The sequence below is a fragment of the Pseudophryne corroboree genome, chromosome 9, assembly GCF_028390025.1.
Source record: "Pseudophryne corroboree isolate aPseCor3 chromosome 9, aPseCor3.hap2, whole genome shotgun sequence".
Classification (NCBI taxonomy): domain Eukaryota; kingdom Metazoa; phylum Chordata; class Amphibia; order Anura; family Myobatrachidae; genus Pseudophryne; species Pseudophryne corroboree.
This window is the reverse complement of record NC_086452.1, coordinates 278647841-278719929: the sequence shown is the minus strand read 5'-3', so window position 1 is coordinate 278719929 and position 72089 is coordinate 278647841.

Genomic DNA, 72089 nt, shown 5'->3' with positions numbered 1-72089 from the left:
TATTGATTGGTCCGCTTAAGGTCCTGAGGAGAGGAGTTGGGTAAATGCTACAGATGTCCACGCTCCACGGTTGATCCATGTTTTTCACAGAACTCACCTGTCTAAACCACGTGGGTGTTTGGTGCCCACCCGTAAAGGAAGGGGTACTGTCAGGAATCGACTTACTGCAGCTGCACCTGTCCGCCAGTGCAACCTCCATCTAGGGCTCCCATGTCTCGCTGCCGCTGGTCACCTTGTCGCTGAATTCCATTCTGGGTCTAAGGACACTCCTGTTGTCAGCCGGCGTGCATGCACGCCGCACTCCTGCCAAACCACAGCATAGGCGCCACCATGACAGTTTCTGTCAGCTCTTCCGCATCAGCCAAACCAGAGCCTGACCGCACCTCCCGTTCACTCCCAACCAATACCTGCAGACCGGGGGGTATATCAGGAGCAGCAGGGTGAGTCAGTCCTTGCGTTAGACTTTGTGTCATTCCTCTGACCTGTGTTTCTGGCTCCCATTCTTCAGTTTCTCCTGGTACCAGCTCTGCTTTCAAATCTGGTCCTGCACTGCCGTGGAACCACAAGCACCAGCAACCTGGGTACCCGTGATCAGCTTCACACCTTATCCAGAAACAGTGTGCTCCAGCCCTCTGCAATAGAGACTCTCCTCCAGGTGCATCTCATTACCTAAACCTGTTCGTCAGCCTACAAGCTGGCAGTGTTATTCCAACCTGCACTGAGAATTTAAACCAATTGTTCCTGTCTCCTGCAACAGTTACCTGGCTTCATATTCCCACCATTATCCCTGCTGTGCGCCACGATCCAGAAACCATCAGTTCCCATACAGATACATTGGTCCCCTGATCGATTGTTTCCCACGTCACAGACTTTGCATATCTTCTGTTGTCATCAGTATTCCTGCTGCCATATTGTTTGTATCAATTGCTAAATAAACAACACAGCGCACATGCGCAGGAATCTTATCCAGCCTCCTCGTTTTCTCCATCCCATCTCCACTGACCCACTAGTGCCCTCTCTGGGAACACAAACTAGACAGAGTCTGACAACCATTCTCTGCCTATATGGTTTCTGAGCCACTCTAAGTAATAATGTTGAAATATACACAGTAAAAGTTTGTGAACACAAATTATTATGACAGTAACAGAATGAAAACCACATGTTTATACCCTTCTTTTGCAAATACACAGCAAATGTATACCATAACCAGAACATGTGAGATGTTATTTCAATTATTCAGCAGTCATGAACAAAATTTCTGTATTCCGCTAGCAAAATATTCCATGGTCTCCCTGTATCAAAACACAGTAGGTTAAAAATGACAAGCAACTCGTACACAAATATCAAAACCTTCTTTTAAACAGCAGGGCATCCCCCAAAATATTTTAAGCAAATAATAATCTGGTACAGTGGACAGATTACAAATATTTCAGATAATTAAATAAAAGCATTACCTGACAAATGCACTGGTTAAAATTATAAACACCTAAACAGGTAAAACAAGCAGTTATATCATACCTAAAATCTACTCGCTTGGGTTTGTTGAGATCTGAGCTCTGGGGTCAAATGTCCAAGCTTCCATCCAATAATCCATGTCAGGAGATCTTGGTGGAACCTCCAGATGTGAAATCAAGAGCAATGAGTTCAGTGGCAGAGTTGAGTGATTTCAGAGAGGCACCTCTATTTACAATCGGAGAGAAATAATGACACAACCAGTCAGTTGCGTATCCAAACTTTCTCTGCTTTACTAGACACAATTGGTTCCTTATATAACATTCTCATTTGTTTATCTCTGAATACAATTTAAATATTCATTAGCACTCATTAGTAACAATTAAACATAATATATAGTCTTTAGAGGGCAGTATTGCTCTATGTAAAATACTCATACATGTAGGAGGGTATTCAATTGTTTGAAAAGTCACTTGGGTGTCTGTTTTTTCCTATCTAATAGACAGGAAAAAAACAGACAACCAACCAAATTTTAAAACAATTGAATATCCACTGTAATATCTTATATTAAAGGAATGTATGTCCTTGATTCCCAGACATAACGTCTGGCATTATCAGACCTAGGCCCACACTCCCTCTGTCCAGTGGGTCTCAATATTCACTAATTGGAAACATAATTCTATTTGTTATCTTTAGATGTTTAGCTTGTTTCTTTTAATCAAAAGGCCTGCATACATGGTGGGATATAGCAATGATGTATGTGGACTAGAGATGAGCGGGTTCGGTTTTACTCGGATTTTACCCGAATCTCCTTATTGGCTCATGGACATCACGTGTTTTGGTTAGCCAATAAGAAAAATCCAGAAAAAAAGAACTTGCGATAATTCTGGCGAACACATCTGTAATTACCTTACACAGTTTATTATCATCTGCAAAGATTGACACTGTGCTTTCCATGCCTATTCCTAGATTATTAATAAATACTGTATATTGAACAACAGCGGGCCAAGTACGGACCCTTGTGGTATTCCGCTGACCACTGGTGCCCAGCTTGAGAACACCCCATTGACCACCACTCGTTGTACCCTGATATCCAGCCAATTACCTATCCATGCACAAATAGTATTTCCTTGGCAAAGTTCACTTAATTTTATGATCAGTCTCCTGGGAGGCACTGTATTGAGGGCTTCTGCAGCATCTAAATAGACCACATCCACTGCTTTTCCCTGGTCCAGATTATTGCTCACTTCCTTGTAGAAGCTTATTAAGTTAGTTTGACATGATCTGTCCCTCACAAATCCATGCTGACTCTTGCTAATAAATGTAATATTCTTGCAGATAATCCTCTATGTTATCCCTCAAAATTCCTTCCAATATTTTACCCACTATAGAGGTTAAACTAACAGGTCTATAATTCCCAGGATCATTTTTAGATCCCTCAGTACCATACCTGATCTAATTGAACTATAGAAAATCAAGTATAATGGTCTTGCAAGCTGTGCCTTAAGCTCCATAATAACCCTCGGGTGAAAACCATCTGGGCCTGGTAATTTATCAATCTTTATGTTGCTTAGGGGGTCATTCCGAGTTGATCGTAGCTGTGCTAAATTTAGCACTGGTACGATCATTCACACAGACATGCGGGGGGACGCCCAGCACAGGGCTAGTCTGCCCCGCATGTCAGTGCCGCGCCCCTGCAGAAGTGCAAAGGCATCGCACAGCGGCAATGCCTTTGCACTTCAAGAGTAGCTCCCGACCAGCACAGCTTTAGCGTGCTGGCCGGGAGCTACTCGTCGCTCACCAGCCCGCAGCGGCTGCGTGTTACATCACGAAGCCGCCGCTGCCTGCCCCTCCAACAGTCCGGCCATGTCTGCGTTGGGTGGACCGTGCCCCCTAAATGGCAGCTTAACGCCGCCGTTGAGCCCCCTGACACCCAGCGACCGCCTCTGCCTCAGAGGCGATCACTAGGCAACGACGGCTGCTATGTGCCGGCGCACTGCGGCACCTGCGCATGTGCAGTTCTGACCCGGTCGCTGTGTTGTGAGAAATTGCAGCGAGCGGGTTGGAATGACCCACTAAGTCTCTCCAGGACTTCTTCCTCACTTAAACAAGCATCTAGCCAAGAATCGTTACCTTCACTGTCGTTATGCACTACTATCACCGTCTGATCCTCCCTGATGAATACTGATGAAAAAAGTTGTTTATTATATCCACTTTTATTTTGTCATCATTTATCAAGGCTCCCAGTTCATCACAGATGGTGTAATGGTTAGCATTACTGCCTCACAGCACTGAGGTCATGGGTTTGATTCCCACCATAGCTCTAACTGTGTGGAGTTTGTATATTCTCCCTGTGCTTGTGTGGGTTTCCTCCAGGTACTCTGGTTTTCTCCCGCAATCCAAAAATATACAGGTAAGTTAATTGGCTCCCTACAAGTTAACCCTAATGTGAATGTGTGTGCATGTACGTGTGATAGGGAATATAGATCGTAAGCTCCACTGGGGCAGGGACTGATGTGAATGCCCTTATTTCTGCTGCGGGGTACACTGGGCTCCACAAGTCCGGACAATGGGGTGTAGAGTAGGATCTTGATCTGAGGCACCAACAGACTCAAAGCTTTGACTGTTCCCAGAATGCACAGCGTCGCCTCCTATAGCACCCCGCCTCCCAGCACAGGAGCTCAGTTTGTAAGTTGGTGCTGCAGTAAGCAGGCACTTAACAGAGGGGCTGCTCCATGCAGCGCTGAGAAAAGCTTTTTATGAAGTAAAAAGTGAAGACTTCATGGACAGCAGCGGTGGTAAATGTTTGTAACATTCACTGCTGCAGCTCCAGCTCTCCACAGCGGCGCTGTACACTCCCGAGCCCTGGCTGCTGGGTACCTACAGCGGAGGCTCCGGTTTTCTTCATGTTAGACACACACGGCTGGGGCTCTCCAGGATCGCGTGGCCGCGCTTTGGGAGGTGGTAAGTGGGTCCCGCTCGCGGGACCCGGTCTTTATCGCGATCCGGCATGGTCAGTGGAAGGCGTACCGCGCGCGCTGGTGGTGGACACTGTGGCAGTACAGGCGATCCCACTAGATCACCAGGGCATGGGCGCAGGTTGGGTTTTCTCTCTAAACCACTTCTTATATCGCCCACAGTACCCGGTGGTTTTGCCAGCAAGGGGGATAAGGCTTAGACCTGAAGCCCCAGCCCCAGGGCGCCATTTCCCGCAAATGTTCCCGCCCTGGAGCTGCATATCTGTCTTTCTCTGTCCTCCATCTGGGGGACGCTGCGCCGTTACTTGTGGGTTAGAGGTGTGTGTGGTAGTGGAGTTTGGCACAGAACTATCAAAAGCTGACTCCTCCCCCCTCTAACCCCTCCCATCTCCTTCCTGCTCAGCCCTGTTCAGTTTTAGTTTTGTGCCTGTGGAGTACAGACACAGTTTTTATTTCTCTTTAGATTTTCTGTTTATTTTTATTTCTTTTGACAAGTACCTAGTCCCTGTTTACAGGTGACAGGTATAACAGTGGAAGAGGGTTAGTATCCCATTCCAGACTGCTGCATGGAGGCCACTATACCTTGGTCACTGGGGCCTTCAGAGAAGAAAGCAGAATTAGGTAACTGGACAGCCACAATCTGTCACTGACAGTATTGGGCTGTCCCTATTTCCTATTGCCTGACTGGGGATTTTTATCCTATATATATATATACAAGCCGTCGCTTCTCTCCCCTCTGCTCCCCCCCCCCCCCCCCGCCCCCGGAGCGCGCGACATCCACAGACAGCCGGATGACTGAACTGGGATGTAATTTGGTGGGGGCGGACTGTGTTTAGGTCCGGGAGGGTGTTATTCACTCCCTGGGACCGTTGCTGTGCTGCCATGACAACCGCTCTGTGTAGCGGCGCACGGGAGCCGAACTTCCGGTTTTGCCGGAGTGAGAGAGAAGTTACGTCAGGCGGGCAGAGGCAGAGCCGTCTTCCCGCCCAGCTCTGCCCGCGCGCGCGCTGCTGGTCACGGCGCCATCTTCTCTGCCTGCAGACGGGGGGACGCTGTGCTAAGGAGGGGGATCACACTTACACAAAAACCGCAAGTATAAGAGGCGGGGGATCACACTTGGGGGACAAGACATAGTACATCAGAGTACAAAATGACCAGTAAGCCAGAGAAACCTGCAAAGGGAAAAACAACCTCAGTGGTTTATTTCTCATGTTCACAATGTGGCACAAAGCTGGCTAAGGGGAGTGCTGACGCAGGGACCCTCTGTACATCATGCTCTGGGGCACCAGCGGCAGATCAGCAGGCCAGATCCACAGATCAGTCAATGCCCCCTTGGGTCAAGGCTATGGTGGATGCAATTTCAGATTTGCGTCAGTCAAGGTCGGAAGCAGCTTTGGCCCAGACTCAGGTGGAACCGCTGTGGGCCCAGAATATGGGAAAGTGTCTCACTGATTTGACTCAGTCTGTAAATAAATTTGTAAATTCTGCTAGTAGTTCGGAGGCTTCTAAGCGAACGCAGCCGTTGCCCGCTATTACGTTTCCGGGAGAGGAGTTGGATACTCTGACATCTCCATTGGAAGAAGGGGAGGTAGATCCTGAATGGGACGAAAATTCGGCTTGGGAAGATGAGGAATTATCTACTAGTTCAGGTGTTAGGCTACTAATCAAAGCCATTCGTCAGACCCTTAATATTCAGGATGAGGCAGTAGCCGAGACTTCTTCCCCTTTCTTCAAACGACAGAAGAGACAGGTTACTGCCTTCCCTTCTTACTCGCACTTTGCGGATATTTTAAAAGAACCCTGGCTAAAACCGGATTCCCGTTTCCAGGCTCCTAAAAAGTTAAAATTTCTATATCCTTTTACAGAGGAGGATACAAAATTTTGGGAGACTGCCCCAAAGGTAGACGCTCCTATTTCGCATTTAGCAAAAGCTACGGTTATTCCGTCAGTACAGTCTGTGACTTTAAAAGACTCTACCGATAGGAAGATAGAAGCATTACTAAAATCTATGTTTTCCTTATCAGGTGTCTCTCTTCGTCCAGTTCTGGCGAGTGCCTGGGTGCTTAAAGCCGTAGATGAGTGGCTTGCACAGGTTGTATCTGGGATGCAGTCAGACGATCCGTCGGAGGCCATTCAATTAGCAGAACAGATTTCTGAGGCCCTTACTTACGTGGGTGAGGCCTTATTGGATTCGGTGGCGCTACAGTCCCGTGTTTCTGCCTTAACAGTATCCGCAAGACGATCTCTTTGGCTTAGGGTTTGGAATGCTGATTCGGACTCAAAGCAGACCTTGACGGCAGTTCCTTTTGAAGGCGAGTTTCTCTTTGGATCCGAGTTAAAGAAGATCATTTCAGATACTACGGGAGGAAAGAGCCCTTTCCTTCCGTCTGCTCCTAACAAACCAAAACCTACAAGATTTCGGTCCTTTCGTACGCAGGGCAGAGGTAACTTCCAGTCCTTTCGGCCCTTCTCCAGATTTCCACGGAGGGGATCATTCAGAGGTAGAGGAGCTCAGGCTACTCGCAGACCGGCCAGTAAGCCTGCCGACAAGCCTGAGGCATGACGCTTCGGGCCCTCTGGAGGGATCAATACAGGTTGGGGCTCGTTTACTTCACTTCAGGGAAGTGTGGCTCCTATCGAAACCAGATCGGTGGGTAATGGGGGTCATTTCCAGAGGATATATGTTGGATTTCGAAGAGACAGTCCCAACCCGACTATTTGTCACACCTCTCCCAGACGACCCCTCCAGACGTCAAGCTCTCCTTCAGGCAACAGCAACATTATTACAAAATGGAGTAATCCTTCCGGTCCCAGCTCCTCAGAGAGGTCGGGGTTTTTACTCGGGTCTTTTTCTCGTGGACAAGCCGGACGGTTCGTTTCGACCCATTCTAAATCTAAAAGCTCTCAATCCGTACCTCTCATCCCAAAAATTCAGGATGGAATCCATTCGCTCCATTATCGCAGCCATGGAGCCAGGGGAATATTTGGCTTCAATAGACATAAAGGACGCATACCTACATGTTCCAATTTGGATAGGACATCAATCCCTTCTGAGATTTGCAGTAGGGCCGTGGCATTTTCAGTTTCGGGCCCTTCCCTTTGGTCTCTCTACGGCTCCCCGGGTTTTTACGAAGGTCCTGGGTCATGTCGTCGCAGTTCTCCGTTGCAAAGGGGTCAACATCACCCCATACTTGGACGACCTGTTGATCGAGGCACCGTCACCGGAGATTCTCACTCAGAACCTGCGTCTAACGACAGAGACTCTACAGTCGTTCGGGTGGATAATCAATTTTCCAAAGTCGTCTTTACTCCCGTCGCAGAAAATGGTTTTTCTGGGTCTTCTATTCGACACCAACAGCCAGAGGGTGTTTCTGCCTACAGACAAGATTCAGGACTTACAAGCCAGAATCAGAACCCTGTTAAAGTTGCCGGCAGTGTCAGTCCTCAGATGCATGCAGGTACTGGGCAAGATGGTGTCCTCATTCGAGGCAGTTCCATACGCCAGATTTCATGCCCGACCTCTTCAAGCTCAGATTGTCCACTGTTGGACTCGGACGGATTCACGTCTCGAACTGCAGTTGATACGCTTGTCAATAAGGACTCGTCAGTCGCTCTACTGGTGGCTTCACAGTCACAATCTGAGGAAGGGTGCGCCGTTCACGGTCTGGTCTTGGATGATGGTAACCACAGACGCAAGCCTCAGCGGTTGGGGAGCAGTGTTCCAGACTCATCATTTACAGGGGCGCTGGAGCACTCAAGAGTCAAAACTACAGATCAACATTCTGGAATTGAGAGCGATCCGATATGCTCTCATTCGGATTCAGACCATATTGCAAGGCCATCCAGTTCGGGTGCAATCCGACAATGCCACGGCAGTGGCTTACATCAACAAACAGGGAGGAACTCGCAGCTGGTCCGCAATGAGAGAGGTTGCTCAGATTCTCACGTGGGCGGAACGTTGGATTCCCGTGATTTCAGCAATTCACATTCCGGGAGTCGAAAACTGGGAGGCAGATTTTTTGAGTCACACGATTCATCCGGGAGAATGGGAACTTCACCAGGAAGTATTTCTTTCTCTAGTGGATCGCTGGGGAATGCCAGACATAGACCTGATGGCGTCACGCCTCAACAAAAAACTTCCTCTTTACGGATCAAGAACTCAGGATCCTCAAGCATTTCTGATCGATGCACTAACAGCTCCGTGGCAATTTCAGCTGGCTTACGTGTTCCCGCCAATTCCCTTGCTTCCACGTCTACTCCAACGCATTCGGCGAGAAGGCCTTGCAGTAATTCTGGTGGCTCCGGATTGGCCGCGCCGACAGTGGTACACTCTTCTAAACAGCATGGTCGTCGGAGATCCCTTTCGCCTCCCTCTGCGACCAGATCTTCTTCTTCAAGGACCTTGTCGCCACCCAGATTTAAATCGACTGGCTTTGACGGCTTGGTTCTTGAATCCAACATTTTGAAGGCAAAGGGTCTTTCTCGTGCGGTTGTTCAGACAATGATTCGGGCTAGAAAACCGGTGACTTCTGGCATTTACCATAGAGTATGGCGTATTTACATTGCTTGGTGCGAGAAAAGGAACTTGACTCCGCATTTGTTTAGACTTCCTCGCCTGCTCTCCTTTCTCCAGGAGGGTCTTGACAAGGGTTTAAAACTTTCTTCCCTGAAGGGTCAGGTTTCGGCCTTGTCGGTTCTTTTTCAAAAGAAGTTAGCAATCATCCCAGAGGTTCAAACATTCCTACAGGGTGTACTTCGAATTCAACCACCTTTTGTTCCTCCGATTCCTCCCTGGGATTTAAACTTGGTACTTAAAGCCCTTCAAAATTCTCCATTTGAACCTCTAGAATCTGTGGAACTACGTTATCTAACACAAAAAGTTGTTTTTCTTTTGGCTATTGCCTCAGCTAAACGAGTGTCTGAGTTGGCGGCTCTTTCCTGCAGGCCGCCCTTGTTAGTGTTTCATGACAATCGGGTGGTTCTGCGGACGAAGCCTTCATTTCTTCCAAAGGTTGTTTCAGCATTCCATTTAAATCAGGACATCGTTCTTCCAGCTTTTAATCCGTCATCTTCTCAGGGGGAAGATTCCCATTTGGCTCTCTTGGATGTTGTTCGGGCCTTACGTATTTATTTGTCTCGCACGGAGTCTTTCCGTCGTACGGATTCCTTGTTGGTATTGGTTGATGCTCCCAAACGAAGTTGGCCTGCCTCTAAGAACACTGTGGCCCGTTGGGTAACTTCGGCCATCAGGCAGGCTTACGTGTCCTCAAACGTTTCGGTTCCTGACTCAATTAGGGCTCATTCGACTAGAGCAGTTGGAGCGTCTTGGGCTGTTCGCGGTGGTGCATCTGTTGAGCAACTATGCAGGGCGGCGACCTGGTCGTCAGTCCATACGTTCACAAAGTTTTACCGGTTTCATACGGTTGGTTTGGAGACTGCCTCTGTTGGGCGTCGTATTTTACAGACGGCTATGCCGTCAACGTCTCCCTCCTCTCATTAGCTTGCTTTGGGAAGTCCCACAAGTAACGGCGCAGCGTCCCCCAGATGGAGGACAGAGAAATTGGGATTTTTGTTTACTTACCGTAAAATCTCTTTCTCTGAGTCCATCTGGGGGACGCTGCGATCCCTCCCATAGTTTGTCTGGTTTAATTGGTTAATTTTTTATTCTGGTCTATCTCCTTTGGCTTGGCTAAACGTTAACTGAACAGGGCTGAGCAGGAAGGAGATGGGAGGGGTTAGAGGGGGAGGAGTCAGCTTTTGATAGTTCTGTGCCAAACTCCACTACCACACACACCTCTAACCCACAAGTAACAGCGCAGCGTCCCCCAGATGGACTCAGAGAAAGAGATTTTACGGTAAGTAAACAAAAATCCCAATTTTCCTCACTCCCTGGCAGTGTCTGCGGCGCCATTATCCCTCAGCTCACTGTTCCTGGGACTGCTTGGGCAAATCCTCCTATGTAAAGCCGCCTGGTTGTCAGCGCTGTGCCTTTACATGACACTTAAGTATTCTACCTGCCTTTTTAGACAGTGATAGTTAAGAAAGAGTGCATTTAGTCAGGGTTTTCTAGTACAATTACCCTGTGATATACATCCAGTTTCTTACTGTGTACTATTATATCTACTGTTATATAGCTGTGTAAGCTAGTCCAGTGCAGTATTATTGTCTGTAATAATTTCTGCATTGTACAAACTGTGACCTTCTGTGTGTGCATCTGATAGCTGAGTGTTGTCCATCTCGTGTCTTTCAGTCAACTTGCTATCCCTATATTCTATATCCTGAGGGGGCTTGGTGCATCAGGTGTTATCTAATATAGGATTTTCACAAAGATATACTGTATTACGTGTTTTTCTCTTTGATTTGGTCACCATATATCTCCTTTATCTCTGCTTGTGCTGACTTCACTGCGCAGGGGTTTGGGATATTGTGCTGCTGATAATTGTACTGTGTTACCTCATACTGCAAGTTAAATCATGTCTGCTTCTGAGGGTAACGGTTCTGGGGCGGAACACACTGCTGGTGTTGCTGAAGCCACAGGCACATATGAGGAGAATATAGCAGCTGTGGGCTCTGGTTCTGGGGGCTCCTTGCCCCCCAGTGGGACTGTGGCAACGGAGGCACATACTGACCCACCGTGGGCCGCTTTTTCCACGCTTCTGCATACGCTAGCTCATAAATTAACACCCCCTATGGGACCCCCAATGCCGGTACAACCGTATGTGGTCCCTGCAGCTAACCCGCCGTGGGCGGACAATTTATCTGCTCAATTAAAGAAGTTGAAACAGTCCTTGACTACTAAAAAGTCTGACCAACGCTCGCCTAAGTCCAAGAGGTCCTCTAAGCGAGCGCTCGTCTCCTCACAATCCACTGCTGTCACTGACACCTCGTCTGATGAGGACAGCACTTACACTGACCCCACAGTTTCTGACTCAGAAACGGCTGATGGGGAGGGTAGTTCACATGTGGATGTTCCTTGTGGAGGCTATTAAGTTAATTCTGCAGATTACGGATGATCCCAAGCCATCCGTGCCTCCTAAGAAACCAGATAGGTTCAAGCGTCAGAAGGTGGTTAAACAGTTTTTACCTCACTCTGATCACCTAGTGGATATATGACAGGAACCCTGGGAAAACCCAGGTACGAAGTTTGTGCCTCAAAAGAAGATGCTGGCTCGCTATCCCCTCGCGCCAAAGCTGTCTATGAATTGGGAAACACCTCCTCCAGTGGACTCACATGTGGCTAGGATGGTGGTTTCCTCAGCTCTACCTGTCACTACCATCACGTCTCTGAAAGAGCCTACGGATAAACGTGTGTAGGGTTGTCTAAAAGCGATTTACACCCTCACGGGTGCTGCACAAAGGCCTACTATTGCAGCTTCATGGGCTGCTGAGGCTATTGAAGCATGGGCCTTGGAGTTAGAAGCTGAAATCTCCTCTGACCATGCTAGACAATGCTTGTCATATATTGTCACAGCTTCTCGATATATTAAAGAGGCGGCTTCTGATGCCGGTGTCCTGGCTCGCCGGATATTGTGGCTGAGATCCTGGTCTGTGGATCTGGACTCAAGAAAAACCCTGGAGGTACTCCCTTTCAAGGGAGATATTCTGTTTTGGGAGAACTTAAATAAGATAGTGGCTGACTTGGCTACTGCCAAAACTGCCTGTCTACCTAATACCGCTCCTGCTGTGTCGAAGGCTAAAGGTACATCCTTTCGCCCCTTTCGTCCTTCAGGTAAAGCAAAAGGTCAGGCGTTTCATAAGCAGGCCTGCACTTCCAAACCTGGTAAGCCGAAGCCCAAAAGAGCCTGGGCTGCCCGTCAGCCAGCTGCCAAGACCGATAAGCCTGCCGCATGACGGTGCGGGCCTCCCCCTGGGGGATCCCAGGGTGGGGGGCCGGCTTCTAGGGTATACACAGGAATGGTTGAAGACTACTTCAGATGCTTGGGTACAGGAAGTCGTCACTCGAGAGTACGCCATTGCCTTCAAAAACCGCCCCCCTCATCGATTTTGCCAGACAGACGTCCCTTTGGACCGGACAAAGGCAAAAACTCTACACTCGGTGGTACAGACCCTCCTGGATACAGGAGTCGTAGTACAGGTGCCTCTTGCTCAGAGGGGCTGGGGGTACTATTCTCCGCTGTTTCTGGTCCCGAAACCAAATGGGTCCTCCCGGCCCATTCTCAACCTCAAGGCATTGAACAGGTTTGTGAAGATTTCCAAGTTCTGTATGAAAAACCCTTCACTCTATAGTTCTGGCCTTGGAACCTGGGGACTACATGGTCTCCTTGGACATACAGAATGCTTACCTGCATATTCCTATAGCAGTGTCACATCAACAATACCTGAGGTTTGCTATTGGCAACATCCATTACCAGTTTCGGGCGTTACCTTTTGGTTTTACAACAGCTCCGCGAGTCTTCACCAAAGTTATGGCTGTGTTGACGGTGGTACCCCGCCGACAAGGGGTCAGGATACTGCCGTATCTGGACGACTTGTTAATCCTAGCAAATTCCCCAGATCTTCTCCTGTGTCATCTGAATATGACGGTCCGGTTTCTACAAGCCCACGGGTGGCTCATCAACTGGAAGAAATCCTCCCTGATCCCTGCTCAGAGCATGGTGCACCTGGGAGCGCTGTTGGACACTGACAACCAGAGGTTGTTCTTGTCTCAGGAGAAAGTCCTGAAGCTTCAGGACAGGATTCATTGCTTCCTTTCTCATCCGCAAGTGTCGATACATTCGGCGATGCAGGTGCTGGGCCTCATGGTGTCAGCATATGGTGGAGTATGCTCAATTCCATTCTCGCCCCCTCCAGAAGCTGATTCTAGCCAAGTGGGATGGCCTGCCTCACCGGATCAGGTCTCAACTGATCTCATTGACTCCGGAGGTCCGTCTGTCGCTGCTCTGGTGGCTCCAGGACCATCAATTGTGCGGAGGCCGTCTCTTCTGAATATCCAACTGGGTCCTGTTGACGACAGATGCCAGTCTAAGAGGTTGGGGGCGCGGTGATGGAGCAGCACTCCTTACAGGGTTGGTGGACCAAGGCAGAATCTCTCCTCTCGATCAACATTCTGGAGTTGCGGGCGGTCTTCAATGCGTTGAACCTGACCAAGCATTTAATTCAGAACCATCCTGTTCCAGTACAGTCGGACAACGCCACCACAGTGGCTTACATAAATCATCAAGGCGGCACTCGAAGCCGTTTGGCAATGAAGGAAGCCTCACGGATTCTACAGTGGGCAGAAAGCCATCTACCGGCAATATTCATTCCGGGAGTCCTGAATTGGGAAGCGGACTTTCTCAGTCGTCAGGACGTACATGCCGGCGAGTGGGGCCTCCATCCAGAAGTGTTTCAACTCCTAGTAGAAAGGTGGGGCCTTACAGACGTAGATCTGATGGCGTCTCGACACAATCACAAGGTTCCGGTCTTCGGAGCAAGGACAAGAGATCCTCAAGCAGCATTCGTGGATGCGCTGGCGGTGCCGTGGAGGTTTCGGCTGCCGTACGTGTTCCCTCCGGTGTCACTCCTGCCCAGGGTAATTTGGAAGTTCAAGCAAGAAAAAGGAAATCTACTTCTCATAGCTCTGGTGTGGCCCAGACGGCACTGGTTCTCAGACCTGCAAGGCCTATCGTCAGAGCGTCCAATTCTACTTCCACAACGCCCAGACCTCCTCCTTCAGGGCCCTTGTGTCTACCAGGACCTAGCCCAGCTATCTTTGACGGCGTGGCTCTTGAAGCTTCTGTCTTGAGGGCTAAGGGTTTTTCTGAAGAGGTAATTAAAACTATGTTGCGGGCCCGGAAACCGGCTTCTACTCAGATTTACCATAGGGTCTGGCATTCATACTTTGCTTGGTGCGCATCTAACACTTATGACGCTTCCAAGTTTAGTACAGCCAATCTTTTGGCTTTTCTGCAGCAGGGCCTAGATTTAGGCCTGCGTCTGGCCTCCCTCAAGGTTCATATTTCTGCCTTATCGTTGTGGTTTCAGAGAAAAATTGTGACTTTACCTGATGTTCATACTTTCACTCAGGGTGTGTTGCGTATCCAACCTCCCTATGTCCCGCCTGTGGCTCCTTGGGACTTGTCGGTGGTTTTGGAGGCGTTGCAGGATCCTCCATTTGAACCTCTTGGTTCAGCTGACCTTAAGTGGCTTTCCCTTAAGGTGGTGTTCTTGCTGGCTATTGCCTCTGCTAGAAGAGTGTCGGATCTGGGTGCCTTGTCTTGTAGTTCCCCATATCTGATTTTTCACCATGACCGGTCGGTTCTTAGAACTCGTCCTGGATATTTACCTAAGGTGGTTTCTTCATTCCACCTTAATCAGGAGATTGTGGTTCCAGCCTTTGTCTCTCCTGATTTGTCTCCCAAAGAGCGGTCTTTGGATGTGGTACGGGCTATGTGAAGAGAACTGCTTCTATTCGAAAATCTGATTCTCTCTTTGTTTTGTTTGGATTTCACAAACGTGGCTGGCCTGCTCACAAGCAAACCCTGGCCAGATGGATTAGAATGGTGATTGCACATGCTTATGTGAAGGCTGGTCTGTCAGCTCCTGCTCACATTACGGCCCATTCTACTCGGTCTGTTGGACCTTCTTGGGCGGCCCACCGTGGTGCGACCCTCGATCAATTGTGCAAGGCGGCGACGTAGTCCTCCGGAAACACGTTCATAAGGTTCTATGCCTTCGATACTGCCGCTTCCCAGGATGCTTTACTTTGGACGCCGGGTTATTGTGCCCGCTACAGTGCGTCCCCTCCCATAAGGAACTGCTTTAGGACATCCCCATTGTCCAGACTTGTGGAGACCAGTGTACTCCGCAGCAGAAAACGAGTTTTATGGTAAGAACTTACCTTTGTTAAAACTCTTTCTGCGAGGTACACTGGGCTCCACAAGGCGCCCACCCTGACGCATTTGGCTTCTTTGGGTTGATATGGCATTAGCCGCTGACACTTCTCTTGTGTGTATGTGGCTACTAACCGTTGTTGTCTCTTTTCCTGCTACTGCATTGGGCTGGTTAACTAAAACTGAGCTCCTGTGCTGGGAGGCGGGGTGATATAGGAGGCGGCGCTGTGCATTCTGGGAACAGTCAAAGCTTTGAGTCTGTTGGCGCCTCGGATCAAGATCCTTACTCTACACCCCATTGTCCAGACTTGTGGAGCCCAGTGTACCTCGCAGAAAGAGTTTTAACAAAGGTAAGTTCTTACCATAAAACTCGTTATTCTCTGTAAAGCGCTGCGGAATATGTGTGTGCTATATAAATAACTGGTAAGAAATAAATAAATCTTTTAATGGGCCTTCATTCTCCTTTTTTAAACGTTTACTGTTTCTGTATTTATAAAACTTTTTAGGATTGGCTTTACTCTCTATAGCGATTTGCTTTTCATTTACAATTTTAGCTGCTCTTATGACTCTTTTGCATCTTTTATTGCACTCCTTGTAATATTGGAATAACTCCTCTGCTCCAATAGATTTAAATGTTTTGAAAGCACGCCTCTTTTTAGACATTTCTTTTCTGACCTTATTAACCCACATTGGTTGTGTTTAGTACTCCTGCGTTTACTGCCCATTGGAATGAATATGTGAATATTGCTATCAAGCAAGCCTTTTAAAGCATCCCACATTTCCGATGTGTCCTTACCCTGAAACAAAACTTCCCAGTCAATGGCCAGTATTTACTAAAAATCCGAGTTTGGTCGATTTGTGGGTTTTTTTCTAAGTCCCAATCCGGGAATTTACTAAGCACCAATTTCGGCAGTGTCTGGTGTATTCGGAATGGTTTGAATGACAACGTCCCGAAATACGAATGAATAGACCATCGGTCAAACGCGGCTGTTATTTCATAGAATACGGCCATTCACTATTCATTCGTATTTGGGTGTTAGTTTCTGAGTGCTCAAGTGCGGGTCTGTTTTTTTTCAAATCGATAAAAAAAGCAGCAAAAAAATAGACCTGCTTTTTCCAGTCGAGTTTGGATAACCATGCACGGATCAGTGAGATCTGTGCATGGTTATCTATGGGAAAGGGTCTGTTTAGTTTAAAATCAGAAAAAAAAATTGAGTGGGGTCCCCCCTCCTAATCATAACCAGCCTCGGGCTCTTTGAGCCGATCCTGGTTGAAAAAATATGGGGGGAAAAATGACAGGGGTTCCCCCATATTTAATCAACCAGCACCGGGCTCTGCGCCTGGTCCTGGTTCCAAAAATACGGGGGACAAAAAGCGTAGGGGTCCCCCGTATTTCTGAAACCAGCACCCGGCTCCACTAGCTGGGGAGATAATGCCACAGCCGGGGGAACACAGAAAATTCTGTTCTACTAGTGTACTAATTAGCACGAACAGCTTGTAACGTACAGTGGCAAGTGTAATTTTTCTAAGTATAATGGAGAGAGATAATAACTCCTCCCTATGTTCCTGGATGTCAAATTACTATGCTTAGCATTTCTGTACAGTATTTCCTATCTAGCCAGAAACCCTGCATCCTGTGCAAGCTAGGCGGACAACTGGAGGGGACCCGAAACACGGTTGCTTCCCGTTTCCTTTTCCAGTGTCACATAAACTAGTGGTTGGTCTGCCCCGAAAGCCAAGAGTCTCCTCTTTTGTATGGTACCAGTCCTGAGTCTCTGGGACACCCAGAACCAGAGATATCAGTATGCAAAGTGGACCCATTTTCCCATAGACTATAATGGGCCCGTTAATTCAGACCCACCATGGGTTCCGACGCTTGCCATGAGCCTTGTGGGGGTCACAGAAACTTGGGGTTAATACCCTCCGGTAGCTAATTGTCTCCCCTTCCATACCAACCTAGCGATGAAGGCTCCCACGCTGAGAGTCCCAAAGTGCCAACCTTTTTTTTCTATGTTCCCGTGACATTCACTTTATTATTATTTTTTCTTTGTTATACATTCAATGAAAGGCTGCACACAGGTTTCACATAAATCAGAGTAGGTGGAGGATTTTCCTACATACAGTAGTATACTGTTGCACATGTCTTGTAACCTGATCGGAACTCCCTCCCTGTCTACTGCATGTACTTTGCAGGCTCCCAGGGGGGAAGGGGAAAGTGGGATGGGGGTAGGGCGAGGCAGTGGAAAATACCGTGTTCAAAGAAAAGGCATAATCAAAACCATGGGGTACTTTGCGGTGTATCGTTATGTGCATTGACCTCGCTTATCACCCCTGTGTATTTTAGCTAGGGGATTCTGACGCTCCTTCAGCATTGCTTCAAATCTGTGCTGTTACTTGCTCCATAGCCGAGTGCCTCCATGGAGCTAGGAGTCACAGGCGGTAGCCATTTCAATTGAGTTTGCCCTGCTATAGAATTGTATGTGTACCGTAAAGTGCATAGAACCTTGACAGTAGAAACTCTCCTGCAGCTTTGCCCTGCTTTATGTAAAACTTGTGTTTTGTCAGTTTGCCATGCGATCGAGCCCGGTGTAACGTAATGTGCATAGACCTCACTTATCTCTATCGCCCCTGTGTATTTTGGCTAGGGGATTGTGACGCTCCTTCAGCATTGCCCCGTAGCCATCGCTGCCTGCCACGAGGTGGGGGTTCAGGGGTAATGGTCATTTTGCCAGTGTGCTATGCGATTGAGTCCGGTGTACCGTAATGTGCAGACCTAGCTTATCCCTATCGCCCCTGTGTATTTTAGCTAGGGGATTGTGACGCTCCTTCAGCATTGCCCCATAGCCTGTAAAATCTGGACTGTTACTTGCTCCGTAGCCTAGGGCCTCTGTGGGGCAAGGAGTCATAGGTGGTAGCCATTTCTATTGAGTCTGCCCAGCTACAGAATTGTATGTGTACTGTACGGTGCATAGAACCTTAACAGTAGAACCGCTCATGCAGCTTTGCCCTGGTTTATGTGAATAAAAAAAATAACATGCATTTGTACTTTAGGAATCGAACTCAGGACTCTGAGTATAGGAAGCGGAACACTTCACCACTTCGCCGCAGACAGATGAATAAATCCATTGGTTTTGATTATGCTGTAATGACTACGGGATTAGGACGCTAACATACTGTACAAAATTCCTAATCTCAAGAGGCAATAGTGAACTTCTAACACGTCCATTTGCGACAGTGTACACTACTGGTTTTCTGTTGTTTTGTCTGCGGGACTTGGACGCTCACATATTCATAAAGTACTGTAGATGGATCATATACTGTATGCTGTATTATCTGTGTCTGTATCGTATATACTGTATTAAATAATGCAGCGAAATGAGTATTTACTGTATGCAGCGTAATGAGACGCCTTAGTAAAGTAGTCCTTATTATATATTTCAGTATTGTATTTTACGGGAGACCACACGCATGCTAAGTGGTGATTGTAAAAAGCGACATCTGGTGGCTGATCGCAGGTATTACACGTAAAGGTAACGCCAAACGCTCTGTCTGCCTCCGTGCGATTAGGTACGCCTCTCTGTGACTAGGCGCGCCTCCCTACGCTGCGTATGCTCGATCGGGACAAACGCCTCAGCCAGTCAAGATAAAGGTGGCTACATCTGTAGCACGTCTTATTTCCTCAATAGATATGGGCTGTATTAGGGATGAGGCTTGATCTGGGGACATGCGAGGGAGGGTAACTTTGTCCCAAAAGGCAGCAGCCTCTTCAATACTAGTTTCCGATGAGGCATATAACTTAGAGTAAAAGGCATGTAAAATATTGGAGATTTCCTTGCCACTAGAAGTGGTCTTACCATTCTTATCTTTAAGAGCTTTAATTGTACTAGGAGTGAGTTGGCCCCTGAGTAGGTTGGATAAAAGCTTCCCCGACCTATTGCCATGTTTATGAAATTTGCAGGCTGAGTTAAAAGAATATTTGGACTCCGCCTGGGACAACATATAATCAAAAGCCGCCTTTTGCGACAAATATGCCAGTTTATTGGCTGAGGTAGGTGTAGTCTTAAATAACTGATAAGCAGCAGTCAGGCTGGTTTGCAGTTCTACATATGAGGAACGAAACAATTTGTCTTTATGTGCACAATAAGAAATAATCTCTCCTCTAAGCACAGGTTTAAAGGCTAGCCAAAAAAAGTGCGGGGGAGGAAGACGCGATATCAGCATTATGAAATTGATAATTAACCCAAATGGTTTCCAATGCAGCTCTAAACTTTAAGGAGTGAGATAAGTGGGAGGGGAAACGCCATTGTTTGTATGGGCCCTTATCAGTGACCAAAGCAAATTTAATCCAACACAGAGCGTGGTCAGACACACAAATAGGTTCTATATTAGAATCCAGGAGGCGTGTAAATAAATGCTCAGACATAAAAATATAATCTATCCTGGAAAGAGTGCCATGAGCCGCAGACAGACAAGTGAAATCGCGCTCTAGAGGGTGAGAAGCTCTCCACACATCTACCAACTGAAGTTGCTGAAGAATATACGGTATGCCTACAGGCGGGGCCCGACGTTTGTTGTGTGGAGAAGAGGAAATGTCCATCTGTGGAGATGCTACTATATTAAAATCTCCCCCGAAGAGGATAGGGACAGTACCATAAGCGTACAATTTAGATACAATTTTAGTAAAAAAATCCCTAGAATATATATTTGGGGCATACACATTACATAATATATATCTAGATTGATCAACTGATACATCGGCTATTATATAACGACCCTGAGGGTCGATTGATGAGGAGTGCACAATGGTTGCTAATGACGCCCTCACTATTACTGCTACCCCTCTGGCCTTAGAGGTGAATGGGGCAGATAAAAGGACTTTCCAGCGTAGTGTGTTTAGCTTTAACATTTCAGGGGGTAACAGGTGAGTTTCCTGTAAATACGCTATATCAATTTTCGTTCTGTTGAGGTATATCAATATCTTCTTCCTCTTAGCTGGAGAATGAAAGCCACCGACATTGAGGGAACCTAATGTTAGACTAGCCATACATGAAACAATATAAAGGTAAGCATGCAAAATATAATCCCAGCCTACTCATTGAAAACCTTCCACATGATAATAAGATAAAGGATACAACAAAATCGGAGTTGCGAAAAGGGAAGAGGGGTGGGTGGGAAGGAATAACTGGGGAAACAAACAGAGAGAATATATTCCGATAAGGAAGTACACTCCTATGTTGCGCACACAGGCGAGGTGGACTTCCGGGTTTAAATCTTCCCGCGTCAGACTAACACGCGGATAAACTCTAACGAGCATAAAGCATAACAAGATTGGTGCTCTTAACCTCCATAAAAAAAAAAAAATTATTCATGGATGTGTATATATGAGGGTTAGGCACAGAGCCATTATAAATCAAGAAGCAAAGCAGCGGCCAGATGAAATATAAAAGGGTCACATGGACAAACACTGCCAAAAACAACATGAGAATCCCTATATCATTAAACATTATTGCTATGAAGCTATAGATGGCCAAATATATTCATAATAGTAATTGCAGAAAGACAGGTATGTATACTTTTAACCAGGAAGAGCAATGAGACCATGAGTGAGGTCTAAGCCGGTGAAAGGCGACAACCTAGCAACAATGACAAGAGATTAAAAATAAAAAAGAAAGAAAGAAAGAAAAAATAAATGTATTGTTAGCAAGGAGACTGCAAGGCGTTCATATATTGCCGGCCGAAGCTGTATGTTTGCATACACAGAGGTCAGGGCCAGACTGAATGTGGATATCTCTTTAGGGATAGATAAAACCAACTAATCCCTCATTTCAGGTCACATTATAGATCAGCTGGGTCCTCAGAGGGGCTGTAATCTGTCTGAGTAATTTCACGCAAGTATCCCTCTGCATCACCGACAGTGGAGAAGTCTTTAAATGCATTGCCCTCAAAGAGACGGAGACGTGCTGGAAACAACAAGGCAAATTTCCTTTTATCCTTCACCAACTTAGTACAGAGGGGTGCAAAGTCTTTACTTGCTCTCATTACTTCAGAAGAATAGTCCTGAAAAATAAACAGTCATGAACCCATCCATTTAAGATCCCTGTTGTGTCGTGACGCTGCCCAGATGGCTTCCTTGTGGACAAAGCTGAGAGTTTTGAAAATGACTACATGGGGTCTGCTGCCCGGACCGGACCGCGGGGGACCTAAGCGGTGCGCCCGTTCCACTACCAAACCCGTACAATCTTCTCCAATATCCAGTAAATCAGGCAGGGTAGATTGTAAAAAAAGTAAACAGTTCAGGGCCTTTGAGTGATTCAGGTAACCCCACGACACGTAAATTGCATCGTCGTGACCTATTTTCAAGGGCGTCGACCTTTGTACTATCAAAGTTGGTAGTGGGATTTCTGTAGCTGTTCATATTGTATTTTGAGTTCAGTAACCTCTTGGAAAGTTTCCCCAATACGTTGCTCATTATTTACAACTGTTCTAGAAAGCTGCTTCACTTGTGATTTCATATCACGTATGGCTTGTTGCAGTTTGGCTGAATGTGTATCCATAATCGGCCCCATAGCCACCTGCACCGCTTTCACCACGTCTGAGTATGTAACAGGGCTATCAGAAGCAGGTACAGGGGTGTCTGGGGTAGGTTGTGAGGAGTGCAGGGCATGCTGTGAGTGTTTATCAGTGTTAGCAGCATGTGCTCCCACCTGAGTTTCAGACGCTGCGGCCATCTTGGATTCCGGCTGCCGGCGGTCAGACTTGGATTTGTGCACTTTGGGGGGCATAGATGCGGATAGAAACTTATCCATGTGATGCCCCACACTCTCCCCTTCGACCAACTGCGAAAACCGCCGCTGTCCGCGGCGGAACGGAGGCTCTGTGTGGACCGATATTCAGAGGTGCAGGAGAGCTGTATGAATCAGCGTCTCCTCATGCAGGCACCAGAACCGGAAGCCTGCTCCTAGCTTTTACACATGAATCGTTACTGCAATTTTTATCAGGATAATTGAATCCCCTATCGCTAGGATGTCCCCCATTCCCGCAGCTTTTTCAATTTGCTGCAAGAGTTGTTCCTCATGTACAGTATGCTAATATCCGGTTGTTTGTAGCTCGTGCCAATGACTAGTTTTTTTTTACTTTAATGCTCCCACTTGTGATCTCAACCCATAGCGTTTCCACATTATCTCCTGTCCCCTTGTAAATAACATCTATTAAGTTTGGTTTTAGAGATGATTTTACAAAGAGACATACCCCTCCTCCCCTTTTGGTAGCCCTAAACCTTCTGTAGAGTGAATATCCCTCAAATTTGCAACCCAGTCATGAGAGTCGTCCCACCATGTTTCCGTAATACCTATAATATCATACTGATTTTTTGATACAAGCCATTCCAATTCCCCCATTTTACCTGATAGGCTTCTTGCATTCACAAGCATACATTTTAGCTTAATATATAATTTGCCCATTTGTTTTAAAGGTAACTTACCCCTTTTTACAAGTGCCTTTCTAGAATTACTCTTATCGGCTGTTATTCTCTTCCCTCCCTTGCCACCCCCATAGCACTTAATACAGCCTTTCTTACTACTATCCCTATTTGACCTAATAGGTCTTTCTAAACCCTACCCCCTGATGTAGGTATTTTCCCTTATGCTTCGGACATAATTTTCTATATACTGTACTGTTGAACCATAGTCGTCATAAGTTAATAATTTGGGAATACCATGGGCAATACCTATGTCAGTAATTCCTGGGTTAATGCCCCTGCAAATACCCTTGCCGGCTATTGTTTCTTTCCCCCCTTCACCCCCCCCCCCCCCATTTTGTTCACTACCCCCATCCTTACTGTTCTCACTGTTTGGCCCGTAGCTTCTAGCTAAATCCTCCCACCAGGCTCCTAGTATAAAAGCTCCTCCAACCTTCTAGCCATCTTGCCCTGCAGCACCGCAGCCCCCTCCTCATTCAGTTGCTATCTATTGTGACAAAAATGATGGCGCCTGACTGAGAAGTCCGCCCAGTGTTCCAAGATCACAAACCCCTCCTTCCTACACCAGTCTCTAAGTCACACATTTACCTCCCTAATCTCCCTCTGTCTCCCTGGGCTAGCAGGTGGCACTAGTAATATTTCAGAGAATATTACCCTAGATGTCCTTGCCTTAAGTTTCTTGCCTAATTCCCTATAGTCTTTCTTAAGTACATCCCACCTACCACTAACTTTGTCATTGGTGCCGACATGCACCAAAACCGCCGGGTCTTTACCAGCCCCTCTCAATAATCTATCTACCCGGTCCGCGATATGCCGTACCCGAGCACCCAGGAGACAACAAACTGAACGGCGATAACGGTCCAGGTAGCAGATTTCCCTGTCTGTCTTCCTGATAATAGAATACCTTACCACCACAATCTGACTAGGTACCTCACTATCTTTTTTCCCATCTGTACCGGAGGGAACGCTCCTCCGGTTGCTAGAGGGAACAGTCTCCTCCGGCTCTGTCATTTCCTCACTATCATCCTTAGAATCCTCCTCCAGTTGGGTCCCCCTGGATTCTACTGGACAAGAGGACCTAGTGCTTTGTGTCAACATATGTATGTATGTAAGTGTGCATGTATGTTCATTAAAAGTTTACTTTCATGGTGTCTGTGTTTTGTTTTTATTTGGGTATGTTTTTTGTAGTAGAACTACAGGTACCAATGGGCCTGTTTCCCCCGCATGCTGGTACTTGTGGTTCTCCAAGTTCCAGCTTGCGGGGGAGGCTTGCTGGGACTTGTAGTTCTGCTACAAAAAACAATATTCTTTTTTTACACAAAAGACTATCAGCCTCCCATCCACCGCCCACGGATGGGGGGGACAGCCTCGGGCTTCACCCCTGGTCCTTTGGTGGCTGGAGGGGGGGACCCCTTGATTCAAGGAGTCCCCACTCCTCCAGGGTACCCTGGCCAGTGGTGACTAGTTGGAGATTTAATGCCAGGGCTGCAGGGTCCAATATAAAAGTGTCCCCCGGCTGTGGCATTATCTCTCTGACTAGTGGAGCCCGGTGCTGGTGTTAAAAATATGGTAGACCCCTAAATTTTTTGTCCCCCATATTTTTTGCACCAGGACCAGGCGCAGAGCCCGGCACTGATTGTTTAAATATAGGGGAACCCCAGTCAGTTTTTTTCCCTGTATTTTTGCAACCAGGACCGGCTGGTTATGCTTAGGAGGGGGAACCCCACGCAAAAAAATAAAATTCAGATTTTTAACTCTTTCACACCCCTTTCCACTGGTAAAAATGCACGGATATCACTGATCCATGCATGCCTATCAGAATACTATAAAAAAAAAAAAAGCAGGTATATTTGAAAACCGCTTTTTTTACGATTTGTACTTCATCACGGCAGTATTTGGTTATTGCCGGCAGTGATTGTGAATACAAATTTTTAGTAAATTACTGAGTTGTATAAAATAACAGGCATTTTTGACCACTTGTACTACTTTCATTAAGCAATTGACTGTCCAACAGTCCTTTGTTAGGAAGATGAAATATGACAGCAGTCATCCTTTTGCAAAGCAGATAATTGAGGCCTTGACAGCTATGTTGGTGTTAGAGGTGTGTCCGGTATCCACCATTAGTTCAGTGGCACTTAGAGGTTTGATGGAGATAGTGTGTCCCTGGTATCAAATCCCATCTAGGTTCCACTTCTCTAGGCAGGTAATACCGAGAATGTACACAGACATCAGAAAAAGTTTAACCAGTGTCCTACAAAATGCGGTTGTTTCCAGTGTCCACTTAACCACGGACATGTGGACAAGTAAAACAGGGCAGACTAAGGACTATATGACTGTAACAGCCCACTGGGTAGATGTATGGCCTCCCGTAGTGGCACCAGTAGCAGCATCTTGCAAACGCCAACTCGTTCCTAGGCCAGCTACGCTATGTATCACCGCTTTCCATAAGAGGCACACAGCTGACAACCTCTTACGGAAACTGAGTAACATCATCGCAGAATGACTTACACCAATTGGACTCTCCTTGGGATTTGTGATATCGGACTACGCCACCAATATTGAAAAAAAAAAAAATTATTTGCCTTAGAAAAAAATACGAATGCCCTCATCACTGCCGAGATTTTAGTTTAGTAAATTCCCGAGATGACACTTTAAAAAAAAACAACACAAAATCGGTCAAAATCGGGAGCTTAGTAAATATACCTCATGAAGTTGTCACCACCCAATTCCATAACGTAATGACCCGTAATGACCCGGGAGGTACATGAGATGTCCTTTCGGCTCACTGACCTGACCACCTGTGTTCGCCAAGATATGGCCAACCTCACCTCCTCGGTGCAACAACTGAACACCACAATTGGCAAATTAAACACCACAATTGGCCAAGGCATACAGACCATTGCTGGCTTGCCCACAGTGTCAGGAAGGAACCAACACCTGGCCCATCCCCTGCCCAGGAACCAGATCCCATTATGCAGGGCCCTCGAAGGTCAGTTCGCAGACTGAGCACTGAACAACAGCCACTTCAGGCAGGCCGGAAAAAGAAAAAAAAAATATTTCTCACTAGATGCGGTCTCATTTACCAGCACCCATGTTGACTGAGTTCCAAAATGGATTATCAGTGGCATGTGGGACTAGATTGCCAAGCTCCACCGGGCTGCATGGGGTTTGCTTGCTTATCTTTTTGGTATTAGTCTGTGATGCATTAGCCTGTGAACTTGTCCCACCTTCCTCTTCATATTGTGGTCTGGCTAGTTTGGTTTGGGTATTGTGGCCAGAACATGCTTGCCTACCTGACCCTCTCCATGAGGGAGAAAATGCTCTGTTCCTGGACTTTCCTGCTAATGTATGATTGCCATCACCTGTGGTGAAACACCTTTCTTATCAATTAACTAGCTCACCACAGGTGATGGCAATCATACATTACCAGGAAAGTCCAGGAACAGAGCATTTTCTCCCTCATGGAGAGGGTCAGGTAGGCAAGTATGGGCCAGAATCTTCCTCAATTTGACCCACTTGTTCCTCAGACAGGGTCATGACACCAGTCTCTTTTTGTGTTTGATGGGCAGGAGATGGGGGAGGCTTGACTAATGGGTACTGTCTTCTTATTTTTTGCACTGGCAGGTGTTTGTTGCTATGCCTTTTTTTTTTTTTTTTTTATAATTTGGACAAATAGTAAAATGAGTTTGAATAAATATACTTTGTTTTGAAATGGTGTGTTGAGTATTGTGGGTGAGTGTACTGGTTTTTTTTTTTCTTCTATCATTTTTTTATTATTTAATGTGTGGTAAAAGACCAAACAAACAGCATCTTGCATAGCTGAAAATGCTGTACAAACAAAAAAACATGTATGTTGCTCCTTACACAATATAATGCCATGAAGTGGTTTGGTTACTATGGGCAACATGGCATATTACATATAACTGACAAGTTAACTAATTCATCCATAGCAATGTATTAGGAAAATTAGCAGGTAATAACATTATAGGTTAGGCTGAACTATGTGGCTAATGTTGTTGTATGAAACACAAAACTAATGTCAGAATTTGGAAAACATGGAAATGTATGTTGCATTTTAAGGTAATCAATTGTGATTTATATTTTTACAAAATACACTTAATTTCAACACAATGCAGACATGTGGGACATGGGCAATTCACATGTATTTGCTAATAATACGCATGTGTGCTGCTTTTCAGTGTAACCCTAGTTTGATAACGTTTAACATATTCACATTTCCTGGGAGTGTACATGTACATACCATCTGTGAGAGTGCTACAGCTACAATTGCAGTGTTGATGCATGTCAATCAGCTGCGTTCTATTGCCAATGATTAGCTATCTACACCCGGTTAGCCACCTGTAGCAAGTGTTCGCTAGCTGTGCACAGCCCTAGACCTACTCCTGTGCTGCGAATGCCTGGTGTGTATCAGCAACAAGCAGCTTTGCAGTGGTGCAAAAACCACACCTGCTAACCTTAGCATACTCCCACCATAAGTTGACGTTTGTATTTCTGCATATTCATCGTACGGCTTACTTTGCACATGAGCATTCAGTGCTTTGTGCATGTGCAGTTGACTAAATTCCACTGCTTGCTATGCGAAAATTCGCTGCGATCGACTCAGAATGACCCCCAAAGTATGGAGGTGCGAGTCCAGATCCAGAGATGCCAGCGCAGCTTTTGTGGACACTCTGGCACTACAGTGGAATTACAATCTGGCCTACATCTTCCCTCTGGTATTACTCCTTCGGTACTTTGTTTTTTAAGTTCAAGCACGAAGGAGGCACCATGATCCTCATAGGTCTACATTGGTCTAGTTGTCCTTGGTTTGCAGCCCTTCAGGGCCTCTCTGTAGACAGTCCCCTCTAACTGCCACTACGACCAGATCTGTTGATTCACGGACCATGTCTACACCCTGACCTGACTCGACTGTCTTTGACAGCGTGGCTCTTGAGACATTTCACTTGCGATCGAGGGGTTTTATCTTGCAGGTAGTGCAGCCTATGCTCATGGCTCATAACCTGCCTCAGCTCAGATTTACTACAGAATTTGGCACTCGTACTTTAGGTGGTGTGCACCTAGAGGTCACGATCCTAAAACCTTCAGAAAGGCAAGAGTACTGGCCTTTCTACTAGAGATGAGCGGGTTCGGTTCTCAGAGAACCGAACCCTACCGAACTTCACGTCTCGAGCCCGGATCCGAGTCATGCTCGGGTTTTCCCACCTGACTCGGAAACCCGAACGCGGCAAAATGTAATCTTCCCGCTGTCGGATTCTCATGGGATTGGATTCCATTTAAGGAGCTGCGCGTCATGGCTATTTTCACTCCAGTCTCGGAGAGTGTATAGAGAGGATGTGTCCTCAGTGTTCAGTGTATGTGTGGAGGCGGGAAAGTGGGGTGGCAAGTGTTGTGCTGCTCAGTCCACTCCAGTGTAGTCACTCAGTGTTTTGTGCTGCATCAGTCCAGTCAGTCACAGTGTTGGTGTTCTCTGCTGCCATATATCCAGTGTAGCTGTATAAAGTGGTACTGCGTTGTGCAGACCAGTCCAGTGTAGTCAGTGTATTGTCCTGCATCAGTCCAGCCAGTCACAGTGTTGGTGTTCTCTGCTGCCATATATCCAATGTAGCTGTATAAAGTGGTGCTGTGTTGTGCAGACAAGTGGTAGTGTCCTGTCTCATCAGTAATTCCAGTGACGATATACGCTGATGCTATATGTACACTGCTGCAGTATAATAATTATAACAACAACAACCTGTTGTGCTGCATCAGACCAGTGGTAGTGTCCTGTCTCATTAGTAATTCCAGTGACAATATATGCTGCTGCTATATGTCCACTGCTGCAGTATAATAACTGTAACAACAACCTGTTGTGCTGCATCAGACCAGTGGTAGTGTCCTGTCTCATCAGTAATTCCAGTGAAGATATACGCTGCTGCTATATGTCCACTGCTGCAGTATAATAATTATAACAACAACCTGTTGTGCAGCATCAGACCAGTGGTAGTGTCCTGTCTCATCAGTAATTCCAGTGATGATATACGCTGCTGCTATATTTACTCTGCTGCAGTGTAATAATTATAACAACAACCTGTTGTGCTGCATCATACCACTGGTAGTGTCCTGTCTCATCAGTTATTCCAGTCATTCCTATGCCACATATTGTCTCGTATAACTCCCAAAAAATAATGGAGAACAAAAATTTTGAGGTGTCAAGCCATCTGTTGCCTCTGTCAATCTGTAATAAGTAGGGGTAAGGATGTTAACCACCTAGGAACATCCTCCGTTATACGTCACCTGCTGCGCATTCATCAGAAGTCAGTGTCGAGTTGTGAAACTTTGGGTAAGAGCGTAAGCAGTCCACTGACATCTATTTCCCTTCTTCCTCCTGTGCCCAAGCTCCTGCAAGTCACACCACCAACTCCCTCAACGTCAACTTCCTCCTCAGTCAGGAACGTCCGTAGTCCTGCAGGCCATGTCACTGTCAAGACTGAGGAGTCCTCTCCTAAACGTGATTCCTCCTCCGGATCCTTGAGTGTTACGCCTGCTGTTGCTGCTGCTGCTGTTGTTGTTGCTACTGGGAGTTGATCGTCATCCCAGAGGGGAAGTCAGAAGACCACTTGTACTACTTTCATTAAGCAATTGACTGTCCAACAGTCCTTTGTTAGGAAGATGAAATGTGACAGCAGTCATCCTTTTGCAAAGCAGATAACTGAGGCCTTGACAGCTATGTTGGTGTTAGAGGTGTGTCCGGTATCCACCATTAGTTCAGTGGCACTTAGAGGTTTGATAGAGATAGTGTGTCCCTGGTATCAAATCCCATCTAGGTTCCACTTCTCTAGGCAGGCAATACCGAGAATGTACACAGACATCAGAAAAAGTTTAACCAGTGTCCTACAAAATGCGGTTGTTTCCAGTGTCCACTTAACCACGGACATGTGGACAAGTGAAACAGGGCAGACTAAGGACTATATGACTGTAACAGCCCACTGGGTAGATGTATGGCCTCCCGTAGTGGCACCAGTAGCAGCATCTTGCAAACGCCAACTCGTTCCTAGGCCAGCTACGCTATGTATCACCGCTTTCCATAAGAGGCACACAGCTGACAACCTCTTACGGAAACTGAGTAAAATCATCGCAGAATGACTTAGCCCAATTGGACTCTCCTTGGGATTTGTGATATCGGACAACACCACCAATATTGAAAAAAAAAAAAAATTCTTTGCCTTAGAAAAAAATACGAATCCCCTCATCACTGCCGAGATTTTAGTTTAGTAAATTCCCGAGATGACACTTTAAAAAAAAAACACAAAATCGGTCAAAATCGGGAGCTTAGTAAATATACCCCATGAAGTTGTCACCACCCAATTCCATAACGTAATGACCCGGGAGGTACATGAGATGTCCTTACGGCTCACTGACCTGACCACCTGTGTTCGCCAAGGTATGGCCAACCTCACCTCCTCGGTGCAACAACTGAACACCACAATTGGCCAATTAAACACCACAATTGGCCAAGGCATACAGACCATCGCTGGCTTCCTTGCCCACAGTGTCAGGAAGGAACCAACACCTGGCCCATCCCCTGCCCAGGAACCAGATCCCATTGGGCAGGGCCCTCGAAGGTCAGTTCGCAGACCGAGCACTGAACAACAGCCACTTCAGGCAGGCCGGAAAAAGAAGTAGGACTTTCCTGCTAATGTATGATTGCCATCACCTGTGGTGAAACACCTTTCTTATCAATTAACTAGCTCACCACAGGTGATGGCAATCATACATTACCAGGAAAGTCCAGGAACAGAGCATTTTCTCCCTCATGGAGAGGGTCAGGTAGGCAAGTATGGGCCAGAATCTTCCTCAATTTGACCCACTTGTTCCTCAGACAGGGTCCTGACACCAGTCTCTTTTTGTGTTTGATGGGCAGGAGATGGGGGAGGCTTGACTAATGGGTATTGTCTTCTTATTTTTTGCACTGGCAGGTGTTTGTTGCTATGCCTTTTTTTATTTTTTTTATTTGGACAAATAGTAAAATGAGTTTGAATAAATATACTTTGTTTTGAAATGGTGTGTTGAGTATTGTGGGTGGGTGTACTGTTTTTTTTTTTTTTTTTTCTTCTATCATTTTTTTATTATTTAATGTGTGGTAAAAGACCAAACAAACGGCATCTTGCATAGCTGAAATTGCTGTACAAACAAAAAAACATGTATGTTGCTCCTTACACAATATAATGCCACGAAGTGGTTTGGTTACTATGGGCAACATGGCATATTACATATAACTGACAAGTTAACTAATTCATCCATAGCAATGTATTAGGAAAATTAGCAGGTAATAACATTATAGGTTAGGCTGAACTATGTGGCTAATGTTGTTGTATGAAACACAAAACTAATGTCAGAATTTGGAAAACATGGAAATGTATGTTGCATTTTAAGGTAATCAATTGTGATTTATATTTTTACAAAATACACTTAATTTCAACACAATGCAGACATGTGGGACATGGGCAATTCACATGTATTTGCTAATAATACGCATATGTGCTGCTTTTCAGTGTAACCCTAGTTTGATAACGTTTAACATATTCACATTTCCTGGGAGTGTAAATGTACATACCATCTGTGAGAGTGCTACAGCTACAATTGCAGTGTTGATGCATGTCAATCAGCTGCGTTCTATTGCCAATGATTAGCTATCTACACCCGGTTAGCCACCTGTAGCAAGTGTTCGCTAGCTGTGCACAGCCCTAGACCTACTCCTGTGCTGCGAATGCCTGGTGTGTACCGGCAACAAGCAGCTTTGCAGTGGTGCAAAAACCACACCTGCTAACCTTAGCATACTCCCACCATAAGTTGACGTTTGTATTTCTACATATTCATCGTACGGCTTACTTTGCACATGAGCATTCAGTGCTTTGTGCGTGCGCAGTTGGCTAAACTCTGCTGCTTGCTATGCGAATATTCGCTGCGATCGACTCAGAATGACCCCCAAAGTATGGAGGTGCGAGTCCAGAACCAGAGATGCCAGCGCAGCTTTTGTGGACACTCTGGCACTACAGTGGAATTACAATCTGGCCTACATCTTCCCTCTGGTATTACTCCTTCGGTACTTTGTTTTTTAAGTTCAAGCATGAAGGAGGCACCATGATCCTCATAGGTCTACATTGGTCTAGTTGTCCTTGGTTTGCAGCCCTTCAGGGCCTCTCCGTAGACAGTCCCCTCTAACTGCCACTGCGACCAGATCTGTTGATTCACGGACCATGTCTACACCCTGACCTGACTCGTCTGTCTTTGACAGCGTGGCTCTTGAGACATTTCACTTGCGATCGAGGGGTTTTATCTTGCAGGTAGTGCAGACTATGCTCATGGCTCATAACCTGCCTCAGCTCAGATTTACTACAGAATTTGGCACTCGTACTTTAGGTGGTGTGCACCTAGAGGTCACGATCCTAAAACCTTCAGGAAGGCAAGAGTACTGGCCTTTCTACTAGAGATGAGCGGGTTCGGTTCTCAGAGAACCGAACCCTACCGAACTTCACGTCTCGAGCCCGGATCCGAGTCATGCTCGGGTTTTCCCACCTGACTCGGAAACCCGAACGTGGAAAATGTAATCTTCCCGCTGTCGGATTCTCATGGGATTGGATTCCATTTAAGGAGCTGCGCGTCATGGCCATTTTCACTCCAGTCTCGGAGAGTGTATAGAGAGGATGTGTCCTCAGTGTTCAGTGTCTGTGTGGAGGCGGGAAAGTGGGGTGGCAAGTGTTGTGCTGCTCAGTCCAGTCCAGTGTAGTCACTCAGTGTTTTGTGCTGCATCAGTCCAGTCAGTCACAGTGTTGGTGTTCTCTGCTGCCATATATCCAGTGTAGCTGTATAAAGTGGTACTGCGTTGTGCAGACCAGTCCAGTGTAGTCAGTGTATTGTCCTGCATCAGTCCAGCCAGTCACAGTGTTGGTGTTCTCTGCTGCCATAAATCCAGTGTAGCTGTATAAAGTGGTGCTGCGTTGTGCAGACCAGTCCAGTGTAGTCAGTGTATTGTGATGCATCAGTCTAGCCAGTCACAGTGTTGGTGTTCTCTGCTGCCATATATCCAATGTAGCTGTATAAAGTGGTGCTGTGTTGTGCAGACCAGTGGTAGTGTCCTGTCTCATCAGTAATTCCAGTGACGATATACGCTGCTGCTATATGTACACTGCTGCAGTATAATACTTATAACAACAACCTGTTGTGCTGCATCAGACCAGTGGTAGTGTCCTGTCTCATTAGTAATTCCAGTGACAATATATGCTGCTGCTATATGTCCACTGCTGCAGTATAATAACTGTAACAACAACCTGTTGTGCTGCATCAGACCAGTGGTAGTGTCCTGTCTCATCAGTAATTCCAGTGAAGATATACGCTGCTGCTATATGTCCACTGCTGCAGTATAATAATTATAACAACAACCTGTTGTGCAGCATCAGACCAGTGGTAGTGTCCTGTCTCATCAGTAATTCCAGTGAAGATATACGCTGCTGCTATATGTCCACTGCTGCAGTATAATAATTATAACAACAACCTGTTGTGCAGCATCAGACCAGTGGTAGTGTCCTGTCTCATCAGTAATTCCAGTGATGATATACGCTGCTGCTATATTTACTCTGCTGCAGTGTAATAATTATAACAACAACAACCTGTTGTGCTGCATCATACCACTGGTAGTGTCCTGTCTCATCAGTTATTCCAGTCATTCCTATGCCACATATTGTCTCATATAACTCCCAAAAAATAATGGAGAACAAAAATTTTGAGGTGTCAAGCCATCTGTTGCCTCTGTCAATCTGTAATAAGTAGGGGTAAGGATGTTAACCACCTAGGAACATCCTCCGTTATACGTCACCTGCTGCGCATTCATCAGAAGTCAGTGTCGAGTTGTGAAACTTTGGGTAAGAGCGTAAGCAGTCCACTGACATCTATTTCCCTTCTTCCTCCTGTGCCCAAGCTCCTGCAAGTCACACCATCAACTCCCTCAACGTCAACTTCCTCCTCAGTCAGGAACGTCCGTAGTCCTGCAGGCCATGTCACTGTCAAGACTGAGGAGTCCTCTCCTAAACGTGATTCCTCCTCCGGATCCTTGAGTGTTACGCCTGCTGTTGCTGCTGCTGCTGTTGTTGCTACTGGGAGTTGATCGTCATCCCAGAGGGGAAGTCAGAAGACCACTTGTACTACTTTCATTAAGCAATTGACTGTCCAACAGTCCTTTGTTAGGAAGATGAAATATGACAGCAGTAATCCTTTTGCAAAGCAGATAACTGAGGCCTTGACAGCTATGTTGGTGTTAGAGGTGTGTCCGGTATCCACCATTAGTTCAGTGGCACTTAGAGGTTTGATGGAGATAGTGTGTCCCTGGTATCAAATCCCATCTAGGTTCCACTTCTCTAGGCAGGCAATACTGAGAATGTACACAGACATCAGAAAAAGTTTAACCAGTGTCCTACAAAATGCGGTTGTTTCCAGTGTCCACTTAACCACGGACATGTGGACAAGTGAAACAGGGCAGACTAAGGACTGTCAAAGTCAGAAAAATATCACGCTGCACGTTGCCATATATTCACCTCATGCGCGTGCCTGCTGCACGTGCACATTCTCAGCCGCGTGATGGCGCCTCGGCCATGCGCTCGAGCGCGTGGTATGTGCATTTACGGTAGAGTTTGTGTGCGTCTAGCGGGCGACTCAATCATTAAATAATAACACCACATAGTATGTTTTATAGATAATGTTCCCCTTAGTGATAACTGTAAGTTTGTTTAATGTGACTTGTTCACGGACTTGGGAATCCCTCTTTGTATGGTACGAAGGGTCAGACAGGGTTTGAACAGCTGTGTCTGGTACCTAACTAAAGAACATTTTAATAGCTACAATCCGGTGCTGGTTAGGTAAAGATTAATCGCTCCTGCGTATAGTTATGGCCATTAGTAGATTCTGGACATTTCATATATTTGCGATTCATTATCCATGCGGCGGGAATCCGGAGATTCCCTCCCACCTGAGCTGTTTGAAATAGTCACAGCCCACCTGTTCAAACTAACCTATGACCTTTTGATATGATACGAGGAGACATTCCTGTGTCCAATGAACAATGAGATTGTAGGTCCCTTTGTAGTATACTGTACTCAGTGTATATAAGATCGGCCAGCCTGGGCAGCTCCCTCACTCTCCACAAACGGTTTTCATATTGACTAACTCGGAGCTGGTACCAGGCTGCGCTGCGATCATTCCCAGTGTGTGTAAGTAATTCTCTGTGATCATCTCGCTCTTTGTTTGTATTGGCCACATTCTCTCTCTCTCTCTGTTTAGTTTAAAGATTGTAACGTTATTGTATATTTCTATCTAGATATTCTGTTAGAATTATATGTTAGCCTGTAGTGTATGACTTATAAACTTTTACCCCTTTTCGATATAACTAAAAGCTTGTTAGTAAAGGTGTTGGATCCTTAGCACGGTATCGTGTGTTCATTACATTGCAGAGGGTAATAGGAGCGTCTCGATCGTTCAAACAGCTTTAGTATTAACAAGGTTAAGCAGCGTTATACCGCTACAGTGTCTCAGTACAAGGTTTACAGTATAAGAGTATCCTTTCTGTGTGTTATATTCAAGGTTTACTGATTATCATCTTGTGAGCGTCTGCGCCGCTCGTGATCTCCTCGTGGTCTCGAGTGTCCGCTACGCTGGTAGCGTAGCATTACGGTAGTCGCTCGCCTATAGCGTGCTCGACACCACGCATTAAGCTGTGCGTTTTGATCACGGCCGAGCGTATGCTACGCTAAGTGCGTACCCTTACGGTACCCCATACGCCAATTGCGTACTGTGTCTCTTACCCATTATTGTGATTATTATATAAGGTAATCAAAATCAGCATTATCAATTGGCGGCTCGTCCGTCCTCCACATATCCGCACTAGCGAAAACAAATGTTATCTGTCAGCAAGGGCGGGAAGGCAGTATCCCTTCGTATCGGGATACAGTAGTGCTGGCTAGATAAGCGTCTGTGTCGCTAGGTTGAAGGAGTGCTGGAGGGATCCGGAACCGGAGGTAAGAACAATACGCTATTGTCTTTTTAAACCTGTTTATTTCTGTTTTGCGTACACATGCATGCACGCACACAACTGTATCTCTTTTCATTTGTGTATTTTCACATATCACCTTCCTGTTTGCCATTTCACAACTGATAACGTGCTGAGAAAGATTTGTTGCTATTGGTAGTTAAAAGTAATATTAATACGTAAGGAAGTAATTTGTAAAACACGCACACGGCTTGCCTAAAATACAAGGAAGTTCTGTGTGGTGTTCAGTAGATGATTACAGTTAAAGGTCATTTACATTGATAAACGTGTTAGTTGTGTTACTGTGGACATACCTGGCTTACGTACACGTGTCTCTAACAAAGGGCAGAACGAGTGTACGCGACGCAAGGGTCGATGCACGGAGCGTATATTATGCAACGGAGCGTCTGGGTACGCCCACATAATACAAATCACACGATAGTATTATTTTAAATAGGCGAAAAGGAGGCAACGCGATAATAGCGCAAGTCAATTTCAGTGTCCAAAATTTTAAGCTAATAGATCCTTCTCTAATTTTCAACTCATCTGGACTAAACTGTGTTACTGAATGAAAGGGATTTCTGCGCAGAAAGTAAAGTGTATATGAGGTGAAAGAGTGTGTGTGTATATATATATATATATGTTTCTAATTTTTTGGGGTTTGAACCAAGGAAATCATCGAGTTCTCGTGAAGGTACATACGTGTAAGTGACTGCATGGTGGCTTGGGAGGCATCCCTTGTTAAACATTTAAAAAAGAGCATTAGAGTATAGCAGACCAGGAGATCTACTGTAGCACAGACCAGGAGGTCCAGACAGACCAGGAGGTCCAGGTACAGCAGACTAAGAAGTCCGCTATAGATAAAGAGTAAAGGAGCACAACACCAGGAAGGGTTGGTGCGGTACCCATATAGGCCATTAAGCTCAGGCTGAAGGAATTCGCAGCCACAATTTTCGATTCCACTGGTCGCTCCGCACATAAGATTAGTTGCTTATGTGCAGAACGATTGTACCGCACGTAATTGTGTGCATTAGTTAGTAACTTGACCCAGTACCATTTGCGTACGCAGAGGGGTCATACACGCTATTTGTACATTCTAACGTGATTTGTGTAATTTTTTTTATTTTAAGGGAAGTTCGCTAGTCACTTGGGAACTATCCAACAACCAATAGTTACTGGAAAGGGTTAAGTGCTCTTCGGATCACACCCACATGTTCCAGTAAATAGAGGTTCAGGTCGCAGGGGCCCTAGGTTGAGTACGCCAGCGCTAAAGCAGTGTGTGGGCGTATTGGTCGACATGGGCGAGTGAGTGGAGTACTCGGTAAACTCCGCCGCCGGCCTACCCAGGACATCTTGGTTTTTGTAAGGGTTCGCTGAAGACCCTGATTTGAAGGTCAGAGGTAGTGAAAGCAACACCTGCAAAGATGGGGGCCAGTTCAGGTAGGGGGCGATCAACCTCGGTTCGGGTTGACTTAGTAAACCGACCAATCGGGTCGGCAAGGTATGTAATGTGTGAGAAATACGGATCACACACAGAGGTTTTGTGCGATGAATGGGAAAAAATTACTGTGCACGATGGGGAAAAGTTCCCACGGGTAGGCAGTTTTAGCCCAGATGTGTTACAAAATCTAAGGAGAAGGATATGTCTCATTAAATCTGCAAAGAGACGGATCAAACATTATGACTATTTACAGTTATGGCAGCAGGAGGGTGAAATACAGAGAGGATTGGCTCAGGCGGCTGGATCTAACCCTATCAAGAAACTGATAGCCACGGCGCCACCGCCACCATACATAACGGGAGAGCAGGTGGTTACAGAGAATGGCACACTGGTGAATGATAAACATGCACTTAGTAACTGTATAAATGTTAAGAATAATGTGACTAAGATTATTGATGCAAATACTAATCCGTGCAAGCTGTACCCTGTTTTAAACTTTCCCCAGGAGTGTGATCAAGAGGATGAGCCAACAACAATATCGGCACTCTCTCTAGCAGCCACCATAGCAGAAACAACAGTGGGCACGGCCCAACCCGTAAGATTAGCGTCAAAGCCCCCTAGCGGAGGGACAGGTGAGGTCGTATCATCTGGTAAGTACGGCACCATACACTATGCTGAAACCATTTCACCACATATTGTAGAATCTACTCAGAAGGATGTTATTGGACTTAATCCCGTTAGGGTAATAGCAGTGCCAAATGGGAAAACTGACACTTCAGGAGTCACTCCTGTCAGAAACATCGCCATGCACTGCCCCTTTTCCCGAATGGAATTAAGAACAATGGTGTCTGAATTCCCTGATCCTAGGAAAGATCTAGCTGCTAGCCAGAAATACATTAGAGATCTAGGAAATACTGTGGAGCCCAATAACAAAGACTGGCAGATATTGCTGAGGGCATGTTTACCCTCCAATGTCGACTCAGCAAGATTTTTAGCTGACTGTAAATTAGATGAAGATGTACCCCTTACGGATGTGTACAACCAAGATAATGTAAAGAGAATAAATTTACAGTTAAAAGAGTATTTTCCAGCTGTTGCCAAATGGAATAAAATCTTTTCCATCAAACAAAAAGAGGGAGAAACAGCTGCTGATTACTTTCATCGGGCACTACAGGAAATGGCTAAGTATACAGGCATAGAAGACATTATGACAAATGTAAATCATAGAGCAGTAGCAGTATCTGTGTTAATGGAAGGTTTAAAAGAAGTATTAAGGACAAGGGTACAGACCACCCAACCATGTTGGCGAGGTCTGTCGGTGGCTACTTTGAGAGAGGCCGCTGTTGATCATGAACGGAATATCACCAGACACAGGGAGTCACAAAGTGATAAGTTAATGGCCGTAAGTATACAGGCCCTGACCACAAGGCCACCTCTGTATAAATCTCCGACCCCTGTGGGTAAGTCAAATGTGGTAACTTGTTATTACTGTCATAAAGAGGGACATTTTGCACGAGACTTTAGATCAAAGAATGCACAAAGATCATATCAACCCCCTAGACAACGACATGACACACGAAATTGGGATCAAGGACCGCAGAGACGGAGTTATGAGCCACACGCAGGGGAAACAAAAAGGTATCCCCCAAAAAGAGACTGGCAAGTCACTGATAGATCCCATTTACCTCCTTCACAGGTAATAGCTGCCAGCGCAATACAGGGAGGCCACCACGCACCATAGGGGCGAGGCCACACCTGTAATCTGCAGCTAGTGAAATTAATTGCGAACCTTGGAAGTGAACCCGAGGTCACAATTGATGTAGCTGGTAAATCTCTAAATTTCCTTGTAGATACGGGGGCGGCCAAGTCAGTGATAAATTCGACCGTGGGCATGAGAACCACTGGTAAAACAATTCCAGCCATGGGAGTAACAGGAGTAGTACAGCACTACCCTTTAAGCAAACCCGCAGAGATTACGATAGGGCCTTTGCATACCAAGCATTCTTTCCTGCTGGCTAGATCGGCTCCGACTAATCTCTTAGGGAGAGATTTACTGTGCAAAATGGGATGCGTCATATACTGTACTCCTGAAGGTGTGTTCTTGGACATACCCGAAAACCACGCTCAGGAAGCGCAAGATATGCTAGACTCCCCAACAAGATTAATGTCACACACTGTTGTTGTAAATAGGTGTCCGTCCAAGGTAGAAGAAATGATTTCCCAGATACCGGAGTCACTTTGGACCAAAGATGGACAAGACACTGGATTGATGGCAAATGTAGCCCCAGTAGTTGTGCAAGTAAAAGATGGTAGGATAGCTCCAAAAATCCCACAATATCCTCTGAAGCCAGAGGTGGAGTTAGGAGTTTACCCTGTAATAGAGCGCTTGCTACAACAGGGCATTCTGGTAAGGACGTCCAGCACTGCAAATAGTCCCATCTTCCCTGTTAAAAAGAGTGGGGGGAGGGGTTACAGATTAGTGCAGGATCTAAGAGGGGTCAACAAAATAGTTGAGAGTCAATTCCCCGTAGTGCCAAATCCAGCTGTCATCCTAATGCAAATCCCTCCCACTGCCAAATTTTTCACTGTGATTGACCTCTGCTCCGCTTTCTTCTCGGTACCTCTGCACCCTGACAGCCAATACTTATTTGCATTCACATACAGGGGAGTTCAATATACATGGACTCGCTTACCCCAAGGTTTCATAGACAGTCCAAGTATTTTCTCACAAGCTCTGCATGATTGTTTACAGTCTTTCCAACCAGTGAGTGGATCAGTATTGATACAGTACGTGGACGATTTACTACTGTGTTCAGATTCACTGGAAGCGTCCCTGAGAGATACGAAACAGCTCCTGTTTCATCTTTCAGACACAGGACACAAGGTTTCCAAAGTCAAGTTACAATTATGCCAGACCCGTGTGAAGTATTTGGGACACTGTCTAACACAAGGACTGAGACACCTTACTGCTGATAGAATTCAAGCAATTCGTGACATGACCCTGGGTATGAATGTGTGGGTATTGCCGTAACTGGATCCCAGGTTTTTCCATACTAGCCCTACCTTTGCAGGAGATGGTCTCATCAAGTAAACCTGATCGGATTTCGCACACAGACGAATCTGAGATGGCATTTGAAAGACTAAAACAGTGCCTAACACAGGCACCGGCATTAGGTATGCCTGACTATGGGAAACCCTTTGAGCTGTACGGAACAGAGAGTGCTGGTTGCGCAGCAGGTGTCTTAACCCAGAAGCATGGTGATGCCAGCAGGCCGGTAGCCTACTACAGCGCTCAGCTAGATACGGTAGCGCGATCCCTCCCCACATGCTTGCGAAGCGTTGCAGCAATAGCATTGCTAGTCACGAAAAGCGAAGATGTAGTGCTAGGACACAACCTCACAATTCATACACCACATGCAGTGTCAGCCTTACTAAATTCTGCCCAAACCAGACACGTCTCATCAGCGCGGTTTACAAGATGGGAATTGGCATTGATGGCCCCCGTAAACATTACCATAAGGAGATGCAGCGCATTAAATCCTGCAACGTATCTCCCAGGTGTGCCTGGACAGGCAAAAAGGGTGGAGGATGAGAATAATGGTGAAGGAGGATTTAATACAGGGGATGACACGCATGATTGTATGGAATATTTGACCCAAAATTTCACGGCAAGGCCTGACATCAGTGACAACCCACTGGAAGATGTAGATTTTACTTTCTACACTGACGGTAGTTGCCACAGACAGACGGACTCGGGAGACTTGTGTACTGGATACGCAGTCGTAGATGACCAAGGTACCATAGAAGCAGAACCGCTAGGCCCACCTCACTCAGCACAAGTTGCTGAACTGGTTGCCCTAACCAGAGCATGTGAATTGGCTAAGGGCAAGTCAGCCAATATCTACACAGATTCTAGGTACGCATTCGGAGTAGTCCATGATTTCGGAGCCCTATGGCGCCTCAGAAATTTCATGACGGCAGCTGGCACACCCGTAGCGCATGCAGCCCACATCAAAAGACTTCTAACAGCGATACAGGAACCCGACAGAGTGGCTGTTATCAAGTGTAAAGCTCACACGTATAGCCAAGACCCGGTATCACTTGGTAACAGCCGAGCAGACGAAGCTGCTAAATCAGCAGCTAGTAACCCCATACAAACAGATAGTACACGACTGATGGTATTTAATACTGTAAACACACAGAAATTGTGTGAAATGCAAAATTTGTGTTCCCCACAGGAAAAGGCAGTTTGGAAGTCAAAAGGATATGACCAGGAGTCCTCAGGACTCTGGACAGATGGACATGGTAAACCAGTGGCACCCAGAGCATACCTTCCAAGTCTAGCGGAAGCAGCACATGGGCTGACTCATCTAGGCAAAGAAGGGATGTGCAAGCTAGTAAGAGCTTATTGGTGCGCCCCAGGATTTTCTTCCCACGCGGGTAAAAGAGCAATGACATGTCTCACCTGCTTGAGGAAGAATATCGGAAAGGCAATACCGACAGAGCCATCCCATATCCCTCCGACAGATGGCCCTTTCCAGGTAATACAAATTGATTTCATACAATTGCCACCTTGTAGAAATTTAAAGTATGTATTGGTTTGTATTGATGTGTTCTCAAATTGGGTTGAAGCATTTCCTGCGGCCACAAATACTGCTGTATTTACTGCAAAGAAAATTGTGCAGGAATTTGTGTGTAGGTACGGTATCCCTAGAATAATTGAAAGTGATAGGGGTACCCATTTTACAGGTGAAGTCTTTCAAACAATGTGTAAGTTGATGGGAATTAATAGTAAGCTGCACACTCCGTACCGCCCCCAGGCGAGCGCGAAGGTGGAAAGAGTAAACAGCACTATTAAAAATAAATTGAGCAAGGTAATGACTGAAACAGAACTGTTATGGCCTGAAGCTTTGCCAATCGTATTATACAGCATCAGAACCACCCCCAGGTCCCCTCTTAATCTGTCTCCTTTTGAAATTCTGTTTGGTCGACAACCCCATGTTATGATTAACCCCCAGGATGATTTGAAATGTAACAATGAAGTGACCGTAAAGTACTTGGTTAAGATGAGTAAGCAATTGAGGAATCAGAATGATAATCTAAAGTTGGTGATTCCTGATTTGCCAGACAGTAATTGTCATGACATTGAACCTGGGGATTATGTAATGATACGGAATTTTCTACGCTCAGGTTGCCTTATTGACAGATGGGAAGGACCATATCAAGTCTTATTGACCAGCACAACTGCTTTGAAGGTTGCAGAGAGAGAGACTTGGGTCCATTCGTCTCATTGTAAAAAGGTCACAGAGAGGTCACAGAGAGGTCCCGTGATAAAGAACAGACGGTAGAGGTTGTATCACTAGAGTGTCTGTTCAGGGAGGATTGAGACGACACCTGAGCACTGAGAATAACAAGACCGGAAGCTTGTCGAGCCAGATTTCTTTTTCCCATTTGTTATTTTCTCCAGTTCCCACCTCCCTCCTATTTCCTTTCCCCCTTCTTATTTTTCTCCTTTTACTCCTCAAAGATGGACTTGCCCCAAGAGACTGTGATCCGGATTTTCCTGTTGACCATGATGTTAACCAGAGCAGTCTGTTTCGGTGAGAGTACCATGGAGGTCGAGAAAGGATCGGGAACGGGTTCTGATGACCAGGATGCAGGCGTAGATTTCCAAGAACAACATAATCTCCGAGTAAAGGCGAGTATCAGAAAACGATCTGGTAGCATTGACAATAGAAGGAATTGTGAAGGATTGTTAGCTGAAGAGAACTGCATCTGTAGGCATTGTGACAATATAGTTTAGGATGGGTGCATAAAGAAATGTCAGTCCAGTTTTAATGTCCACATGGACCGGCATCCATTGAGTGACTATCACTCCTTAGTGGGTAAAGTGTTAAATCAGACAGACTGTTGGGTATGCTCTCAAGTACCTCAAGGCCATAGCAAATCAGGACTAGTACCATTCCCTTTAACTGTAGGAGAGGTACTTGAGCTAAGTGGTGGGAGGCCGGTGGACAAGAGGTTTAATATCTCTAGTCCTCCTAGTTTGAAGCTCCACCAATATCATGTGGATAGGTCCTTAGTGTGCTTTAACATTTCCAATCCTCGAAAGCCGGGAAATTGGGAAGTGTCATGGAGTAATCAAACCATGACATTCTCACATAGAGCCGACAGATTGCCCATAGACACAGAACTTATACGCCAGATAGCCGACCATAGGAAATTCTTTCGGTATAGGTACACCTTAGGAAGTAGGATCATGCGAGTTGGAGAAGTATCACCAGGATACTGTGCACAGATCGTACAAACTGATACGTGTACTAAACAGATGGAAGAATTAGGGTTAGGAGAGTTCACATGGAAAATCTGTAATATGGTTATGTCACACTCCGTCCCATATGTTCTCCCCGATGATGCATATTTCATATGCGGTAGGAAGGCGTATAAGTGGCTTGCCCCAAACTCAGAAGGGTTATGTTATATTGGAAAAGTACTGCCTGAGGTAATGACTGTATCCCACACTAAAATGAAAGATATTCACCGTGGTGCCCAAGCTCCTTATACTCACACTCATTACGAGCACATCGTTAAACGGCACCTGATAGAAAGAACAGAGCATTCGGCCTCTGACCTGATCCATGAATCCACCGGGATTCAATTCCTACTCGCGTTAGATATCACTCGTACCGCTAGAGGAGTGATACATTATAAATATATATCTGCGCTTGCAAATTTATTAGACAATATCACCGAAATGTATGACGACACATTCAGGTACACTGGGAAAGAGTTACAAGCCTACAAAACAGAACTGGTTCAGCATAGGATGATTCTCAATTACCTCACAGCTGTGACAGGCGGGTATTGTGTAACCCTGGCAACTCAATATGGAATCAAGTGCTGCACGTACATTACAAACAGCACGGAGGACCCAGCCGAGGTCATATACCAAAAGATGGATGACATTTTACAATTAAAATGGGAGTTCCGAAGGAAACACAATCTCACCCTTGCTGCTGTGGGTAATGAGCTGACCAGTTGGGTGTCATGGTTGAACCCACGAAATTGGTTCTCTGGTTTAGGAGAATGGGCCAAAGGTATTATCATGGATGTAGGGAAATTTCTTTTGTGTATTCTGGGAGTCGCCATATTGGTTGGTCTGATATTTAGATGCGTTCGGGTTTTAACGAAGTGTAAACGTAGTGCCCGAGTGATGAGTTTAAGAAGTGAAGACACTGTGCTAACAACAACTAATTTGATGTATGACCCAACGATAGAGACAATGTTGTGATGAAAATGTGATTCCACGGTCCGTTTCTTTCACCCGTTTCTCCTTTGTTTTCCTCCAAGGTACAAAGACCCGCGTGGAAGAAGAATTTGACAACCTTTTACACAGACCATTGATGGACAATGCCATAGACCCCCATTTTCCCTAGTGACTCTAAAATTTTACGATAGCCCAACACTTCAAAGATTGTAAGTCTATGGACATTGAAAAAGCTTTTTGCTCAAGCAATTATAGCAAAAGCATCGGGAGACTACAGTCAACATGTACATCGAGACAAGACATCAGACAAGACCTCAATCAACAAATGTATATTAAACTCACATAGTTTATGACTGCATTTACCATAATTGCTTCTTATCTTCATCTCTACAACCTTCAGGTAATGACACACATAGTCGATAGGGAATATAGGCACAGATATCAGCACTCACATCCCCCCATTCATGTATCATCAACTAAAATGTGCTCCCCCATTTTGTTGCAACCAAAAGCCGAAAAGAGCTCGGTAAAGTTTGACAGCCCATCCACAGACCCGTACTACGGGATAAGAAGGAATTCTAATGTATACTTCGCAATACCTCGAAGCTTGATTTAAAACATGTACGGCACGATGATACATGACCCCTCAAACATGGACTCATACACACATGCTTCTACTATCTCACTAGGTCATACCTTTTTCCCACCTTCTTCTCTTCTCCCTTACCCAATCATAGAAATGTATTTTTACATGACATATATTTTTCTCTTTTTGAACTGTTTTTAGGAAGTGGCAGTTATTGATGACTGCCAAAGGGTGGACTGTCAAAGTCAGAAAAATATCACGCTGCACGTTGCCATATATTCACCTCATGCGCGTGCCTGCTGCACGTGCACATTATCTCCCATGCGTGCGGATACTCGCAGCCGCGTGATGGCGCCTCGGCCATGCGCTCGAGCGCGTGGTATGTGCATTTACGGTAGAGTTTGTGTGCGTCTAGCGGGCGACTCAATCATTAAATAATAACACCACATAGTATGTTTTATAGATAATGTTCCCCTTAGTGATAACTGTAAGTTTGTTTTATGTGACTTGTTCACGGACTTGGGAATCCCTCTTTGTATGGTACGAAGGGTCAGACAGGGTTTGAACAGCTGTGTCTGGTACCTAACTAAAGAACATTTTAATAGCTACAATCCGGTGCTGGTTAGGTAAAGATTAATCGCTCCTGCGTATAGTTATGGCCATTAGTAGATTCTGGACATTTCATATATTTGCGATTCATTATCCATGCGGCGGGAATCCGGAGATTCCCTCCCACCTGAGCTGTTTGAAATAGTCACAGCCCACCTGTTCAAACTAACCTATGACCTTTTGATATGATACGAGGAGACATTCCTGTGTCCAATGAACAATGAGATTGTAGGTCCCTTTGTAGTATACTGTACTCAGTGTACATAAGATCGGCCAGCCTGGGCAGCTCCCTCACTCTCCACAAACGGTTTTCATATTGACTAACTCGGAGCTGGTACCAGGCTGCGCTGCGATCATTCCCAGTGTGTGTAAGTAATTCTCTGTGATTATCTCGCTCTTTGTTTGTATTGGCCACATTCTCTCTCTCTCTCTGTTTAGTTTAAAGATTGTAACGTTATTGTATATTTCTGTCTAGATATTCTGTTAGAATTATATGTTAGCCTGTAGTGTATGACTTGTAAACTGTTTTACCCCTTTTCGATATAACTAAAAGCTTGTTAGTAAAGGTGTTGGATCCTTAGCACGGTATCGTGTGTTCATTACATTTCAGAGGGTAATCGGAGCGTCTCGATCGTTCAAACAGCTTTAGTATTAACAAGGTTAAGCAGCGTTATATCGCTACAGTGTCTCAGTACAAGGTTTACAGTATAAGAGTATCCTTTCTGTGTGTTATATTCAAGGTTTACTGATTATCATCTTGTGAGCGTCTGCGCCGCTCGTGATCTCCTCGTGGTCTCGAGCGTCCGCTACGCTGGTAGCGTAGCATTACGGTAGTCGCTCGCCTATAGCGTGTGAGCGAGCGTACCGCATGTGCGTTTCGATCACGGCCGAGCGTATGCTACGCTAAGTGCGTACACTTACGGTACCCCATACGCCAATTGCGTACTGTGTCTCTTACCCATTATTGTGAAGGTTATAAGGTAATCAAAATCAGCATTATCAGGACTATATGACTGTAACAGCCCACTGGGTAGATGTATGGCCTCCCATAGAGGCACCAGTAGCAGCATCTTGCAAACGCCAACTCGTTCCTAGGCCAGCTACGCTATGTATCACCGCTTTCCATAAGAGGCACACAGCTGACAACCTCTTACGGAAACTGAGTAACATCATCGCAGAATGACTTACCCCAATTGGACTCTCCTTGGGATTTGTGATATCGGACAACGCCACCAATATTGAAAAAATGCGGGCCACTTTTGGCATTCTGCCACTGTGTGCCGAAGACTGGAGCGCCAGCAAACACTCCTGAATCTGCCCCTTTATCAACTGAAGCAAGAGGTGGTAACGAGGTAGAATTCAACACTCTATACAGTATGCTTCAGAAGATGGAGGAGCAACAAAAGGCCATTCAAGCCTATACATCCACCTACGATATAGGCAAAGGAGGGGTAAGGCACCTGACTCAAGCGCAGTGGAGAATTATTTCTGTCTTGTGCAAGGTTCTCCAAGCCTTCGGACTTGCCACACGTGAAGTCAGTTCAGACAATGCCAGCTTGAGACAGGTCATTCCCCTCATCAGGCTTTTGCAGAAGCAGCTGGATAAATTGAAGGAGGAGGTAAGACGGAGCGATTCTGCAAAGTATGTGGGACTTGTGGATGAAGCCCTTCATTCGCTTTGCCAGGATTCAAGGGTGGTCAATCTGTTGAAATCAGAGCACTACAATTTGGCCACCGTGTTCAATCCTAGGTTTAAAGCCTACGTTGTATCTCTTTCCAGCAGACACAAGTGTGCAGAGGTGCAAAGACCCGCTGGTTAGTTAATTGTCAACTCAAGCGGAACGTGAGCCGTCAACATCTCCTCCCTCAATTTCTCCCGCCACTGGGGCTGCAAGGAAAAGGATAACATTTCCTAGCCCACCCACTGGCGGTGATGCAGGGAAGCCAGGAGCGAAAGCGGACATGTGGTCTGGACTGAAGGACCTGCCAACGATTACTGACATGTCTACTGTTACTGCATATGATTCTGTCACCATTGAAAGAATGGTGGAGGGGGGGCGTGGCCTTGCTGGTGACCGCAGTGGCTGCATATCAGGAGAGCTCCAGCCTGATACCAGCTAAAAAGCCCTTATAACCTCTTCATTTCTGGCTGCCTCCCCCGTTTCCTCTTCCCCTACCTCTACCTGAGGCGCTGGCACTGGCGGTGTTACGCTGCGGAGCCGGGAGATAGTCTGACTGTCTCTGCGGGTTGCGGCCTTCTTACCACCACGGAGCTGGGGCCTTGAGTGCTCGAGACCGCTGAGTCGCGTGGCAGCAGAATGGAGGACGCGCGCTGCCGCTGGACCTGGTGGCAGACCATCAGCTAACTCCTTCCTCCCTGTCCTCAACACCAGACGAGTGAAGCCCTCAGTGTGCCTTGCTGAAGCCGCGGATCCAGGCGTGTGGTGGCTTCTCTGACTGGGATCCCTGCATGGCGGCCATCTTCTCTCTCCTCTTCACCTGGACAGGGAAGTACACTACATTAGGGGATTTTTACTAATATTAATGGGCACAGAGGAAATCTGCCTTGGATATTACTTTGCCTTTGCTACTTGTGACTGTATATGAATCAGTTGCTTTTCATCATATATTATACAAACCTGCAGTTGATATCACTGCACTGAATGTCTAATGCAGAGTCAGCTACTGCCTGTTAAAAGTTTTATTTCTATAAAATCTCTGCGGTCGCTCATTGTGCCAGCCATTTGCCACTTGAATTACATCTTCTAACCCTGACTGAGCAGAGGTGACTCTGGAGAGCTCCTACTAAAAGCCTCTTAATTAGCCTATTATTATAAAGCCATCAGAGTTTTTGTCCTGCTGTTGTCCATTGATATCAAGGCTACCCAATATTTGTCAGCTGCCCTGGGAGGATAGCGATAGGGTCACTGGCCCTCATCTCTCTCTCTGCAATGCCTGAGATGCTGACCTAACAACACAACATGTCCTACCTGGACCATGATGGTTTCTCTTTATATCTCTCCCTTCTCTACATAACGTACAGCCGACAAATAATGTCTGTGTTTTGTTTTTGTTTTTTCTATTTGTGATATCCCACCTATCCTCTTCACTTCCCCATAATGGCGCAAAGAAACAAGAAAAACACACAGTCCCCCACAAATATTTTTGGGCAAAAATCTAAAGGCCTCCCTACTCCTGCATTGTTCACAGACTCTCCTCCTTCCCCCTGTTCATCGGAGATGGGTATTGACCCACAGATGCAAGCAGTTATGACCAGTCTACTTGAAGGGGTACAGTCCGCCTTTAAGCAAGAACTTTCCACAGCTATCGCCGAGTTCAAATCTGATCTCACGGCCCTTGGTAATTGTACAGACGCCCTTGAATCAAAGACAGACGACCTTTGCCGCTCTCAACAACGTCTTGATTCTGAGCTCTCTAGGCTCAATGATGAGCAGCATGACCTCAAAGAACCTCAAGAAGACCAAGAAAATTGCTCCCATCGCAACAATTTGCGCATCCGCAATGTGGCGGAATCAATCCTTAGCTCAGCACTACCGTCCTTCCTGAAAGACTTCTTTCAGCACGTATTACCTGACCTTTCTGATGCTGATTGTCTGTGTGATAGATCCCATAGAGCGCTCCGAGCGAAGCCTGCCCCGACACAGCCGCCCAGGAACGTCATAGTTCGTCTACATTATTTTCGCTCAAAGGAACATATTCTGATGTCACTACGAGACTCTCCAGTGATCGACTTCTGAGATATGCAACTGCAAGTCTTTCAGGATTTGGCCCCCTCCACTATTCAAAAGGTACGGGATCTCCAGCCTGTTACTCGTATATTACGCCAACAGCAAATACGATATAGATGGGGATTTCCCTTCATGTTACAAGTTACAGCGAACAACTCTACCCACTCCGTCAAAACCTTAAATCAAGGTCAAGATCTGTCAGCTAAACTTGGCCTCCTCCCTGTACCGTCATCTGATGGTGGGACGGTTTCTTCCTTTGGGCCCTGACGCTCCCAAGCCCCTTTGCCTGAATGGACAAGGGTAACTCGACGTCACAATGACACCAATGACCCTCCTTGATTTTGATGAACTTTTTCCGGATTCACTTGAACAGTTCTTAATACTTCAGGAATGCGTTTCCTGACAGGAGGGGACTCTTGTTATTGTTTTCCATCTTTAAATGTGCTTGCCGTGGGCTCTGAGATTACTCACCAAGCTTTAGTGTTTATTATCTGTTATGCATAGCCTGGTGCGTTCACGCTAGGCTTATATTGTTTGCCTTGTCGCCCCTTGTTACCATCTCCCCCCCCCTTTTTTTATATATATGTTTTTTTTGTTTTTTTTGTTATGACACAGTACGTTTTTGTTTATTGTTTTTCATTATTGTAGCATTCGGCTCTAGCCGACTCAACCATTTCCTGCATTAGCTTGCTGTTCCCACTACCCGCGTGCTCCCTTTATTTGCTATTTCAAAATATGATGTCTTGTATTTGCGTAGCGGTCCCTGATAGGGACCCTATAATTCAGGGTTTTCTCCCGTATGGGTTCTCTATCACTCTCTTTTTTTCTATATCTCTGATTCTTGTTTCTTGCTGGCTTTCTTCTTTTCTTTTCCTTCTTCCCCGGGACGGGTTTCCACTGCTCCTCCTTTGCTCTTTGGTATCACATGGCGCTTAAATTGTTTTCTATAAATGTTAACGGGCTTAATTCTCCCAGGAAACGTACAGTGATGTTGTCCGCCTGTCGGAGAGAGAAGGCCAATATAGTTTTCCTCCAAGAGACCCACTTCAACGGTACACACTCTCAACTTTCTGGTAAGCAATTTACCCAGACCTTTTTTGCCTCTGCTGACTGTAAGAAAAGGGGGGTGGCTATATTGATCCACCGTAACGTCCCATTTGTTCACACTACAACCATAGCCGATCCTGACGGCCGGTACCTGATAGCTATTGGTACGCTTTGCACTGATATCCTAACGCTAGTGTCTGTATACGCCCCTAATCATGATCAATCACGTTTTTTTTGCACACTCTTTTTGAAGCTTAATAGAGTGGCGCAGGGCCACATTATTTTAGGCGGGGACTTTAATACCGTGCTTGACCCTTCTTTAGATAAATCCGTTCCTCCTAAAACTAAGAAGGATGTACTCCCATCTGACGCTGCCCTCACATTGACATCCTCCCTCACACAGCTTGATTTACGTGACACATGGCGTCTTAAACACTCCAACGCCAGAGATTATACCCACTTCTCTGCACCTCATCAGCATTACTCTAGAATAGATATGATACATGTATCTAACTCACTCTCGACTTTCATATCTGACTCAGGCATTACTCCCTGTTCATGGACAGATCATGCAGGGGTGTATATCCTGGTAGACCTCTACGGATCCCCTAACAAATCCCGTAAATGGCATCTTGATGACACTCTTCTTTCGCACCCCTCCACCCTCTTAGACACTAAATTGAACCTAACACTTTTCTTTGAGGAAAACGCCTCCCCATAAGTCTCTCCTAATCTGGTCTGGGAAGCACATAAAGCCACTATTTGCGGCCAGTTTATGTCTAAGGCCTCGGCCATACGTAAGAAAGCAGCACAGGAAATTTCCTCACTAGAATCTAAAATTTCAGCGCTTTTAGCCCAACATAAACTTGCCCCGTGCGACTCCCTACTTTCCCAGATAAATAACCTCAGAGGCCAGCTAAACACCCTTTTATCGCGGAGGGCGGCAGCTATACTACAGAAGCTCCGTCAAAAATTTTACGACAAAGCGGATAAAATTGATAGCCTCTTAGCTAATAAGCTGAGAAGTAAGCGAGCTGTAGGTCTGATAGAAAAATTGCACTCTTCTGCATCAGACACACTTACTTATGATCCTAAACTGATGGAGGAATTTCGGGACTACTATAGCTCCTTATATAATCTCCCTGCCCCCCCTCTCCCCTCCGAGAGTCCCCAGGGAGCATGTTCATATTTGCTAGATGCCCCCTTGCCGAGTTTGACTAAGCGACAGATTTCTCTTCTGAATGCAGATATATCGCTGGAAGAGATGGTTGCCGCTATCAAATCCATGCGGTCGTCAGCTGCCCCTGGTCCAGATGGCTTTACTGCTCAATATTACAAAACATTCCATACAGAATTGGCCCCATACCTTACCTTGCTCTTTAATAGTGTTCTAGGGGGATCATCATTTGCACCAGCAACCATACAAGCTGACATTATTGTGATTCCGAAACCGGAAAAGGATCCAACACGTTGTTCCAACTATCGCCCGATTTCTTTGCTGAACGTAGATCTTAAGATATATGCAATAATCTTGGCCAACCGCTTAGCTCCCCTGCTTACGCAACTGATACACCCGGACCAAGTGGGCTTCATTTCTGGCCGCCAGGCCTCCAATAATACCAGGAGAGCCATAGATTTGATTCACTCTATCCATAAACAGAAGCTACCCTCGTTGTTACTAGTATTGGATGCCGAAAAGGCTTTTGACAGAATCTCCTGGCCCTTCGCCTTCTCAGTACTCCGGAGGATGGGTTTTTCTGGCAAGTTCCTTGAAGGTATTTTGGCGCTCTACAGGTCCCCTACTGCCACGGTTTCTGTTAATCGCCTCACCTCTTCCGCGTTTAACATCACTAACGGCACCAGACAGGGATGCCCGCTCTCCCCGTTACTATTTGCCCTGGTTATGGAACCGCTGGCAGCATGGATCCGAGCTAACGTAGATATAGCAGGAGTGCGGGTAGGCCCTTCTGAACATAAAATTGCGTTATACGCTGATGATGTCCTAATATCTCTGGGTTCGCCATCTCAGTCGCTACAGCCGCTCCTCTCGGAGATAGACCTCTACTCTAAATATTCAGGTTATAAACAAAATACGAGTAAGACTGAGGTATTGAATTTTTATATCCCCGGCCCGACTAAGCTCTCACTGGAAAATTCCTTTCCATTTCAATGGCACAAGCAGAAGATCAAATACCTAGGTATTTTTCTAACACATAGCCACCATTAACTTTACCAAGCTAATTTCCCTAGGCTGCTAGATCGCATCAAATCAGATTTGTCTTCTTGGTCCAGCCTCTTTATCTCCTGAATAGGTAGGGTGAACTCGGTGAAGATGAACGTGCTCCCTCGGATACTTTACCTGTTTCAGACCCTCAGAGGGCTCTTTCCTACACATATGGTGGTCATGTCCTAAAATAATGCGTATGTGGAGGGAAGTGATTCAATTTATTTCTAGTTTGTTGCAGGTCTCCATTCCTCCTGACTCTAAATATATTCTCCTCCCCTTAAACCTACCAACACTAACGAAATCCCAAAATAAATTATTACGTCATATAGTGTCTGCAACAACATGTCAACTAGCTGCAGATTGGAAAAACCCTATCCTGCCTTCCATGCAAGCTATAGTTGCCCGTATCTGGTACGTTTACCACATGGAGTACATGACTAGCATTATTAATTGCTTCCCTGGGTCATTTGAGAAGGTTTGGAGTCCATGGCTGGCCACCCAGCATGCCCCTTCACCCTTTACTCTGTGATACCCTGCACAAGACTTGAGGGGACCCCCCCCCCCCCGGGAGTCTATTCTATTCTATACTATTCTGTCCATTCCTCTCCTCTTCTCCTTTCTTCTCTGTCTTTCTTCCCTCTGGACCTTTTTCTACTCTTCTTCACTGTTCATCAGTTAGCTACGCTGCTGACTGGCCTTGTTCCTATTTTACACCACCCGCTTGCTGGGTCAAAAATGGGTCACTGTTTTTGTTATTATTTCTTCAGTTATCTTTATAATTGCCAACGTTTATACTTTACACATAATGTATTCTGTTGAAATCACTACCTGTTGGTGTCTTTTTGTATTTGTGACCCTATGAATAAAAATTATTTACAAAAAAGAAAAAGAATGGTGGAGGATTATATGAGTGACAGCATTCAAGCAGGCATGTCAGACAGTCCATACGTATACTGGCAGGAAAAAGAGGCAATTTGGAGGCCCTAGCACAAACTGACTTTATTTTATCTAAGTTGCCGAACCCCCCTCCCCCCCCCCCCTCCGGTGTATACTCCGAAAAAGTATCTAGTGCAGCCGGTCCTCTTGTCAGCGATTGGCGTAGGAGGTTACTTCCAGAAAATGTGGAGTAGATGATGTTCATCAAAATGAATTATAATCAATTCCTCCGTGGAGACATTTACCAGCAATTGCATCCAGAAAGTACACAGGGACCTGTGATGGTGGATTCCAGTGGGGACGAATTAATACTCTGTGAGGAGGGGGATGTACACAGTGAAAGGGGTGAGGAATCAGACAATGAGGAGGAGGTGGACATCCTGCCTCTATAGAGCCAGTTTGTGCAAGGAGAGATTGATTGCTTCTTTTTTGGTGGGGGCCCAAACCAACCAATCATTTCAGCCACAGTCGTGTGGCAGACCCTGTCGCTGAAATGATTGGTTTGTTAAAGTGTGCATGTCCTGTTTATGCAACATAAGGGTGGGTGGAAGGGCCCAAAGACAATTCCATCTTGCACCTCTTTTTTATTTATCTTTGCATCATGTGCTGTTTGGGGACTATTTTTTTAAGTGCCATCCTGTCTGACACTGCAGTGCCACTCCTAGATGGGCCAGGTGTTTGTGCCAAACACTTGGGTCGCTTAGCTTAGTCATCCAACGACCTAGGTGCAATTTTTACGACTAAAAATAATATTGTGAGGAGTTCAGAATAGACTGGAAATGAGTGGTAATTATGGTTATTGGGGTTAATAATACTATAGGATCAAAATTACCCCCATATTCTATGATTTTAGCTGTTTTTTAAGTTTTTTTTAGAAAAAAAAAACCCAATCCAAAACGTATTTGAATCAGACAAAAATACGAAAGGGTGGTTTTGCCAAAACGCGTCCGAATCCAAAACACAACTGCGGAACCAAATCCAAAACCAAAACACAAAACACGAAAAATGCCCGCTGCACATCTCTAATTTGTACCTCCGATAGCCCAGTGGGACTTATAAGGCTTCATAGACTTTGCCGTTTGAACCCTTCGAAATGGTGGATTTGAAATGGTTTACATGGAAGACTCTTCCTTCTTGCCAGTTTGTCAGCATGCAGGGTATCTGACCTTGGAGTGTTATCTTGTCACTCACCCTTTTTGATTTTCCACCATGATAGGGCCATCCTCAGAGGTCTGGCTACCTACCTAAAGTGGTCTCAAGGTTTTAAATCAATCAGGAGATTATTGTGCCAGCCTTTCAATCCTTCACTATCATGGCAGATGAAGCCGTGCTGGATGTTGTTTGTGCACTTCAAATTTATGTAGCTCAAACCAAATCTCTATGAAACTCAGATACTCTATTTATTCTACATGGATTTCACAAAAGCCGCTGGCCTGCTAACTAACAGACATTATCTAGATGGCTTGGAATGACTATTTCTCAGGCATACATGGAGACAGACCTTCCGGTTCCAAATACTGTCAAAGCTTACTCCACTTGATCTGTTGGGACCTCATGGATGGCCATTCATGGGGCATCTGCTGAACAATTGTGCAAAGCAGCCATGTGGTCTTCTGTCAACACCTATCTCCATTTTAATTAAATAGATACATTCACCTCCTATTATGCTGCTTTTGGGCGACAGGTTCTCTGTACTGCTCAGGAATGTCCCCACCCTTAGGGGAAACTGCTTTGGGACATCCCGATGGTCATTCCTGTGGAGTCTATGGACCCTGATGAAGAAACAGGAGTAATGGTAGACTTACCATTTTTAACTGTTTTTCAAGGTCCATAGGTTCCACAGGGTATTATTATATGGTCACTAGTTTTCCTCTTCTAATATGAGTGTGTTTCTTGAGTGTTCCATTCTTCCTTCTCCTCTGTCATGCTCCTGCCATGGGCTTGTTCACTAAACTAAATGGCTTGGGGATGGGGGCAGGGTATAGGGGAAGAAAAACCAGTGCATCCTGGGAGCTGAAAGCTTAACTGTTTGGTGCCTGGTTCTCTCCAAACCACCTATACCCCATGGTAATTCCTGTGGAGCCTATGGACTTTGAAGAAACAATGTTAAGTCTACCATAACTCTTGTTTCTGAGTATTGTGACATTATGCAGGAAATATAAATAATAGGATCCAAGTTTTCAAAAGTGCAGATTTTTCAAAGATTGTGTCATAGGAATGTGTCTTGTTACTGTAAATTAATCAGTGAATACGTGTGGTTGGAAAAAAATAATTTCAAACTAATTGCTTGAGTACCTGGAAACCACCCCTGATGAGCCAACATTTTTATTTTTGAGACGGAGACAGGAGTGTCTCCATCTCAGTAACAGCCACGATCGCATATGCGACCGCGACAGCGGAGCTGTAGCAGCAGAGAACTATGTAGCTCTCTGCATGGAGAATGTCCTGGGGGAGCTGCTGGCTGCGCATGCTCAGCCATTGCAACACCCTCCGTCCACACATTGCCGCCCGTCTGCTCCCGCCTCCCGGCCCCTGATGTTACAATACTGTATATGCAATATGTACTGTATACAGTATGTCAAGTTTGTTTTTGTGTATGTATGTATGTATGTATGTATGTATGTGTGTACATGCTTGTGTATGTATGTTTGCATGTATGTGCTTACTGTACAGTATGTGTGTCTGTATAAATGTGTGCTCTATGCTATGTATATATATATATATATGTGTGTGTGTATGTATATATATATATATATATATATATATACACTGTGGTAGCAATATAGGAGCACTCCCAATAGAAATCAAGGTAGCTCCAGTGTCCTCCTAGGTGTCCTGCGCTCAGAGACCCAAATATACAGCATGCGAGGCGGCACTCAATCAAATAAAGAAAGGAGCAGGTGAATGAGTTCAACGTTTCGAGATTTATTTCTCGTCATCAGGATACATAGTGAATGCTTAACAAACTGACCTTTTTATCCCATTCCCGACACCACACCCAGGTACCGCCTCCAGAACTGCAGGAAGTCGCCCATAGGACATCATAACCAGAGTCTGTTGGCTAAGTGCCTGATACAATATATCAAAAAAACAAAACATATAAACAATATAATAACATTGAGTACAGAGACGGCAACCATTAATAACAAAGAATATGACTGTTATATAAAATGACTGTACAAGCATTAAAACTGAACAGAGCTCATTGTACAAATACAGTATACACCAATCTTAAAGCTGAACCGAACTGTTATTATAAACTCAGTGTAGTTACCAAGGGCAACATGGAAACTAACCGTTTAAATGAAAAATTTAGCACAATTGCCGTATGCAGCATCACATTCAAAGGAATATTATGTACAAGGTGTATTATTCACAAGTATATGACCAAACGAAGAAGCCAAGGAAACCAAAGAAGCTAGATTAAATAAAACAATGAAGCCCCTTGTCAGTGGCGTAACTTCATCCCAGTTGCCCGGAGGCAAGAAAAATGTTGTGCCCCCCCTTACAAAAAATGATTTGTGTGAGCCAGGTCACCATTCCCACTGTGTGAGACACAGAGACAGAGAGAGGGAGACACGAAAACAGGGAGAGAGAGAGAGAGAGAAAGGGAAAGAGAGAGAGAAAGGGAGATAGACAGGGAGGGGGGATATAGACGGGGAGAGGGAGAGAGAGCTTAATGGAGAGAGACGCAGAAACGGAGAGAGAGAGAGAGAAAAGGGAGAGAGACAGAGAGAGACACACACACAGAGACTGGGACATAGGGAAAGGGAGATAGAGACAGAGGGCCGGATGTACTAAGCGGAAAATGCGGTAAACTCCCTGTTTACCGCATTTTCCTGATGTACTAACCCCCGGCCGGCAGGTCAGCGCCGCGGCGGGGTACGCCAGCTTTAGCTGGCGATAGTCCATAGAAGCCTATGGGCTTCTCTCCGTGGCGCTGTGTGAGAGATCCGATCGGATCCCTCCTAGCATGCACTGTGGCCGCCCCCGTCACCCCGCGCATGCGCAGACTGACTCCCGGGCCGAATCCCGGAAGTCAGGCTGCCGCTGTGCATCGCGGAGGTCAGCTCTTATCGGAAGAGCTGTCCTCCGCAATGCTGATCGCATATGTTAGTACATATGCGATCAGCATCGTGGCGCAGGGCGGCGATGGGCGGCGATGTACATTAGTACATCCCGCCCAGAGAGAGAGAGAGAAAGACAGAGAGAGAGAGATACGGGGAGAGATGCAGAGACAGGTAGAGCGACAATATGGGGAGAGAGAGAGAGAGACGAGGGAGAGAGACAGGGAGGAAGATGCAAAGATGGGGAGAGAGAGACAGAGATGGGGAGAGAGAGAGACAGAGACGGGGAGAGAGAGACGGAGGGAAAGAGACAGGGAGAGAGACAAAGAGACGGGGAGAGAGAGACGCAGTGATGGGGAGATACGGAGGGAGGGGGCGAAAGACGCAGTGAGAGAGAAAGACGGAGGGAGACGGAGAGAGACGAGAGAGAGAGAAAGACGGAGGGAGACAGGGAGAGAGACAGATAGGGAGAGAGAGATGAGGTAGAGAGACAGAGACGGTGGGAGATAGACAGATGGAAAGAGACAGGGAGAGAGATGGGGAGAGAGACAGGAGAGCGATAGATGGGGAGAAAGGAAGAGATGGAGGCAAAGAGAGAGAGAGACATGGAAAGGAGGGAGAGAGCCATGGAGGGAATGAGAGAGAGTTGGTTCTTGTATGCAATGGAACGGCATCCTGATCCCCGTTGACACTCTTACCCAATGGCAGCAGTGGCGGATTGGACAGGGTGCCAGCTGCCCCCTGGGCCAGCACATGGTAGACTGTTTGGGGAACCGGAGTAGTGTGTAGCGCATGTACTACGGCCGGGAGCCATGCGAACTGTGCTCCCGGTGCTCTGATTGTATTTTGTCTAATCTCTCGCGCCGATCGTGGTGTAAGGGGGCGGGGTTTCAGGGAGTGTACCTTTATGCTCTCCTCCTCCGGGAATGTCCGCTGACTCTGCCTCCTCTATCTGTACCAAAGCAGTGGAGGCAGCGCCTCTGGGTCATCCTGCTACCGTATGTGCAGCACTGCCCGGGTCTACCTCTGGATCCTCCTTCCTTCCGCAGCACTCGTCAGCTCTCAGCCACTGAATGGCAGTGAGTCCTTGTACGTGTCCCCGCTCTCCACCCCTCGGGAGAGATGTTTTGTTAAAAGCTGGACTGCTCATGTCCCATGCCGGCACCGCGGTTCCTGGTGTGTGTTGGATACACATCGGTATGGTGCCGTGGTCCCTTGTCTCCTAAGACTTCCGGGTCTTGCGTGAGGGGGATCTTTTAGTGACACCCCTCCCCCCCACTGAGTCTCTAGGTCACAGAGGCGGAGCAGCAATTGATGCTGATCGGCGCTCCGCCTCTGCTTGGTAGCTTTTCTATTTAAGCAAGAAGGGTAGGTTGGGAGACAATGGAGGAGGCATGTGCCCCCTTCAGGGCTGGAGCCCGGCGGCAACAGACTCCGTTGCCTCCGAGAGTTCCGCCCCTGCCCCTTGTGCTCATTGAGGCCTTTTAGTACTAGGGTACCAAGCCTATGTATCCACTGAGCCTCACATCGTAACAATTTACCTACACGGTCACCTCTTCTAATGGAGCTAGGGATATGATCAATCAAAATAAATTTAAAACTTGCCATGCTATGACCAGTTTGTAAAAAATGGCGAGCGACAGGTTGGTCGCTATGACCCTTTTCGAGTGCCAATTTGATGGAGGAACGGTGCATAGCACTTCTTTCTCGTCGCGTGCGTTCCATTTTCCCCACATAACTAAGACCGCAAGTGCATGTAATGAGGTATACCACAAATGTAGTTTAACATGAAAGATGATGTTGTATCTGAATCGATCTCCCGCTATGTGGATGCTTAAATAAAGTGCCTGAAATCATATGTCCACAGGTCGTACAGCTAGGACATCTAAAACATCCCAATTTAGGTCTAAGGAAACTACTTTGTGTCTTCTGTTTTAATTTAAGCTCAGCTACATCAGTCTTCATCACAAGATCTCTAATGTTACGTCCCCTGGTGTAACAGGGCATGATCCTAGCATCCTTCAGATTCAGAGACGGGTCAGTTTGCACTATGGGCCATAGTTTTTTAACAGCTTTATTAATCACAGTGCTCTTAGGATTAAAGTGATTAACCCATGGCATGCATTGTATTTGTTTAGTATGTTCACGTCTGGTCATTAGTTTAGCACGGAGTATAGCCATAACACGTTCTTTAGATTTTAATAAAGATTTTTTGTCATATCCGCGTTCAATAAACAAAGCTTTCATCTGGTCTATTTGCACTTCAGCTACCCCGTTTTCACTGTTAATGCGTTTGGCCCTCGCAAATTGTGAAAATGGCAACCCATATTTAAATTTTTTTGGATGAAAGCTGGAAGCGTGTAATATGGTGTTGCGATCTGTAGGTTTGTGAAATAACGTAGTATTAATATGACCATTAGTAATAGACACTTGTACATCAAGAAAGTTAATTGTACAGTCACTCATATTGTAAATTTAATCGGACTGTTGGAAGCATTTTGTGTCTCAATGAAAAGGTGAAACTGTTCCCGAGACCCTGTCCAAATCACAAAGATATCGTTGATGTGGTGGCAGTAAGTGTAAATAAACCCTGCTGTCAAGGAATTACCAAAAAAGATATCCTTTTCCGCCTCCATCATGTAGGCGTTAGCATATGAAGGGGCCACATTTGACCCCATCGCACACCCGGAGACTTCCAAGTAAAACTTACTATCATATAAGAAATAATTGCAAGATAATACCATTTCCAGTAAATCTATAAAGAAGTTAGCATCAGGTCCAGTGGCAAATGCAGGATTTGCATGGGGGGGTTTCCAGAACTGAGCGGAGCCAATCACGGGGGTGGGGACTGAGGTGACACAGTATATGCTGGGTCCATAAAACTAGTGTGTCTGTGTATGTATATATATATATATATATATATATATATAAATAGACACATATCTACACATATATATACCGTATATACACCTATATATAATATATATATATACATAGCATATTAAACATGCATATATATATATAAATATATACATACAGTACACGTATATATAAACATGTATATATATCATATGTGTGTATTTATATGTATGTATATACATGTGCATATATATATGTATGCACATGGATATATACTGTATGTACTATAATTAAAATAAAGTAAACTTTTATTAAGCACTTACAAGTGCCACCAGGAAGACAGCAGGCTGCAGAGGACGCTAAACAGCCATTAATAATACTAATGCAGCAAAAAAAAAAATATATATTTTTTTGGGTGGAGGTGGGTTTCTGGGTGCTCAGAACCCCCCCCTGGGTTTGCCACTGAGGTCCACTATATAACTCGCTATTCTCAATAAGAGTGCGTACTGCTTTAAGACCATCACCCATAGGTATAATGGTATATAAACTGGTATTGTTGATACTACACAAGAAGCAGCCAGCAGGGACATTCACAATGGATTGTAATTTTAATAAAAAAGCTGTAGTGTCTAGAAGATGCTCAGGACTATTTATAATACAAGGTTGTAACATGGTGTCAAGATATACGGATAGAATCTGGAACAAGGATCCCCGAGCAGCAATAATCAGACACCCTGGAGGGGTGGTATTCATGTGACCGGCGGTCTGCTGACCAACAGTCACATGACCTCCTCCATCATCCCGACCCCTCACTATCCCGATGGTCGGCATGCTGACCAACAGGGACTATTTCCACTTGTGGGTGTCCACGACACCCATAGAGTGGGAAGAGAACCCGTGGCGACCGCAGGTCGCCACTGAGCCCGCAGCGTGCCGAGCGCAGCGAGCCAGCAAGGGGCTTGCTGCACTCGCCCCTCCCCGCCGGGATCCCGGCGTCGGTATGCTGCCGGGATCCCGGCGTCGGTAAGCTGACCGGCAGTCATGAGACCGCCGGTCAGCCATACTACACCCCTATATACTGTATACATATATATATGTATATAAATATATATATATATATTTATTATAATTATTTTTTTATTTTTGCTTGTGGGTAGTCCGGCACTCCCTTTTCCTTTAAATACTGCCCATGTGCCCTCCGGTAACAAAAGGGTATAGTAATAAATATACATATATATATATATATATATATATATTAGAGATTTGCAGCGGGCACTTTTCGTGTTTTGTGTTTAAGGTTTTGGTTCTAATTCCCTGCTCGTGTTTTGGTTTTGGCTTGGCTTTGCCAAAACCGCAATTTCGTGTTTTTGGATCTGGATAATTTAAAAAAACAACAACATAAAAACGGCTAAAATCACAGGATTTTGGGGTAATTTTTGATTCTACGGTATTATTAACCTCAATAACATTCATTTCCACTCATTTCCAGTCTATTCTGAACACCGCACAAAATTGTTTTTAATCCTAAAAGTGGCACCGAGGTGGCTGTATGACTAAACTAAGCAACACAAGTGTTCGGCACAAACACCTGGCCCATCTAGGAGTGACACTGCAGTGGCAGACAGGATGGCAGATATAAAAAATAGGCCCCAAACAGCACATGATGCAAAGAAGAAAAAGAGGTGCAATGAGGTAGCTGGATGACTAAGCTAAGCGACACAAGTGCGTGGCACAAACACCTGGCCCATCTAGGAGTGGCACTGCAGTTGCAGACAGGATGGCACTTAAAAAAACTAGGCTTCAAACAGCACATCATGCAAAGAAGTAAAAGAGGTGCAATGAGGTAGCTGTATGGCTAAGCTAAGCAACACAAGTGTGCGGCACAAACACCTGGCCCATCTAGGAGTGGCACTGCAGTGTCAGACTCCAGACAGCACATAATGCAAAGAAGTAAAAGAGGTGCAATGAGGTAGCTGTATGGCTAAGCTAAGCAACACAAGTGTGCGGCACAAACACATGGCCCATCTAGGAGTGGCACTGCAGTGTCAGACCCCAGACAGCACATAATGCAAAGAAGAAAAAGAGGTGCAATGAGGTAGTTGTATGACTAAGCTAAGCAACACAACCACCTGGCCCATCTAGTAGTGGCATGCAGTGGCTGAATGTCAAAAGTGGCCTGCAATTTTTCAGTCCACTGACAGCATCTCCTGCACGCCCCTAGTAATTTTTTAAAAATTCTGCAATTGGTGAACTTATAAGGCAGTACCACTGGATTTATACAACAGTACCCCTGGACTAATACGGTAGTGTCAGACAGGATGGCACTTTAATAAACCATGCCCCAAACAGCACATGAAGCAAAGATGAAAAAGAGGTGCACCAAGGTACTGTATGACTAAGCTAAGCGACACAAGTGTGCGGCACAAACACCTGGCCCATCTAGGAGTGTCACTGCAGTGTCAGACATGAGGGCAAAAGGCCCCAAACAGTACATCATGCAAAGATGTAAAAGGGGTGCAATGAGGTAGCTGTATGACTAAGCTAAGTGACACAAACAATTGGCCCATCTAGGAGTGGCACTGCAGTGTCAGACAGGAGAGCAGATATAAAAAAAAGACCCCAAACAGCACATCATGCAAAGATGTTAAAGAGGTGCAATGAGGTAGCTGTATGACTAAGCTAAGTGACACAAATAATTGGCCCATCTAGGAGTTTCTCTGCAGTGTCAGACAGGAGGGCAGATATAAAAAAAGGCCGCAAACAGCACATCATGCAAAGATGAAATAGAGGTGCAATGAGGTAGCTGTTTGGCTAAGCTAAGCGACACAAGTGTGCTGCACAAACACCTGGCCCATCTAGGAGTTGCACTGCAGTGGCAGACAGGATGGCACTTTCAAAATCTAGGCCACAAACAGCACATCATACAAAGAAGAAAAAGAGGTGCAATTAGGTAGCTGTATGACTAAGCTAAGCGACACAAGTGTGCGGCACAAACAACATGGGAAGTGCTGAAATTTTCCCAGATGTAATACATGCACAATATTGGTGGCACAGGAGAGCATACCCCTAAACCACACACACACATACACAGCAAAGCCTGTAATAATTAATTTGGATAATAATAATCCTTTTATTTGGAGCTATTATAATACTATGCAGCACAGGCGAGTGTACTCCTACACCACACATGGCAAACCCTGTAAAAATTATTTGGATAATAATATAATTAATGTATATAACCCTTTTATTTGGAGTAAATAATATACAGCACAGGACACCACCACTGGACTGATGCAGCACAAGACGGCACCACTGGACTGGACATATACGGCAGTACCCCAGGACTTATACAGCAGTACACCTGGAGTTGTATGGCAATGTCAGACAGGATGGCACTTTACAAAACTAGTCTCCAGACAGCACATGATGCAAAGAAGAAAAATAGGTGCAAGATGGAATTTTCCTTGGGCCCTCCCAACCACCCTTATGTTGTATAAACAGGACATCCACACTTTAACAAACCCATCATTTCAGCGACAGGGTCTGCCAAACGACTGTGGCTGAAATGACTGGTTTGTTTGGGCCCCCACCGAAAAAGAAGCAATCAATCTCTCCTTGCACAAACTGGCTCTACAGAGGCAAGATGTCAACCTCATCCTCATCCTCCGATTCCTCACCCGTTTCACTGTGTACACCCTCCTCCTCACAGGGTATTAATTCGTCCCCACTGGAATCCAACATCACAGGTTCCTCTATACTTTCTGGATGCAATTGCTGGGACAGGTCTTCCCGGAGGAATTTATAATTAATTTTGATGAACATCATCTTCTCCACATTTTGTGGAAGTAACCTCCTACGCCAATCAAGGTTACAAACAAGATTAACGGCTGCACTAAACACTCTTTCAGAGTACACACTGGAGGGGAGGGCAACTTCTGTAAAATAAAGCCAGTTTGTGCAAGGGCATCCAAATTGCCTCTTTTTCCTGCCAGTATACATACGGACTGTCTGACATGCCTACTTGAATGCTGTCACTCATATAATCCTCCACCATTCTTTCAATGGTGACAGAATCATATGCAGTAACGGTAGACATGTCAGTAATCATTGGCAGGTACTTCAGTCCGGACCGGATATCAGCACTCGCTCCTGACTGCCCTGTATCACTGCCAGCGGGTGGGCTCGGAAATCTTATCCTTTTCCTCGCAGCCCCAGTTGCGGGAGAAAGTGAAGGAGGAGCTGTTGACGGCTCACGTTCTGCTTGAGTTGACGATTTTCTCACCAGCAGGTCTTTGAACCTCTGCAGACTTGTGTTTGCCGGAAAGAGAGAGACAACTTAGGCTTTAAACCTAGGATAAAGCACGGTGGCCAAAATGTAGTGCTCTGATTTCAACAGATTGACCACCCTTGAATCCTGGCAAAGCGAATGAAGGGCTCTATCCACAAGTTCCATATACTTTACGGAATCGCTCCGTCTTAACGCCTTCTTCAATTTCTCCAGCTGCTTCTGCAAAAGCCTGATGAGGGGAATGACCTGACTCAAGCTGACAGTGTCTGAACTGACTTCACGTGTGGCAAGTTCGAAGGGTTGGAGAACCTTGGACAAGACAGAAATCATTCTCCACTGCACTTGAGTCAGGTGCATTCACCCTCCTTTGCCTATATCGTATGTGGATGTATAGGCTTGAATGGCCTTTTGCTGCTCCTCCATCCTCTGAAAGATGTAGAGTGTTGAATTCCACCTCGTTACCACCTCTTGCTTTAGGTGATGGCAGGGCAGGTTCAGGCGTGTTTGGTGGTGCTCCAGCCTTAAGTACAGGGTGACTGAATGCCGAAAGTGGCCCGCAATTTTTCGGGCCACCAACAGCATCTCTTGCATACCTCTGTAATTTTTCAAAAAATTGTGCACCACCAAATTAATTGTATGTGCAAAACATGGGATGTGCTGGAATTTGCTGAGATGTAATGCACACAGAATATTGATGGCGTTGTCCATTACATAAATTCCCAGGAGAGTCTAATTGGGGTAAGCCAATGTGCAATAATGTCCCTCAGTTTCCGTAAGAGGTTGTCAGTGGTATGCTTCTTTTACGAAAAGCAGTTATACATAGTGTAGTCTGCCTAGGAATGAGTTGGCATTTGCGAGATGCTGCTACTGGTGCCGCTGCTGTTGTTGTTGCTGTGGGAGGCGATACATCTACCCAGTGGGCTGTCACAGTCATGAAGTGCTTAGTCTGCCCTGTTCCACTTGTCCACATGTCCGTGGTTAAGTGGCCAGTGGGTGCAACCACATTTTGTAGGACATTGAGGACACTTTTTCTGATGTCTCTACATTCTCGGTATCGCCTGCTTAGTGAATATGGGATTTGATACCAGGGACACAGTACCTAATACAATTCTCTGACTCCCAGTGAACTAATGGCAGATACCGGATGCACGTCTAACACCAACATAGTTGTCAAGGCCTCAGTTATCTGCTTTGCAAAAGGATGACTGCTGTCATATTTCATCTTCCTCACAAAGGACTGTTGGACAGTCAGTTGCTTAATTGAAGTAGTACAAGAGGTCTTCCGACTTCCTCTCTGGGATGACGATCGACTCCCAGCAGCAACAACAGCAGCGGCAGTAACAGCAGACATACCACACAAGGAACCTCCGGAGGAATCCCGGTGAGGAGAGGACTCTTCAGTCTTCCCAGTGGCATGGCCTGCAGGTCTACTAACGTTCCTGACTGAGGATGAAGTTGATGTTGAGGGAGTTGTTGGTGTGGCTTGCAGGAGCTTGGGTACAAGAGGAAGAAGGGATTTAGGTGTCAGTGGACTGCTTACGCTCTTACCCAAAGTTTCACAACTTGACACTGACTTATGAGGAATGTACTGCAGGTGATATATAAGGCAGGATGTTCCTAGGTGGATAACATCCTTACCCTACTTATTACAGATTGACAGAGGCAACACACAGCTTGACACCTGTTGTCCGGATTTGTGGAGAAATAATTCCACACCGAAGATGTGGCTTTTTTTGGTATTTTGCCCTGGCATCACAATAGGCTTCTTCCCAGGACAACAGGTGTCTCCCCCAGTGCCTCATTTAAACAAACCACATCACCATCAGAATCCTCATCATCAACTTCCTCCTCAGTGCCAGCAACACCCATATCCTCATCCTGGTGTACTTCAACAGTGACATCTTTAATTTGAATATCAGAAACTGGACTGTGGGTGCTCCTTTCAGCACTTATAGGGGGTGTACAAATGGTGGAAGGAGCCATCTCTTCCCGTCCACTGTTGGGAAGGATAGGCATCACAACCACTCTCCTTGGGGATTTATGATACCATCTTAGAACGCATAGTTCTTTACTGTGCTTTTTCCAATTTAACTCTTTTCATTTTTCTAGTGGGAGGATGAGGGATTCCATCATGTGAAGCTGAACCACTAGTCATGAACATAGGCCAAGGCCTTTGCTCTTCCTTGCCACTCCGTGTCATAAACGGCATATTGGCAAGTTTACGTTTCTCCTCAGATCATTTCCATTTATTTTTTGGGGTCTGTTTACTGAACTTTGGCTTTTTGGAATTTACATGCCCTCTACTATCACATTGGGCATCAGTCTTGGCAGACGACGTTGATGGCATTTCATCATCTTTGTCATGATTAGTGGCAGCAGCTTCAGCACTTTCCCTATTTTATCTTCCAAATTTTTGTTCTCCATTATTTTTCTGGAGTTATATAACAAAGGCCCTCATTCCGAGTTGATCGCTCGCTAGCTGCTTTTAGCAGCATTGCAAACGCTAAGCCGCCACCTTCTGGGAGTGTATTTTAGCTTAGCAGAATTGTGAACGAAAGATTAGCAGAACTGCTCGAAAATCTTTTCCTGCAGTTTCTGAGTAGCTCCAGACCTACTCCTAGATTGCGATCACGTCAGTCCGTTTAGTTCCTGCTTTGACGTCACAAACACGCCCTGCGTTTGGCCAGCCACTCCCCCATTTCCCCAGCCATTCCTGCGTTTTATTCAGACACGCCTGCGTTTTTAGCACACTCCTGGAAAACGGTCAGTTTCTGCCCAGAAACACCCACTTCCTGTCAATCACACACCGATCAGCAGAGCGATTGAAAAGTGTCGCTCGCCCCTGTGTAAAATTGTTTTGTTTTGTGTGAAATTTCTTGGCGCGTGCGCCCTGCGGCCCATACGCAAGCGCAGAACAGCCGGTATTTAGTCTGATCGCTATGCTGCGAAAAACAGCAGCGAGCGATCAACTCGGAATGACCCCCAATATGCGGTACAGGAGAGAGTACCTCTACACCACACAGAGCAAACCCTGTGAAAATTATTTGGATTAAATATTAATTACCCCTTTATTTTGAGTAAATAATATATAGCACAGGACAGCACCACTGATTTTATTTATATGGCAGCACCACTGGACTGGATTTATACAGAATTATATGGATTTATATGGAATTATATGGCAGGATCACTGGATTTATAAGACAGTACCACTGGATTTATACAGCAGTACCACTGGACTGGATTTATACGCCAGTACCACTGGAATTATATGGCAATATCACTGGAATTGTACAGCAATATCACTGGAATTATATGGCAATATCACTGGAATTATACAGCAATATCACTGGAATTATACAGCAATATCAATCTAATTATACACTAATATCACTGGAATTATACAACAATATTACTGGAATTATATGGCAGGATCACTGTAATTATACACCAGGATTACTGGAATTATACAGCAGGATCACTGTAATTTTACGGCAGGATTACAGGAATTATATGGCAGGATCACTGGAATTATACAGCAGGATCACTGGAATTATATGGCAGGATCACTGGAATAATATGCCTGTACCAATGTAATTATACAGCAGGATCACTGTAATTATACGGCAGGATCATTGGATTTGTACGGCAGGATCACTGTAATTGTAATTATACGGCAGGATCACTGTAATTATATGGCAGGATTACTGGAATAATACGGCAGAATTACTGGAATTATACGGCAGGATCACTGAAATTATATGGCAATATCACAGGAATTATGTGACAGTATCACAGGAATTATACGGCAATATCGCAGGAATTATATGACAGTATCACAGGAATTATACGGCAATATCACTGGAATTATACAGCAGTATCATGGGAATTATACGGCAATATCACTGGAATTATATGCCAGTATCACAGGAATTATACAGCAATATCACTGGAATTATATGGCAATATCACTGGAATTGTATGCCAGAATCATGGGAATTATACAACAGTATCACGGGGATTATACGTTAATATCACTGGAATTATATGGCAATATCACTGGAAGTATATGTTAGTGAAAGGATCCCTGCCTCTCTTTGTTCCCCTCGATGTGATGGTCTATCTGACATCAGTGAGAGCAATCCTTAACATACAATGTATTGAGTCTGACACCCAGTAGTTAAGATTCACTCTCGTTTATTATGAGGTTAACAAAAGTATAAAAGACAACGTATATGGGTGTAACTGACATGTTGTTACACTTCTTATTGGCTCGTTAGTAGTTACCAGGCAGAATTGATAAGGCGGATGTCCATATATGGGTTTTTCTACAAGTTTCTCAAAACATTTAACAAAGTCTGTAACACAGGATATTTGGTACCACACAGAAATAGAAATAACAGGTTTGATCTGGTATGGGACTGCCCTTGAATACCAGGCTCATACAAGCCTGGCATTTGTATGAGCAGACAAAGGTACCTGGCACAGGGTAGTACGTATCTATGCAAACACATAACAGTTCATATAGCATGTTTTAACCCTTCATTAGGGAAGTAGAAATATTCACTTTTACACTGTAACTATTATAAGGAAAATGATCATATAAAAAGTAATATTTACAAAGCACAGAAGAGTTAACCCTTCAATCCCCTCTTAGAATCATGATTGTTATATAACATGATTCTTGGATGAGGCTCCTTTCTTGTTCCTCCAGTTCTTGAGATATTGGACATAATCGTCGGGTCCCTTACTATCAGAGGAGGTGACAGGACTGGTGGTTATATCATAGTACATCAGGGCCTTATCAATGCCTTTGGAGGTAAGTTTCTTTCCACAGGGAATTACACAATAAACTATAATGCCTACAAGAATTAAAGTTACAAATATGAATATGCTTATTTGCACAAGAGCCTGTTTCCAATTTTCAAACCACCCAAAATATTGGCTCCATGGGTTATCAATACCTGAATTTTTCTTAAGTTCTATGGATAAGGTTTCTAACTTGTTTATGGCTAAAGTAACCTTACCATTGGGACCAGTGTTGTCAGGAATATATGTACAACAGCCTTCCACCTTACTAATGTAAACACATGTACCGCCTTTTTCTGCTAGGATCATGTCAAGGGCCATTCTATTTTGGAATGTCATTTGGGAAGTGGCTTCTAGCTGTTCAGCTATACCTTTAAGAGCATCTTTGGTATCATTAACAAATCTTTGTTGATTATAATATATATAATTAATCCAGGCTACGTTTTTATTTACAGTTACTATAGGAAACAATGACTCAAAACCCGCAGCCACCTCATCTCTAGCTTTGAACTCATTTGGAACACCTCTTGGGACCCCTATAGCATCAATGTATACGTGGGGGTCAAAGCTACCTCCTGGGAGTGCTCTTTTCTTTCGATTAGCAGGAGTATTAGAGGGAGGAGTGGGGTCATCGGTGATCATTAGGAGTGGCATTATGACTTTGGCCAGGGCACACTCACCATACCATGGTGTGTCTAATTTAATTCTAAGCTTCATATCCCCACATATGTAATAAATGTCGCCTAATGATCTAGTTTGGTTGACTAAAACAGTTGTTCTTTTATTTGCACAATACCCTGGTGGGAAGGTTTTTAAATTTCTCCCTGTGGTGGTGTTAGATGTATAACAGGTATAGTTTCCAGGATATATGGTTATGGTGCTTCCTGGGTTGGGATTGTTTGACAATATGGGATATTCCCTTTTCCACATTTCGCACTGACTGTCATTTGTTTTGGTGTCATTAAAAAGGCTGAAAAAACAATTTTCCTGTTCTAGGGGTATATTAAGGGGCACTGTACCTAGGTGGGGCCTGGATTTGCCACAGACATAACAGTTGCTTTTATTGTGTTTGTTAGCACTATACTTCATCCATTCCAACCAAAAATTAATGTCAGAGAAACCAGTTTCAATAGCTAGGGTGTCTTCAAAGGTAGGGTTAGTAATAGCCACCATATCTTTAAAAGTGGCAATATGGGGCTTTAAAGGTTTGTTTTGGGGAGCAATTTTAGGCTGGTATTTTGGGTTTTTGTACATGTCCCACAAATAAAACATTTGCCTTGCACTATAGTACCCTGCTTGCCACCATATACCAAGTACATAAGTCTCATTGTCGCTTCTGCTAGGGTTCACTATGTTTAGTCTAAACCTGTATGAATTTGGGCCCTCATCCATCTTATGAATGGATAGTCTAGAAAGTAGGGGTACTCCATATTTGCTCCATCTATTTTTTGCAAATGATGGACCATATTTCCAATCTGCTCCTGTATTCCACCCCACAGATTCCCAGTAATCACAGTTGGATCCATGATAGGATATTTCCATCCACCATTCATCAGTGACACAAATGTACATTGTCTCAGACATCCCTGATTTCCTTTTCTGCTGTATGAAATGTTTGTTGTCAGCAAGTTTAGGGAACATGAAATAATCAAGGATGTATGTGGCTACGTGTGTATTGGAGGAATTGTACCACAAGGTGGGGACCCCATCTGTTTGTGTGATGTCGACTTCACATATTGTGAGGTGAATGAGGGCCAGTAGGGCTATCGAGATAGTCCCCAGGATAGAGATAGGGGGCAGGTTCTTCATCGTTTTCTGTTCTTCTGTCTTCGCTAGGTAGGAGGTCAGGGCTGTCTGCCCCGGTTCGTACCTCACTGGAATCACTTGCTTCCCTCTCTAGGTCTGGTCTAGGAACCTTTTTTACTCGGGATGCATGGATCCAGGTAGGACTTTCCTCTGTCAGGACTGCTGTTCGGGTAACTGCTACGACCTCTGTCTCTGGACCATAGGTGAAGTCTCCTGGGCTCTTGTTCCTGGGGAGCACCTTCACCACGACTCTGTCTCCGACTTTAAAGGGGTGTGTAGGTTCCTGTGGATTCAAAGGGTTTTTACAAACAACCTCATGTTCAATTTCATTCAGTTTTGTTATCAGGGACCTGACATACTCTTCTCTGATGAGTTCTAGATCTCCTTCCTGTATTACTAGTGGTTTCTTAGCCCAGGGTGTAGGAAAAGGCCTACCCATTAGTATTTCAAATGGGGAGTAACCCAGAGTCTTTTGTGGGGTCATTCTGATTTCTGCTAGGATAATAGGAAGGACCTTCTTCCATTTATGGAAGGTACCCCCTGTGGCCTTCCTAAGCTTGTCTTTGAGGGTCCTATTCATGCGT